The 61582-nt window shown below is 44.1% G+C and overlaps 2 protein-coding genes and 1 pseudogene across 3 annotated transcripts; all 3 read right to left on the bottom strand.

Moving 5' to 3' along the window:
• The window catches only part of LOC118373369 (transcription activator BRG1-like), a 32428-nt pseudogene extending 9176 nt beyond the window's left edge, over positions 1-23252 (bottom strand).
• A 3414-nt stretch (positions 23253-26666) lies between these two features.
• Positions 26667-35782, bottom strand: LOC127919500 (cysteine protease atg4da-like). Of its 2 annotated transcripts, none has more exons than XM_052503149.1 (12): positions 35341-35782; positions 33467-33708; positions 33043-33126; positions 32718-32891; positions 31952-32315; positions 31390-31454; positions 30982-31139; positions 30788-30866; positions 30613-30689; positions 30361-30480; positions 28738-28928; positions 26667-28343 (listed from the first exon to the last, which is right to left on the bottom strand). In XM_052503149.1, the coding sequence occupies exons 1-12, from the start codon at positions 35364-35366 to the stop codon at positions 28328-28330; spliced, it is 1596 nt and encodes a 531-aa protein (XP_052359109.1). In that variant the 5' UTR covers positions 35367-35782; the 3' UTR covers positions 26667-28327. The 2 variants fall into 2 exon arrangements, with proteins under 2 accessions (XP_052359109.1, XP_052359110.1); XM_052503150.1 differs by having other exon boundaries at positions 33467-33776; positions 35341-35781.
• A 4682-nt stretch (positions 35783-40464) lies between these two features.
• Positions 40465-56328, bottom strand: LOC127919502 (microtubule-associated serine/threonine-protein kinase 1-like; the record flags this gene model as incomplete). Its single annotated transcript, XM_052503152.1, is given in 16 exon segments — positions 40465-43905; positions 44201-44631; positions 45194-45384; positions 45609-45745; positions 46063-46185; positions 46296-46540; positions 46877-47137; positions 47382-47632; positions 48042-48116; positions 48118-48200; positions 51879-51991; positions 52407-52529; positions 53379-53480; positions 53874-54039; positions 55711-55843; positions 56186-56328. Coding segments are annotated over 16 exon segments (3345 nt in total), but the record flags the coding sequence as incomplete, so codon positions are not given.
• Between the last annotated feature and the right edge of the window lie 5254 nt (positions 56329-61582).

A 61582-nucleotide genomic window follows, 5' to 3' on the forward strand; every position in this document is an offset into this window, starting at 1 on the left:
TACCCTACAATAGACACACAGATATTCTGTTGACAATAGAACAGATATTACAGGGGATAGACACACAGATATTACAGGAGAGTTCTTCCTCAACAGATATTGGAGGAGTTCAGGTTTTCAATAGACACACAGATATTCAAGAGGAGTTGGATTTACCCTACAATAGACACACAGATATTACAGGAGGAGTTACCCTACAATAGACACACAGATATTACAGGAGGATTTACCCTACAATAGACACACAGATATTACAGGAGGATTTACCCTACAATAGACACACAGATATTACAGGAGGAGTTCAGGATTTACCCTACAATAGACACACAGATATTACAGGAGGAGTTCAGGATTTACCCTACAATAGACACACAGATATTACAGGAGGAGTTCAGGATTTACCCTACAATAGACACACAGATATTACAGGAGGAGTTCAGGATTTACCCTACAATAGACACACAGATATTACAGGAGGAGTTCAGGATTTACCCTACAATAGACACACAGATATTACAGAAGGAGTTCAGGATTTTACCACTTGATGTTAGATGGTTCCTCACCATGAAAATAGTATATGGGCCTGGGGAAACTAATCTGTTTTCTTTAAACTGCAACTACTTTAGCTGACTTTAGCCACCACAAGCTTTGAATTGATGGAAGTGAGGCATATGAGAATGTTTTTAAAACAAGATAAAACTAATACTGCCTTGTACATTTTATAATTATTTCACCTTTCAATATAATCAAACAGCTTCTTACACATATTCATATATACAGAATGTGATCTAAAAAAAAGCATATTTTACAAACTGTATGTTTTGGACAAAGAACTTGAGTTATTCCTTCTCACCTTCTTGTCCTTCTCAGAGCCGTCTGTCAGTAGGACTCCCTTGGCCTGCATATGTCTGTACAGAACCCTCTGGAGCGCTGACATATCACACTTTATTACATACTCCACCTGGAGGGGGAGAGAGAGAGAAGAGAAGAGAAGAGAAGAGAAGAGAAGAGAAGAGAAAGAGAGAAGAGAAGAGAGAGAGAGAGAGAGAGAGAGGAGAAGAGAGGAGAGGAGAGACAGAGAGAGACAGAGAGAGACAGAGAGAGACGCAGTGAGAGACGCAGTGAGAAAGAGAGACAGAGAGACAGAGATAGACATAGCGAGAGACGCAGTGAGAGAGACATCTATAAACCAAGCAATCAATTAAAACCACAGAATGGAGATATTATGCAAACACAGTCAGCTGAAAAATACCTGACAACATAGGTAAGAGGACACCCAACGGACAAGATACTGAAGAAAGCTGTGAACATGAGTTTGTATTTAAAAGAAATGTGAAGATGGAGACCTTTTCCGGTAGCTGAGCCTCTACTTCCTTCTTGAGCCTGCGTAACAGGAAGGGGCGGAGCACCTTGTGGAGGCGACGGATAATCAGGATGGTCTCCTCTTCATTTAGATCCACCTGGAGAGAAGAAGAGAACGAAGTTAAATATTATTTCATTTCATGAACAGAAATGTATACAAATGACTAAAGGTGCACTACTGTTCAAAAGTTTGGGGTCACAGAATTTTTGAAAGAAAAGCAACTTTTTGTCCATTAAAATAACATCAAATTGATCAGAAATACAGTGTAGACACTGTTAATGTCGTAAATGACTATTGTAGCTGGAAACGGCTGATTTTTAATGGAATATCTTCATAGGTGTACAGAGGCCCATTATCAGCAACCATCACACTTGTGTTCCAATGGCACGTTGTGTTAGCTAATCCAAGTTGATCATTTTAAAAGGCTAATTGATCATTAGAAAACCCTTTTACAATTGTGTTAGCACAGCTGAAAACTGTTGTTCTGATTAAAGAAGCAATAAAACTGTCCTTCTTTAGACTAGTTGAGTATCTGGAGCATCAGCATTTGTGGGTTCGATTACAGGTTCAAAATGGCCAGAAACAAAGATCTTTCTTCTGAAACTTGTCAGTCTATTCTTGTTCCAAGAAATAAAGGCTATTCCATGCGAGAAATCGCAAGAAACTGAAGATCTCATACAATGCTGTGTACTACTCCCTTCACAGAACAGCACAAACTGTCTCTAACCAGAATAGAAAGAGGAGTGGGAGGCCCCGGTGCACAACTGAGCAAGAGGACAAGTACATTAGAGTGTCTAGTTTGAGAAACAGACAAGTTCTCAACTGGCAGCCTCATTAAATAGTACCTGCAAAACACCCGTCTCAACGTCAACAGTGAAGAGGCGACTCCGGGATTCTGGCCTTCTAAGCAGAGTTGCAAAGAAAAAGCCTTATCTTAGACTGGCCAATAAAAAGAAAATATTAAGATGGGCAAAAGAACACAGACACTGGACAGAGGAAATGCCAATAGTTTCCTGCTACAATAGTAATTTACAACATTAACAATGTCTACACTGTATTTCTGATTAATTTGATATTATTTTAATAGGTAAAAAACGTGCTTTTCTTTCAAAAACAAGGACATTTCTAAGTGACCCCAAACTTTTGAACAGTAGGGTACGTAGCACTGCATCGCAGTGCTTGAGGCGTCACTACAGACCCGGGTTTGATCCCAGGCTGTGTCACAACCAGCCGTGACCGCAAGTCCCATAGTGTGGCGCACAATTGGCCCAGTGTCGTCCGGTTTAGGGGAGGGTTTGGCTGGGGGGCTGTACTTGGCTCATTGCGCTCTAGCGACTCCTTGTTACCCCTGGTCTGTGGTTGTGAGGCCGGTTGGACGTACTTCCAAATGTTCTAAAACGCTGTTGGAGGTGGCTTATAGTAGAGAAATTAACATTAAATTCTCTGGTAACAGCTCTGGTGGACATTGCTGCTGTCAGCATGCCAATTGCGCACTCCCTTAAAACTTGAGACATCTGTGGTATTGTGTTGTGTGACAAAACTGCACAAGTCCCAGCACAACGTGCACCTGTGTAATGATCATGCCGTTTAATCAGCTTCTTGATATGCCACACCTGTCAGGTGGATGGATTATCTTGGCAAAGGAGAAATGCTCACTAACAGGGATGTAAACAAATTTGTGCACAAAATGTGAGAGAAATACACTTTCTGGGATCTTTCATTTCTGTTCATGAAACGTGGGACCAACACTTTACATGTTGCATTCATATTTTTGTTCAGTTTATATAGCATTTCTCAACTTCTTTCAGCTAAAAAAACCTCACCTTCTCTCCAGTCATAGCGAATGGTGCATTGAACCACTGTTCAAAGGTACTGCAGCTCTTAAAGATGGTGGGCAGGAGAAAGTTGAGCAGGGCCCAGAGCTCAGGCAGCTTGTTCTGGAGCGGTGTCCCAGTTAGGAGAACTCTCCTGGGGGCCAGGTAGTGGGTGTTGAGGACCTGGGTCAGCTTACAGTGGTGGTTCTTCATCCGGTGGCCCTCGTCCACGATCATGTACTTCCACCGGATCTGTGGGGGGAGAGGGAGCAGGGGAGTGGTGGAGGAGGAGGAGGAGGGGAGGGGGAGAGAGAGAGAGAGAGAGAGAGAGAGAGAGAGAGAGAGAGAGAGAGAGAGAGAGGGAGAGAGAGAGAGAGGAGTACGAGAAGACAGAAAGAGGGTATATAGGTCATCAGTCAAATGGTCATGGTGAGAGTTGTTCAGAATCATGCTGGAGGTAGAGTGTGTATCGGTGTGTTACCTTGGCTAGGACCTGTTTATCCTTGATGATGTACTCATAGGTAGTGAGGAGAACGTTGAACTTGCCGCTGCGTAGCTGGGGGATGAAGGCCCTTCTGGCCTGAGGGGAACCCTACAGAGACAACATGAAGGACAGGAACTCGGATTTAACTTGACATTAATGAATTAATTAAATGAATAATTACTAGAATGGCGTGACATTACATTTGGATTCATAATAGGCCTAGTTGTTGTTGCTCTAGCTGCAAGTGATACACTTTTGATTTGAATGCATTATAGACAGGCTTCCACACGGCCGCCCATATGGCTGTATTTCAGGACCCCAAGTAATCAGTGTTTCCATGGTTACCATATAGTTGGCGGAAGGTTAGCTGCTCCAACTCACCTTGTAGGAGACTTTCACTACAGACGGAGCCCACTTGTCAAACTCATACACCCAGTTAGAGAGGGTTCTGTCAATGTGAGAAGAGAGGAAAACAGAGGGCCAAACTTACCTAAGCAAACAAATAGCACTGAACCCATAGCGATAGATACATATATATATATATATATTACTATTCTATTTCTATTTTAATGATGACTTTTTAATTATGCGACTGTACCAAACCTTACCCACCCCTCTCTCCGGATCATTGTTTCCCTCTCATTAGTACTGTACTCCATCATATCATGTATGACAGTCACGTTAAGTGTACTATGAATACAGTTACAATTAAAGGGACAGTACTCTTCAAAGGTCCCACACCATCAGTTGTGTATATCCAGCTATATACTTGTCCGTCAACCACAAATTAATGGATAAAATGAGCACAGGAAATCTGGAAATGATGTGGAGCTTATGGGTTCCATTCATTTTGGACTGTGGCATATAGCTGAATGTACAAAACGGCCTGTAACACGGACTTACAGTAGCTCAACATACGACCAATGTTGGGGTCTTGAAAACGTGATTGATTTTGGAGTGTAATGTCCCTTTAAAGTTTAATTGTAATTGAAGCCATGGTTCTCCGTGCGTGGCAGAGCGGTACAGTACTCACGAGAGCGGTACTATGATGAGGAAAGGTCCGTTGACTCGTTTGTTCTCCATCAGGTACGTGATGAGAGCGATGGTCTGGATGGTCTTTCCTAGTCCCATCTCATCAGCCAGGATACCATTCAAATTGTTGTTGTAGAGAGACACCAGCCACTCCAGACCTTTAATCTGAGGGAGAGACAAACAGTTTGAGTGGAAAGGACAGACAAGGAAAGAAAGAGGACAGAGGAGAGAGACACGGAGAGGAAGAGGAGAAAATCAACAGAGGAAGACAATGTCAGCCAGCCAAAATTGTACAGGTTGGCCTGGGTCTCTTCTAATGACTTAAGAAAGGAAATGTCACTTCTCAGCTGGCTTATTCAGCCTCTTGTCAGTGCTGCTTCACCTGGTACTGTTTCAGTTGTCCGTTGATGAGTATAGTGGACTGTTTCTCCACTCTCTCAGTGACAGCATGGGCCACAGCGTAGTAAGACTGGAGTCCCCGAGCGAACGCTGCCTCTGCACTGTTATACTCATCATCCACATCCTGTTTAGCGTGCCTAGGGACGGAACCAGGGAAGAAACAATATCAGTGGCTGAATGGCTTTAATGCAATCAGCACTTTGAGATAGTTTTTCAATTAAAACATGTTATAAATTCAATGTATTATTATGTATTATTACATATTGGCATGAGCCCTATAAAGTAAGTGTGCTATTTAAAAATAAATATATCGCTATGAGAGACAAGCATCTTGAGCTGGAAAATTCACTCCGTCATTGATAAGGATTTGCAAGTCAGCCAAACAGCATTAGGGTCAATTTCTCACTGAATATTAAATGGAACTTTTGACCCCAAACCTGAATTGTAGGCATTTCTGTCTTTATGGCTTATTTAAATAAATCCAATGTGTAGGCAGGAGTGCACAACAGGTGAATCTCAATTGTGTCTCCTTTCTTCTTGCCTCCACAAAACACATTGGAGAAGGTCAGAGGTTTGAGATTCCCCCAATTCCTCACTGAAAATCAATGTTTCTTTTGACTCCAACCCTGAATCATACACCAGACATTTCAAATCAAATCATCTAATCTAAATGTATTTGTCACATGCTTTGTAAACAGCAGGTGTGGACTAACAGTTAAATGCTTACTTATGGGCCCTTCCAAACAATTTAAGTCAAATCCCGTCTAGATTTTAGAAACACTTAAAATAAGGGCTGTGTTTTGTGTAGGCTTACCCTGGCATGACATTTTGATAACCATGTAAATCTCTCTAGGACAAGGTGACTTTAATCAATATATTCGTCTCTATTTACTACGATTCGAAAATGCTACATTAGCATCTCATTAGCATTCCATTTTTGGGGGGTAAATATTGATAGAGAGATTTCCACGGTGATCAAAATGTCATGCCAGGGTAAGCCTACACGAAACACAGCCCTTATTTGAAGTCTTTCTAAAATCTAGACGTGGGAAAAAGGAATGGTGACGATTGGAACCATTTCCCTGCTTGACAGCTAGGTTTTATGGGTATTATGACTCTATAGGGACCCAGGTGTAGTGTGCTCACTCTATGATGTGTCGTACGTCCACCTCTGATACTTCTTCACTGTCTGGGTCTGGGATCTTCTTCTTCTTCTCCTCTAACCCCACTAACACTGGGAGGACCACTACTGGAGGCACTGCCGGCTGGGGCTCCTCCTCTTCCTCCTGACAGGCCAATGACAGGCCAGGGGTGGGACAACAACAACCTGTCAATCACCACTCAGGCAGACTGGTCATAGCTTTGGTACAGAGAGAGTGTGGAATGAATCTAGTCTTTCTGACTGTTCAACCAATTCAGTTGATTTGGTTCCTACTTGTAGCGTTTTCATCCTGTAATCTCTATAATAAGAGTTTAGTCATGGTTGGGTACTATCTTTTATGACCCAACCCACCTCCTCCTCTTCCGATCCACTGTCTTCACTGTCAGAGCGAGGGGCCACCTCGTACCTGGAACAGGAGAAAACATCAGTATTACAACCACAAACATACCTTTACCCCCTCTAAAATATACCCCTAAAAACCTAATAGGCCCATCTCATCCTCCTCCTCCAGCCTCGTACCCAGGGTTCATCTCCAGCCATGTGTCCAGCTGTCCAGCTTTAGGAGCGTCCGCCCCTGTCAGGATGTTACCACTTTCCACGTGGATCACCTTCACTGGTAGGTCACTCATCTGGGACGTCTCATCTAGAGGCTGGAGGAGGGGGCAAGTCAGAAAAACACTGGATGCTGACGTTGAAGGGGAAATAACTATTCTTGGCGTCTACAAATACTGATCATTTTTTGCATTTTACTAGGATCCCCATTAGCTGCTGCTAACACATCAGCTACTCTCCCTGGGGTCCATTATGTCTGGTGACAAGAGCCGTCTCTGGATACTGATGCAGATACCTGCTGAACCATGACTATTTTTAAAACTATTTTTTAATTTCACCTTAATTTAACCATTTAGGCCAGTTGAGAACAAGTTCTCATTTACAACTGCGACCTGGCCAAGATAAAGCAAAGCAGTGCGACAAAAAACAACAACACATAGTTACACATGGGTAAACAAAAGTACAGTCAATAACACAAAAGAAAGTCTATATACAGTGTGTCCAAATGGAGTAAGGAGGTAAGGCAATAAATCGTCCATAGTAGCGAAGTAATTACAATTTAGCAAATTAACACTGGAGTGACAGATGTGCGGATGATGATGTGCAAGTAGAAATACCGGTGTGCAAAAGAACAAAAAAGTAAATAAAAACAATATGGGATGAGGTAGGTAGTTGGGTGGGCTATTTACAGATGGGCTGTGTACAGCTGCAGCGATCGGTAAGCTGCTCAGATAGCTGATGCTTAAAGTTAGTGAGGGAGATATGTCTCCAACTTCAGCGATTTTTGCAATTTGTTCCAGTCATTGGCAGCAGAGAACTGGAAGGAAAGGTGGCCTAAGGAGGTGTTGGCTTTGATGGGTGTTGCTATGGTGACCAGTGAGCTGAGATAAGGCGGAGCTTTACCTCGCAAAGACTTATAGATAACCTGGAGCCAGTGGGTTTGGCGACGAATATGTAGCGAGGGCCAGCCGACGAGAGCATACAGGTCGCAGTGGTGGGTGGTATATGGGGTTTTGGTGACAAAATGGATGGCACTGTGATAGGCTGCATCCAGTTTGCTGAGTAGAGTGTTGGAGGCTATTTTGTAAATGACACTACTGAAGCCGAGGATCGGTAGGATAGTCAGTTTTACAAGGCTATGTTTGGCAGCATGAGTGAAGGAGGCTTTGTTGCGAAATAGGAAGCCAATTCTAGATTTAATTTTGGATTGGAGATGCTTAATATGAGTCTGGAAGGAGAGTTTACAGTCTAGCCAGACACCTAGGTATTTGTAGTTGTCCACATATTCTAAGTCAGAACCATCCAGAGTAGTGATGCTGGACGGGCGGGCAGGTGCGGGCAGCGATCGGTTGAAGAGCATGCATTTAGTTTTACCTGTATTTATGAGCAGTTGGAGGCCACGGAAGGAGTGTTGTATGGCATTGAAGCTTGATAGGAGGTTTGTTAACAGTGTCCAAAGAAGGGCCAGATGTATACAGAATGGTGTCGTCTGCGTAGAGGTGGATCAAGGAATCACCCGCAGGAAGAGCAACATCATTGAGATATACAGAGAAAAGAGTCGGCCCGAGAATTGACCCTGTAGTACCCTCATAGAGACTGCCAGAGGTCCGGACAACAGGCCGTCTGATTTGACACACTGAACTCTATCTGAGAAGTAGTTGGTGAACCAGACGAGGAAGTCATTTGTGAAACTAAGGCTGTTGAGTCTGTAGATAAGAATACGGTGATTGACAGAGTCGAAAGCCTTGGCCAGGTCGTTGAAGACGGCTGCACAGTACTGTCTTTTATCTATGGCGGTTATGATATCGTTTAGTACCTTGAGCGTGGCTGAGGTGCACCCGTGACCAGCTCGGAAACCGGATTGCACAGTGGAGAAGGTACGGTAGAATTCGAAATGGTCAGGGATCTGTTTGTTAACTTGGCTTTCGAAGACTTGAAAGGCATTGCAAGATGTATATAGTTCTGTAACAGTTTGGGTCTAGAGTGTCACCCCTTCAAAGAGGGGGATGACCGTGGCAGCTTTCCAATCTTTAGGAATCTCGGACGATACGAAAGAAGTTAAACAGACTAGTAATAGGGGTTGCAACAATGGTTGGTGGAAAATTTTAGAAAGAGAGGGTCCAGATTGTCTAGCCCAGATGATTTGTACAGGTCCAGGTTTTGCAGCTATTTCAGAACATCAGCTAAGGAGAAGCTGGGGAGGCTTTGGCAAGTAGCTGCGGGTGGTGCGGAGCTGTTGGCCGGGGTTCTGGTAGCCAGGAGGAAAGCATGGCCAGCCGTAGAGAAATGCTTATTGAAGTTCTCGATTATCATGGATTTATCGGTGGTGACATTGTTTCCTAACCTCAGTGCAGGGGGCAGCTGGGAGGAGGTGCTCTTGTTCTCCATGGAATTTATAGTGCCCCAAAACTTTTTGGAGTTAGAGCTAGAGGATGAAAATTTCTGCTTGAAAAAGCTAGCCTTTGCTTTCCTAACTGACTGTGTGTATTTGTTCCTGACTTCCCTGAAAAGTTGCATATCGTGGGGACTATTCGATGCTAGTGCAGTACGCCACTGCATGTTTTTGTGCTGGCAAATACTATGTCTAGTAGTACTGTATAACAACAGGTAACATACTGGTAACCATAGTGATGTATCTATAACAGTGTACTGTAGATTGGTTATGAAAAAGTATGAACATATATGTACTCATTACAGTAAGTTGCTCTGGATACGAGCGTCTGCTAAATGACTCAAATGTCCAGTACGTTAGTTTAATATCCCACTCACCTCTTTACAGGAGTCTGACCCTCATCCCTTCTCACTTCTCCATCAGTGGTCCCACTCTATCAACAGAGAGTCTGACCACCTACAGCGTTCTCCAGCTTCTGTAGTACTGACGACAGAAAGACATACACACTGACTCACAATACAGAGTGTGTTTATCACAACCACATCTACACACTGACTCTATCAACTCCCTACAGAGACTAGTGCTGACGACAGCTCACAACCACATCTACACACTGACTCTATCAACTCCCTACAGAGACTAGTGCTGACGACAGCTCACAACCACATCTACACACTGACTCTATCAACTCCCTACAGAGACTAGTGCTGACGACAGCTCACAACCACATCTACACACTGACTCTATCAACTCCCTACAGAGACTAGTGCTGACGACAGCTCACAACCACATCTACACACTGACTCTATCAACTCCCTACAGAGACTAGTGCTGACGACAGCTCACAACCACATCTACACACTGACTCTATCAACTCCCTACAGAGACTAGTACTGACGACAGCTCACAACCACATCTACACACTGACTCTATCAACTCCCTACAGAGACTAGTGCTGACGACAGCTCACAACCACATCTACACACTGACTCTATCAACTCCCTACAGAGACTAGTACTGACGACAGCTCACAACCACATCTACACACTGACTCTATCAACTCCCTACAGAGACTAGTACTGACGACAGCTCACAACCACATCTACACACTGACTCTATCAACTCCCTACAGAGACTAGTGCTGACGACAGCTCACAACCACATCTACACACTGACTCTATCAACTCCCTACAGAGACTAGTACTGACGACAGCTCACAACCACATCTACACACTGACTCTATCAACTCCCTACAGAGACTAGTACTGACGACAGCTCACAACCACATCTACACACTGACTCTATCAACTCCCTACAGAGACTAGTACTGAGACAGCTCACAACCACATCTACACACTGACTCTATCAACTCCCTACAGAGACTAGTGCTGACGACAGCTCATAACCACATCTACACACTGACTCTATCAACTCCCTACAGAGACTAGTACTGACGACAGCTCACAACCACATCTACACACTGACTCTATCAACTCCCTACAGAGACTCCCTACAGAGTGCTGACGACAGCTCACAACCACATCTACACACTGACTCTATCAACTCCCTACAGAGACTAGTGCTGACGACAGCTCACAACCACATCTACACACTGACTCTATCAACTCCCTACAGAGACTAGTGCTGACGACAGCTCACAACCACATCTACACACACAAATTCCTCAGGAGATCCCAGTTGGGTTGAAACCTCGTCTGTCATGTGTCCGTCTCAACTAATCACTATAGGAACATATCAGTCATGGGCATAATGCCCCCCCCCCCTTCTGTCCAGCACCTGAACCTATTGGATGTGTGTATGTGTCCTTTGTCACACCTCTCTCTCTCTCTCTCTCTCTCTCATACCTTCTTCTTCTTCCTCTTCTTCTTCTTCTCTTTGAGGGCCTGTACCAGCTTGTGAGCCCGGACCAACTCAGTGAGGTTGGCCACGTACTCATCCGTCTGCTGCAGCAGGTAGGCCAGACGCTTGTCCTTCTTCTGGTCAATCAGTTTACGGTAGCCCTCCTCATCCTCAGCCTGGAGAGAGAGAGGGTGGAGAGGGAGAGAGGGTGGAGAGGGAGAGAGGGTGGAGAGGGAGAGAGGGTGTAGAGAGGGAGGGAGAGAGAGAGAGGAGATATTCAGACAAAACTCATTGATGTGAGATGGATGAGTGTGTGTGTGGGAATCAGAGTAGAGAGAGTAGTGTAAAGTAATGTGCATTGTAAGAGCGTGTTTCCACAGTGTGTGTCTTTGTACACACATGAGTGTGTGTCTTAAGTACGGGAAAGAGTATGAGTGTTTGCACGTGTGTGTCTTTATACACACACACAAGTGTGTGAATAAGAATATGTACTGTCTATGTATGGATTGGTCCTCACCATCAGCCTCCTCATCCTCTCCTTCTCGATGCGCTCGTTCTCCTTCTTCTGCTCGCGCTCTGTGTTGGCGTGGTATGTGGCCACGGCCTTGGTGGCTTTCTGGATCTTAGCTGTGATGGAGCGGTGGTACTCCTTAAAGTCTTTGGCGTGGGCCAGGATAATGCTCAGATACTCCTGGAGACAGACGAGATGAGAGTCAGTATTCAGTTCTGTCCCATAGCAAGCATTTCTAGCTGGCGTGGTGGTACTGCTGCTACTACTACTACTGCTGCTTCTAATCCTGAGCAAGGCAGTTAAACCACTGGTCCCCGGGGGCCGAAGACGTGGATGTCGATCAAGGCAGCCCTCCTGCACCTCTCTGATTCAGAGGGTTAAATGTGGAAGACACATTTCAGTTGAAGGCATTCGTTTGTTCCACATGACTAGATATCCCCCTTCCCTACTGCTACTACTACTACTGATTAACATAATGTATCTAATAACTTTTGTTTTTATGATGAACAGCGAAAGACTGAAATATATTAGAGTGAGATATACTTCTCCCAAATATCCTCATTACGGATAAAAGGAGAACTTCACAAAGGATGTTATCTGACATTGTGCCTTGAAAAGCACAACACTTCTCGCAAATAATCTCCATTGTAAATAGTTGTTAGTCTAGAAGCAGGTGTAAAACCCGGCCCCAGGTTTGTGTTAGTCTACCTGGTGTTTCTGTCGCCGTTTACGCTCCTGTTCGATCTTCTGCTGTTTCTCCAGTTTCTCTGTGATGCGAGCCTCTCGCAGGGACTGGCGCTTGCTCCTCTTGTAGGCCTTCGCATCCAGAGCTGTCTCCAGAGCGGTGTCCCTACGCATACACACCACTACCTCCTGACGCAGCTGTGGGGTTGGAAGAGACCGGAGGAAGGAGAAATGTGGATATAAATGCATGTGTGGGAATTACTGTAGGGGAGAGGGTCTCAACAGGCTCCAGTGTTTTCAGGACTGTTACAACAGCACAACACAGAGTCATGACTGTTTATAGGACTTCTGTTATGTCATTGTAATGACAGTGTCATGTAGCCGTTATGAAGGGTCATTGTAATGACAGTGTCATGTAGCCGTTATGAAGGGTCATTGTAATGACAGTGTCATGTAGCCGTTATGAAGGGTCATTGTAATGACAGTGTCATGTAGACATTATGAAGGGTCATTGTAATGACAGTGTCATGTAGCCGTTATGAAGGGTCATTGTAATGACAGTGTCATGTAGCCGTTATAAAGGGTCATTGTAATGACAGTGTCATGTAGCCGTTATGAAGGGTCATTGTAATGACAGTGTCATGTAGACATTATGAAGGGTCATTGTAATGACAGTGTCATGTAGCCGTTATGAAGGGTCATTGTAATGACAGTGTCATGTAGCCGTTATGAAGGGTCATTGTAATGACAGTGTCATGTAGACATTATGAAGGGTCATTGTAATGACAGTGTCATGTAGCCGTTATGAAGGGTCATTGTAATGACAGTGTCATGTAGCCGTTATGAAGGGTCATTGTAATGACAGTGTCATGTAGCCGTTATGAAGGGTCATTGTAATGACAGTGTCATGTAGACATTATGAAGGGTCATTGTAATGACAGTGTCATGTAGCCGTTATGAAGGGTCATTGTAATGACTGTGTCATGTAGACATTATGAAGGGTCATTGTAATGACAGTGTCATGTAGCCGTTATGAAGGGTCATTGTAATGACAGTGTCATGTAGCCGTTATGAAGGGTCATTGTAATGACAGTGTCATGTAGACATTATGAAGGGTCATTGTAATGACAGTGTCATGTAGCCGTTATGAAGGGTCATTGTAATGACAGTGTCATGTAGCCGTTATGAAGGGTCATTGTAATGACAGTGTCATATAGCCGTTATGAAGGGTCATTGTAATGACAGTGTCATGTAGACATTATGAAGGGTCATTGTAATGACAGTGTCATGTAGCCGTTATGAAGGGTCATTGTAATGACAGTGTCATGTAGACATTATGAAGGGTCATTGTAATGACAGTGTCATGTAGCCGTTATGAAGGGTCATTGTAATGACAGTGTCATGTAGACATTATGAAGGGTCATTGTAATGACAGTGTCATGTAGAGTTATGAAGGGTCATTGTAATGACAGTGTCATGTAGCCGTTATGAAGGGTCATTGTAATGACAGTGTCATGTAGACATTATGAAGGGTCATTGTAATGACAGTGTCATGTAGACATTATGAAGGGTCATTGTAATGACAGTGTCATGTAGCCGTTATGAAGGGTCATTGTACTGACAGTGTCATGTAGATGCTACGAAGGAGTGCTGCAGTACAACACAGTCCTGTGTGTGATCCGCAGGGCGGGACAGTAGTCTACCTGTCTCTGGAAGTTGAGCAGCTGGAGGGCCTTGAGTTCGATGGTGGCCTTGGTCCTCAGGTCTCCAGCCAGAGAGCCAGGAGGTTCTCCAACTCAGCTATACGATGGGTGATACGAGCCTGCAGTCTGGAGATACCACAGAGACACGAGATAGGGAGGAGGGAGGGAGAGAAAGGAGAGCAAGAGAGAGAGAGAGAGAGAGAGAGAGAGAGAGAGAGAGAGAGAGAGAGAGAAGTAGAGAGGGGGATAGTATGAGAGAGAGACAGTACTAGTGCTGTAGAGAACTCAGTCTGCTCTTATAAATGTATATATAGTATGACTAGATGTGTAACTATGTATCTATCTATTCAATTAATGTATGATGAATGATGTATAATGCTGTTTGCTCTTTGGGGTCTAGGCCAGGTTACTGCTCTTTGGGGTCTAGGCCAGGTTACTGCTCTTTGAGGTCTAGGCCAGATTACTGCTCTTTGAGGTCTAGGCCAGGTTACTGCTCTTTGGGGTCTAGGCCAGGTTACTGCTCTTCGAGGTCTAGGCCAGGTTACTGCTCTTTGGGGTCTAGGCCAGATTACTGCTCTTCGAGGTCTAGGCCAGATTACTGCTCTTCGAGGTCTAGGCCAGGTGACTGCTCTTCGGGGTCTAGGCCAGGTGACTGCTCTTCGAGGTCTAGGCCAGGTTACTGCTCTTCGGGGTCTAGGCCAGGTTACTGCTCTTCGAGGTCTAGGCCAGGTGACTGCTCTTCGGGGTCTAGGCCAGGTGACTGCTCTTCGAGGTCTAGGCCAGGTTACTGCTCTTCGGGTCTAGGCCAGGTTACTGCTCTTTGAGGTCTAGGCCAGGTTACCGCTCTTTGGGGTCTAGGCCAGGTTACCGCTCTTTGGGGTCTAGGCCAGGTTACTGCTCTTTGGGGTCTAGGCCAGGTTACTGCTCTTTGGGGTCTAGGCCAGGTTACCGCTCTTTGAGGTCTAGGCCAGGTTACCGCTCTTTGAGGTCTAGGCCAGGTTACTGCTCTTTGTGGTCTAGGCCAGGTTACTGCTCTTTGTGGTCTAGGCCAGGTTACTGCTATTTGGGGTCTAGGCCAGGTTACTGCTCTTTGGGGTCTAGGCCAGTTTACTGCTCTTTGGGGTCTAGGACGGGTTACTGCTCTTTAGGGTCTTAGGCCGGGTTACAGCTCTTTGTGGTCTATGCCAGGTTACTTCTCTTTGGGGTCTAGGCCAGGTTACTGCTCTTTGGGGTCTAGGCCAGGTTACTGCTCTTTGTGGTCTAGGCCAGGTTACTGCTCTTTGGGGTCTAGGCCAGGTTACTGCTCTTTGGGGTCTAGGCCAGGTTACTGCTCTTTGGGGTCTAGGCCAGGTTACTGCTCTTTGTGGTCTAGGCCAGGTTACTGCTCTTTGTGGTCTAGGCCAGGTTACTGCTCTTTGTGATGTAAAAAGGGCTTTATAAATACATTTTGATTAACGGTGTACTGTACCTGTAATCCCTTTCCTGCAGTATCTCCACCGGGTTAAGGGTCGGGGTTAAGGGTCAGGGTTAGTGTATTACCTGTAATCCCCCTCCTGCAGTTTCTCCACAGGGTCAGGGCTTAAGAGTCAGGGCTTAAGAGTCAGGGTTCATAGGTTACCTGTACTCCCTCTCCTGCAGTATTTCCACCGGGTCGAGTCCGTGGGGTTTCTGGATGGGGGTAATGCGGTTCTGCTTGGCATGGTGGGGCACCATGGGTGAGGGCTGGACCGGCTGCCCAGGGGACTGGGTCTGGGGGGGCATGACCGGGGAGGCCGCAGGGGGTATGGAGGGTGGAGCGGGGGAGGGACGGCCCGTCGGCTGGGGAGGGATCAACTTCTGGGGGGCGTTAGAGGGGGCGGCGGCGTTTACCATCGGACCTGGGGGAAGGAAAGAAAGGGCAAAGGTAACTAACCATCAATCAATTTATTGATGTGATTGTAACTGACCAAAACCTAACATGGATTAAAATGATATACAGGACTAAATCATGAAATGCCATCATGAATAATGTTTTAACAATTAACTCTATGTTGACTAACTTCTATGTGACTAACTACTATGTGAGTACAGATGTAGGATCTTAGTTTGCTACAGCAGGAAAATAATCCTGCAGCAACAGGACATTTTTGTGTGGGTTGATAGATTGTTCATTAGGGCAAATCAAGTCAACAATTTCAAAGTGGAAATTACAAACTTTAGAAGACTTTTAAAAACTCAAATACACTACATGTTCACATTTCCAGCTTTGAAGGAAAATTCTCAGCAACAAAACAGTGATCAAATTAATATCCCACATCTGTTCCTACTATGTGACTAACTATAATAAACTTGAACTCAATGCCCCTCAGAAGAAAGTGACAATAACGCTGGTGTTATTATGTTCACCTTCAGACCAGGACTTGGGGGGTCCGTTGGGGTTCTGTCCCTGCATGCCGGTTGGACCAGAGGGGCCTGGAGGGGGCATGTTGGGTCCCATCATCCCTACAACATTATATCAGTGGTATATTCAGAGAAAATCTCATGTTTCATACTTTTCAGACCTATTGGAAAACAGATATCCAGCTACTGTACCAGATCTAAACAATACAAGCTTGCTACTTCTCACAGCATTTAGATGCTGATTAGTTGACTGATCAAATCAAATGTTATTGGTCACATACACGTGTTTAGCAGATGTTATTGCGGGTGCAGTGAAATGCTTGAGATAAAATATATTTTATTAGTCCACACCAGATGGAAATGTGTCTTCTGCTTTGTATCCAAACCCACCCGATACACACACATTAGGTCGGAGAGGCTGGAGCAGACTGAGGCTGGAGCAGACTGAGGCTGGAGCAGACTGAGGCTGGAGCAGACTGATCAATGCTTTGACTGCTCAATCTTCCCGTTTCAACTAGCTACTGTAATTACATAGATCAATATCCAATGCTCTTCATTCTGCCTCCCTCACCGTGAGCTCTGCTGTAGCCCTGGCCCATGGGTCCTCCTGGTCCTGGTCCCACACCTCCAGGAGCCAGGCTGGGCATGGGCTGCCCCAGTCCCCCTGCCCTGGCCCCGGACCCTGCATCCCTGGGCTGCACCCCATGGGCCTCTTCCCTGGACAGCCATCTGGAGATGGTCCGGTAGTGGCTGCCCCCTGGCCAGCATCTTACAGGGAGACAAGTTTATTAAAGTAGCAATCCAGTACGTTAATGTTAGTTATTGTAACATGTGAATGATGCTCATTGACTTGCTTGTCTACCCTTTAGTCATGAAATTGTAATTAAATTAAAAAGCATATAAAGTGTCACTCTACAATATTTATACAACAGGTGACAAGGCATATTAGCTACATATTAAAAACAACATTGTGGACCACTCAAGAGTTTGGAGACATTATAAATAACCATAGGCAGTCATTACACATTATATATCAGTTATAATGTATCATCTTAAACACGTATCGGTCTTTCAAACCTTAAATCATCAATATTCTGTACATGCCTTATAGGCCATGATCTGGGCCCGCAGCTGGTGAAGCTGGTTCTGGTTGAAAGGAGTAGGGCCTCCTCCGGGGCCACCAGGGGTGGTGGGGCCAGGGCTGGGGCCATGAGGGCCAGGGCCGGAGCCACTTTGCTGGGGCCCACCGGGCCGGTTCTGCTGCTGGTTCTGGCCCCCCAGGGTTTGGGAGTCTGGGTTGGAGGAGGTGTCTGAGGGATTTGGGCCAGCGCTAGAGGGTTGGAGAGGGCCAGAGGGGGGCCCGTTGGAAGGGACGGGGCTGGAGTGGTCAGAGCCGCCGAGTGGGGAGTGGTAGCCTGGTGGAGAGAGAGGGAGACGGAAAGAGAGAGAGAGAGAGAGAGAGAGAGAGAGAGAGAGAGAAAGGGGATATTTACTGAAAAAAAAAAAAAGATTTGACACAATATCCAATTCTACCATAACAGATTATCATAAAGGTTCTATACAATACAGTTATAGTAGGGCAAAAAAAGTATTTAGTCAGCCAGCAATTGTGCAAGTTCTCCCACTTACAAATATGAGAGAGGCCTGTAATTTTCATCATAGGTACACTTCAACTATGACAGACAAAATGAGAAAAAAAATCCAGAAAATCACATTGTAGGATTTTGAATTAATTTATTTGCAAATTATGGTGGAAAATAAGTATTTTGTCAATAACAAAAGTTTATCTCAATACTTTGTTAAATACCCTCTGCTGGAATGTGGGGTCAAACGTTTTCAGTAAGTCTTCGCAAGGTTTTCACACACTGTTGCTGGTATTTTGGCCCATTCCTCCATGCAGATCTCCTCTAGAGCAGTGATGTTTTGGGGCTGTTGCTGGGCAACACAGACTTTCAACTCCCTCCCAAGATTTTCTATGGGGTTGAGATCTGGAGACTGGCTAGGCCACTCCAGGACCTTGAAATGCTTCTTACGAAGCCACTCCTTCGTTGCCCGGGCGGTGTGTTTGGGACCATTGTCATGCTGAAAGACCCAGCCACGTTTCATCTTCAATGCCCTTGCTGATGGAAGGAGGTTTTCACTCAAAATCTCACGATACATGGCCCCATTCATTCTTTCCTTTACACGGATCAGTCGTCCTGGTCCCTTTGCAGAAAAACAGCCCCAAAGCATGATGTTTCTACCCCCATGCTTCACAGTAGATATGGTGATCTTTGGTCATTCACTAGGTCCCCCCCGTGTGGTTCTAGGATTTTTTCTCATCGTTCTTGTGATCATTTTGACCCCACGGGGTGAGATCTTGCGTGGAGTCCCAGATCGAGGGAGATTATCAGTGGTCTTGTATGTTTCCATTTCCTAAAAATTGCTCCCACAGTTGATTTCTTCAAACCAAGCTGCTTACCTATTGCAGATTCAGTCTTCCCAGCCTGGTGCAGGTCTACAATTTTGTTTCTGGTGTCCTTTGACAGCTCTTTGGTCTTGGCCATAGTGGAGTTTGGAGTGTGACTATTTGAGGTTGTGGACACGTGTCTTTTATACTGATAACAAGTTCAAACAGGTGTCATTAATACAGGTAACGAGTGGAGGACAGAGGAGCCTCTTAAAGAAGAAGTTACAGGTCTGTGAGAGCCAGAAATCTTGCTTGTTTGTAGGTGACCAAATACTTATTTTCCACCATAATTTGCAAATAAGTTCCTTAAAAATCCTACAATGTGATTTTCTGGATTTTTTTTCTCATTTTGTCTGTCATAGTTGAAGTGTACCTATGATGAAAATTACAGGCCTCTCTCATATTTTTAAGTGGGAGAACTTGCACAATTGGTGGCTGACTAAATACTTTTTTGCCCCACTGTATTTCTGAACATTGTTCAACTGTGCACCCTCCTGAACAGACCCCTGGTGAGAGTGTGTACCTACCTTGAGAGTGTTGGTCCATGGGGCTGGGAGGAGGGCCCATGCCACTGTGCCCTCCCTGTCTCATGGGCATGCCCTTCATCTGGGAAAAGCGGGACTCCTCACTCATGCCCTTCTCATGCATACCAGTTCTCTCCATACCAGTCCTTTCCATACCAGTTCTCTCCATACCAGCCCTCTCCATGGCAGTCCTCTCCATGGCAGTCCTCTCCATGGCAGTCCTCTCCATGGCAGTCCTCTCCATGGCAGTCCTCTCCATGGCAGTCCTCTCCAAGGTAGTCCTCTCCATACTAGTCCTCTCCATGGCAGTCCTCTCCATGGCATTTCTCTCCATGGCATTTCTCTCCATGGCAGACCTCTCCATGGCAGACCTCTCCATGGCAGACCTCTCCATGGCAGTCCTCTCCATGGCAGTCCTCTCCATTCCAGTCCTCTCCATGGCAGTCCTCTCCATGGCAGTCCTCTCCATGGCAGTCCTCTCCATGGCAGTCCTCTCCATACCTTCCAGTGGCTACAGGGAGGGAGACATAGATACAAACACATGTAGATATATCTACATGGCAACAGGTTTTGATTGTTGCAAGGAATTGTTTCAAAAAAGTGTATGCACTGTATTTATTGGGAGGAGTTCCAGTTCAAGTCAAACGTTTGGACACACCTACTCATTCAAGGGGTTTTCTTCATTTTTACTATGTTCTCCATTGTAGAATAATAGTGGAGACATCAAAACTATGACATAACACATATGGAATCATGTAGTAACCAAAGTGTTAAACAAAGAGATTCTTCAAAGTAGCCACCCTTTGCCTTGATGACAGCTTTGCACACTCTTGGTATTCTCTCAACCAGTTCCATGAGGTAGTCACCTGGAATGCATTTCAATTAACAGGTGTGCTTTGTTAAAAGTTATTTTGTGGAATTTCTTTCCTTCTAAATGCGTTTGAGCCAATCAGTTGTGTTGTGACAAGGTAGGGGTGGTATACAGAAGATAGCCCTATTTGGTAAAATACCAAGGCCATATTATGGCAAGAACAGCTCAAATAAGCAAACAGAAACGACAGTCCATCATTACTTTAAGACATGAAGGTCAGTATATGCAGACAATTAAGAACTTTTAAAGTTTCTTCAAGTGCCGTCGCAAGAGGATAAGTTCATTAGCGTTACCAGCTTCAGAAATTGTAGCCCAAATAAATGCTTAACAGAGTTCAAATAACAGACATCTCAACATCAACTGTTCAGAGGAGACTGTGTGAATCAGGCCTTCATGGTCGAATTGCTGCAAAGAAACCACTACTAAAGGTCACCAATTAGAAGAATAGACTTGGTTGGGCCAAGAAACAAGAGCAATGGACATTAGACTGGTGGAAATCTGTCCATTGGTGTGATGAGTCCAAATTTGATATTTTTGGTCCCAACCGCAGTGTCTTTGTGAGACGCAGAGTGGGTGAATGGATGATCTCCGCATGTGTGGTTCCCACCATGAAGCATGGAGAAGGTGGTGTGATGGTGCTTTGCTGGTGACACTGTCAGTGATTTATTTAGAATTCAAGGCACACTTAACTAGCATGGCTACCACAGCATTCTGCAGCGATACGCCATCCCATCTAGTTTGCGCTTGGGGATTGGGATTATCATTTGTTTTTCAACAGGTCAATGACCCAAACACACCAACAGGCTGTGTAAGGCCTATTTGACCAAGAAGGAGAGTGCTGCATCAGATGACCTGGCCTCCACAATCACCAAACCTCAACCCAATTGAGATGGTTTGGAATGAGTTTGACTGCAAAGTGAAGGAAAAGCATTCTACAAGTGCTCAGCATATGTGGGAACTCCTTCAAGACTGTTGGAAAATCATTCCAGGTGAAGCTGGTTGAGACAATGCCAAGAGTGTTTAAAAATGTCATCAAGGCAAAGGGTGGCTACTTTGAATAATCTCAAATATAAAATGTAATTTAATTTGTTTAAATACTTTTTTGGTTACCACATGATTCCATATCTTTGCAGAAATTCAACCATGAAGGCCTGATTCACTCAGTCTCCTCTGAACAGTTGATGTTGAGATATGTTTGTTACTTGAACTCTGTGAAGCATTTATTTGGGCTGAAATTTCCGAGGCTGGCAACTCCAATGAATTTATCCTCTGCAGCAGAGGTAACTCTGGGTCTTCCTTTCCTGTGGTGTTCCTCATGAGAGCCAGTTTCATCATAGCACTTGATGGTTTTTGCGACTGCAGTTGAAGAAACTGTCAAAGTGTCTTAAAGTAATGATGTACTGTTGTTTCTCTTTGCTGATTTGAGCTGTTCTTGCCATAATATGGACTTGGTCTTTTACCAATTAGGACTATCTTCTGTATACCACCCCTTCCTTGTCACAACACAACTAATTGGCTCAAACACATTGAGGATAGAAATTCCACAAATTAACTTTTAAAAAGGCACACCTGTTAATTGAAATGCATTCCAGGTGACTACCTCATGAAGCTGGTTGAGAGAATGCCAAGAGTGTGCAAAGCTGCCATCAAGGCAAAGGGTGGCTACTTTGAACAATCTGAAATATATTTTGATTAGTTTAACACTTTTTTGGTTGCTAAATGATTCCATATGTGTTATTTCATAGTTTTGATGTCTTCGCTATTACTCTACAATGTAGAAAATAGTAAAAATGAAGAAAAACCCTTGAATGTGTAGGTCTGTCCAAACTTTTGACCGACACTGTAGATGGCAGACAAAGTAGCATGGAATAGAATAGAACACAACAGAAGAAAAAAAACGTAATTGTCCACTCAATGTGGAAATGTGCCTTTGGTTCTGAAGGGTACAGCTGGTTGGGTACAGTAGCACTCAATAATCCACAAGGTGTCCTTACTTTGTGCAGAGTGTGCATGTTCTCCTGGGAGTATCCAGAGGGCCCAGGCTGAGGCAGGGGGTGACCTGAGGATGGAGGCCCTGGGCTGGGCCCCATCATGCTGTGAGAGGACCCCCCTGGAGAAGGACCAGGGCTGGGGCCAAGCATTGCCCCAGGAGAGGGCCCCGGGCCTGGGGAAGGACCCTGTCGAGGGGTACCCCCAATGGGAGGGTCTGGAGTGGACATCCTGAATGAATGGGATGGTTGGAGGGGGAAGACCCTCCTTCTATTGGATGATAGTAGGGACCACTGGAGAGCGAGACAGAGGATAAACGTGCATTAAGACTGATCATTAATTAGTATTGAAATCTCATTGGGCCTAATCCTTTAAAATGTGTGTAGTTTGTCATGTCTATAAATAAATTACTATGTAATAAGCGTTTTAATAGGACCCACCCATGATAGCTAAATGGTATGGCCATAATAAAATGAATGTTTGGAATGATGACATGCCGGAGGTTTATTGAATAAATATATAAAGCCACAAACCTATCGATTATCTGTCTATCGCTACTAAGTTACGATTGCTTCATAGAAAATATGATTTCACTAGTTGTCCATCCTTTCTGTCTGGCAGTTTGATGCACTCACACCCTGCGCTGCATCAAAGCACTCGTTGCGCACAGCCTCTCGTTGCATAGCAATTACACCGCTGTTTATACACGTCCGTCTATCGACTCGACTTGAAAAGGAGGAAACATGAACATTATATTATCCCTTGCCTATAGAGCATTAAATGGGAGTCTCGATGAAGGGGGAATGGCGGACTGTCTGTGATTGTGCCACAGTCGGACTTACCCGGGATAAATTCAAGGCTCGCCGGTGTCCCGTTGTCCTGAATTTGGTTCTATTAGACACGTCGCGACTGTCGTAATTAATGTTCTCACCCTTGCTCTTTCGTAAACAGTGGAGCTGCGCTTGAAGCGGTTATTTGATTCAACGACGTGGCTCGAGCGCCCCCTCCCTCACGGTTGCAGTGAGGACCGACTGTAAGAGTCACGGCGGCCGAGAATTGCGCATGCGTCCCTGTGCAGCAACAGAGCCAAGGTAGCCTATTGTGTATTGTTACAAACTGACCATAGGCTAGGATACACACATTAGTTATTTGTCTTGTCTAGATTTCCAAGTCATATGTTATTTCATGATTGATATTTCTATAAAAAAAACAAATGCAAAGATGAATCCTTCGCACAGACTGAGCAGTGACTCTTATTTCCAGACTGAATTTAGATCAACATCAGTTCCAAGGATACTATTTGATTTGAAGCCATTACAGCAAAGAGTCTATTCTGTGTTACAGATGTTCTATCTAAACCAAATACCACCATCCATGTAGGGGCATACAGTGCCTTCAAAACACAGATTCAACCACAAACACAATGTATTGTGTAAAGGGTTATGTAATATTTTAAATAGTATATAACTGCCTTAACGTTGCTGGACCCCAGGAAGAGTAGCTGCTGACAGGATCCATTATAAATACAAAGACCAGGGAGGTTTTCCAATGCAAAGAAGGGCACCTATTGGTAGATGGGTAAAACAATAATAAAAAAAGCAGACATTGAACATCCCTTTGAGCATGGTGAGGTTATAAATTACACTTTGGATGGTGTATCAATACACTACAAATATACAGGCGTCCTTCCTAACTCAGTTGCCGGAAAGGAAGGAAACCACTCATGACGCCAATGGTGACTTTAAAACAGTTTAATGGCTGTGATAGGAGAACACTGAGGATGGATCAACAACATTGTAGTTACTCCACAAATGTAACCTCAATGACAGAGTGAAAAGAAGGAAGCTTGTACAGAATAAAAACATTGTCTAAAACATGCATCCTGTTTGCAATAAGGCACTAAAGTAAAACGGCAAAAAATGTGGCAAAGAAATTAACTTTATGTCCCGAATACAAAGCATTATGTTTGGGGCAAATCCAACACAACACATCACTGAGAACCACTTACTAATTTCAAGCATGGTGGTGGCTGCATCATGTTATGGGTATGCTTGTTAATCAGCCAGGACGGGGAAGCTTTTTGGATAAAAACAAACAGAATAGAGCTAAGCACAGTCCAAATCCAAGAGGAAAACCTGGTTCAGTCTGCTTTCCAACAGACACTGGGACACAGTCACATTTCAACAGGACAATAACCCAAAGCACAAGGCCAAATATACACTGGAGTTGCTTACCAAGAAGACATTAAATGTTCCTGAGTGGCTTATTACCAGTTTTGACTTAAATAGGCTTGAAAACCTATGGCAAGACTTGAAAACGGCTGTCTAGCAATGATTAACAACCAACTTGACAGAGCTTGAAGAAGTTAATAATAAAATGTGCAAATATTGTACAATCCAGGTGTGTAAAGCTCTTAGAGACTTACCAAGAAAGACTCAAGCTGTAATCGCTGCCAAAGGTGATTCTAACATTTATTGGCTCAGGGGTGAATACAAGAGATATATAGTGCCTTCTGAAAGTATTCAGACCACTTGACTTTTTCCACATGGTTACGCTACAGCCTTATTCTAAAATATATTCCCCCCCATCAATCTACACACAATACCTCATAATGTCAAAGCAAAAACTGGGGTATTTTTTGTAGATTGCTGAGGAATTGTTTTTGCTTAATCAATTTTACAATAATGCTGTAAAGTAACAAAATGTGGAAAAAGTCAAGTGGCCTGAATACTTACCGATGGCACTGTAGGTAGGTAGGTAGGTAGGTATATATATATATATATTAGTGCAATCAGAAAGTATTCAGACCCCATTTTGTTACAGCATAATTCCAAAATGGATTAAATATATTTTCCCCGTCATTAATCTACACACAATAGCCCATAATAAACAGAGCAATTTTTTAAATAATTTTTAGCAAATGTATTAAAAATGTTAAAAAAAACAGAAATACCTTATTTACATAAGTATTCAGACCATTTGCTATGAGACTCAAAATTGAGGTGGTGACCAAGAACCCGATGATCACTCTGACAGAGCTCCAGAGTTCCTCTGTGGAGATGGGAGAACCTTCCAGAAGGACAACCATCTCTGCAGCACTCCACCATGGTGGTGTCATGCTGGAAGACCCAGCTACGACCCATCTTCAATGGTCTTACTGAGGGAAGGAGGTTGTTGGCCAAGATCTCGCAATACATGGCCCCATCCATCCTCCCCTCAATACGGTGCAGTCGTCCTGTCCCCTTTGCAGAAAAGCATCCCCAAAGAATGATGTTTCCACCTCCATGCTTCACAGTTGGGATGGTGTTCTTGGGGTTGTACTCATCCTTCTTTCTCCAAACACGGCGAGTGGAGTTTAGACCAAAAAGCTCTATTTTTGTCTCATCAGACCACATGACCTTCTCCCACTCCTCCTCTGGATCATCCAGATGGTCATTGGCAAACTTCAGGCAGGCCTGGACATACGCTGGCTTGAGCAGGGGGACCTTGCGTGCGCTGCAGGATTTTAATCCATGACGGCGTAGTGTGTTACTAATGGTTCTTTGAGACTGTGGTCCCAGCTCTCTTCAGGTCATTGACCAGGTCCTGCCGTGTAGTTCTGGGCTGATCCCTCACCTTCCTCATGATCATTGATGCCCCACGAGGTGAGATCTTGCATGGAGCCCCAGACCGAGGGTGATTGACCGTATATCTTGAACTTCTTCCATTTTCTAATAATTGCGCCAACAGTTCTCTTCTCACCAAGCTGCTTGCCTATTGTCCTGTAGCCCATCCCAGCCTTGTGCAGGTCTACAATTTTAACCCTGATGTCCTTACACAGCTCTCTGGTCTTGGCCATTGTGGAGAGGTTGGAGTCTGTTTGATTGAGTGTGTGGACAGGTGTCTTTTATACAGGTAACAAGTTCAAACAATACAATTAATACAGGTAATGAGTGGAGAACAGGAGGGCTTCTTAAAGAAAAACTAACAGGTCTGTGAGAGCCGGAATTCTTACTGGTTGGTAGGTGATCAAATACTTATGTTATGCAATAAAATGCTAATTAATTACTTAAAAATCATACAATGTGATTTTCTGGATTTTTGTTTTAGATTCTGTCTCTCACAGTTGAAGTGTACCTATGATATAAAATTACAGACCTCTACATGCTTTGTAAGTGGGAAAACCTGCAAAATCGGCAGTTTATCAAATACTTGTTCTCCCCCCTAAAATATATATATATTTTAAGTGTTAGAATTTTTCCCTCCACAAAAAGTGAATTAATTTTAATCCCAATTTGTAACAAAATATGGAAAAAGTCAAGGGGTGTGAATACTTTCTCAAGGCACTGTAGGAGATAGTGGTTTTTATACAGGATAAAGATTGTGACTATGTGGGACAATAGATAGTTGGATAAGGAGGTTGTTACGGAGGTTGTTACTCGCCAGAATCCTGGCTGGCACAAATACAACATACACATGTAGGCCAAGAGTTCAATCAATCTTGTATTCAGACAATAAATACAAAAAAAAGTTACCTTTAATAACATTCTATACAACAGTTTTACAAAGTCATGTTGTCCACATGAATGCAGTCCCTTATTAGGGTGGTCATTAGCACATTTAAGACTTCTACATATGCCAATTCTTCACTTTATTTAGAAAATAAATGTCACCTTTATGAGATATACACATGGACAAGAGTGAAATACACAGATTACTGGGGTGAATCCTAACCTCACATTCTCACTTATTCTCCCATTGACTTCAATGAATGATCAGTGAACATTCAGGTTAAGTGAAAGTCAAGATTTGCCCCTTAGAGGATATCTGTTGCACACAGGTCAGAAGCCTAATTAAAATGTGAGATCAAGCATCCAAATCAACAGTGTTTTAACCACTTCCCAGACTATTTCATTTTATTTTGGGGTTGAGGGAGCTTGTGACTTTGATATCTAACTTGGGGGGGGGGGGTTTAAATGCTTAGATCAGGGCTGTTCAACGTCAGTCCTGGTTTTCATCCTCTCCTTCTAATAAGGAGAGACCTGGCTGAGACACCAGGTGAGTGCAATTAACTACCAGGTAGAAACAAAAAAACAGAAGTGTTTTGGCCCTCCAGGACCAGAATTGAACAGCCCTGGATAAGATATTAATATGCAGGTCTCCAAAGGCTTTTAACTCTACCATAATAAATTGAAGTTACACATGTTCAAAAATGTAAAGAAATCTGAGTCCAAAGTGAGGCATCCCCCCTGCCAGTACTCAGCAGCACCACCTTGTTAAAAACATTATGAGTACCCTAAAAGGAATAGAGTTCAGAATCATTCATTCAACAAGTCTCACTACAACCAAAAACTGTCTTCATCCAAAAAGACATCCTATTCTCTATGTAGTGCACGATGTAGGGAATAGGGTGTCATTTTGGACATAGCCTCTTGGTAAATGGATCATTTCTCATCATCCAGATAGGAGCTAGTGTAACACATTACACAAAAGGAGCAATTGTTGTAGCAGTGGATTCCTGTTAGTGTGTTGCAAGTTGATACTGGTAGACTAATTGACAAGAGAGAGCTGATGAAATAGTGTGAGAGTGTAGCAGACCTGGGGTTCAATTAGTATTGGTTTTCTGAGCTTGCTAGGGCAAAAAGAATAGTCCCAAAAGTAAGTGCCTTTTGGAAGGGGGGAAAAAGCAAATACTATTTGAACCCAGGTCTGGAAAACAGTGAGCGAAGTTAGGTAGGGAGCCCAGCCCAGGTCATTTACTGTTGCCTGAATAGTGTGTCAAAGGACAGCACAACTAAAGAGAGGGTTGGAATGCTGCAATGAAATTCATATAGCCATGTAGTATGAATATAGTACTATAGCCATGACACTGAATTAAAACGGCATAGGGAATATAAGAGTACTGTAGAGGAATGTGAACATAACAACAAATCAACACACCAACAGCTTCAGTTCACACACAAATCATTTCACACACACACACACACACTTAATAAATCTTACAAAACAGATATTAATTTAAAATTTTTACAGCAGTATTATAACACAAGTCAGAGAGAAGAGGGCTGAGTACCTTGTCTTCCACTACTAGTGACCCCTGTCATGTAGCATGTCAAACAGGCTCCGTGTTTCCAGTTGTTATTGTTCCCAAAATGAAGTCAGAGGCCCCATCACAAATCCCTACGGCCTTGGAGATCTGAGCGGAATTGATTGGTATAAATAAGCAATATGGTGAAGCTTACACCTAGCCTAGTTCATATTACTAACACCTGTCAGATCCTCTCAGATCTCCATAAGTGTATAGGGCTTAGGGTCCATTTGGGATGGGGCAACAATCCAATTTAGTAATGCCTAGCGTTAGTTTCTAGGACCTGTTTCTGCCCAGACAGAGACAGGCCGACAGTGAGATTCAGTTGAAGCCTCGCCTCGAATATGATGGACACAAATGCCAGAGTTTGTGATATAGCAGAAAGCATATATCCACTTTGAGCTCTATAAAAACAGGGAAATGGAATCCATCCCAAAATTCTAAGTCAGTCTTTCCCCGTTTGCTTACATTTCGTTCCTCAGGAACACAAATCAGTACTCACAAGAAGACAAAGTCGTCAGAGCTGCCCATGTTGTTGCTCCTGCTGAGCTTGCCTTGGGGCAGCATGTGGTCAGGGCCAGGGGAGGTGTCATAGTGAGGATAGGAGGAGCTGTGGCCCACCAGTCCATAGTCCTGGGCCTGGCCCTCCACGAAGGTAAAGATGGGGTACTTCTCTTCGGGCAACGATAGGGCCTGGGGTGGGGAATATGAAAGTGTTGAATTGGTCACTTATTAAAGTCACCCAGAATAAGATAAGAGCTTTATGTAAGTGATGTATACAGTAACAGTTAGTGCAACTGATGTATACAGTTGGTGTAAATCATTCCATGATTTTTTCATTATTTTAGCTATTTTCTACATTGCCCAAGTCTCATCTTCTTATTGGTGTCCTTTAGTAGTGGTTTCTTTGCAGCAATTCGACCATGAAGGCCTGATTTTCACAGCCTACTCTGAACAGTTGATGTTGAGATGTGCCCGTTACTTGAAAGCTGTGAAGCATTTATTTGGGCTGCAATCTGAGGTGCAGTTAACTCTAATGAACTTGTCCTCTGCAGCAGAGGTAACTATGGGTCTTCCTTTCCTGTGGCGGTCCTCATGAGAGCCAGTTTCTTCATAGTGCTTGATGGTTTTTGAGACTGAACTTTAAGAAACTGTCAAAGATCTTGACATTTTCCAGATTGACTGACCTTCATGTCTTAAAGTAATGATGGACTGTCGTTTGTCTTTGCTTCTTTGAGGTGTTCTTGACATAATATGGACTTGGTCTTTTACCAAATAGGGCTATCTTCTGTATATCACCCCTACCTTGCCACAACACAACTGATTGGCTCAAACGCATTAAGAAAAGAGGCACACCTGAAATGATTGAAATGCATTCCAGGTGACTACCTCATGAAGCTGGTTGAGAGAATGCCAAGAGTGTGCAAAGCTGTCATCAAGGCAAAGGATGGCTACTTTGAACAATCTGAAATATATTTTGATTTGTTTAACACTTTTTTGGTTTCTAAATGATTCCATATGTGTTATTTCATAGTTTTGATGTCTTCACTACAACATAGAAAATAGTCTAAATAAAGAAAAAACATGGAATGAGTAGGTGTCAAAACTTTTGAATGGTTCTGTATAACTGATGTATCCAGTAACTGATGTATCCAGTAACTGATGTATCCAGTAACTGATGTATCCAGTAACTGATGTATCCAGTAACTGATGTATCCAGTAACTGATGTATCCAGTAACTGATGTATAAGTGATGCATCCAGTAACTGATGTATCCAGTAACTGATGCATCCAGTAACTGATGCATCCAGTAACTGATGCATCCAGTAACTGATGTATCCAGTAACTGATGTATCCAGTAACTGATGTATAAGTGATGTATCCAGTAACTGATGTGTAAGAGACGTGCAACATGTCTATCTATCTATAAGTGACGAATAAGCCATCTAAGTTGCGTCGCTTCAACTCATGCATCTATAAATCATATCAGCGTCAAAGATCTATAAATTAAAGATCTATAAATTATCTATATGTGATGCATAACCAATGTAAAAATGATGCATAAGTGAGGAATGTATACATGAGTAAGAAGAGACTTGAAATGAGGACAAGAGGCTGAGCTCACCACACAGACGGCAGAACACAGAGACTCAAAGTCCTTCTTGTTCTTGGCATAGAAGCCTATAGTACAGCTGGGGTCCATGCGACTAAAGGGCATCTTCCTGGGCGAGCTACAGTGGAACGACTGGGGAGGTGGGGAGCGAGAGAGGGAGTCCATTACAGACAAGGTACACATCTGAATCTGAAATGACCTACTTTGATCCAGTCAAAACATGCTTATCTGGGTCATAGCAGAGCGATATAAAGTCCAACCAACCTCCAGTGGGAAGTTGTCTTGAGTGACATCCACCACGGCCTGACAGTAGTGAGGGTCCAGATACAGCAGCTGCTCGTCTGATTGGACAGGAAATAAGAAGAAAGCGAGGTTAGGTTAAATGACAGCCCACTGTCCAATCAGAAGCAACTGAACCAGGAAGAAGTGCATTTCTTACCTTGGCAGCCGATAAAGAACAGCGAATGCTTGGGTTTGCCGCCGATGATCCCGATACAGCATTCTAACCTCAGAATGTTCTTCAGACACAAAGAAATCCAGATTCATGTCAGAGCGACATCAACCATGGAGAAATAACAAGCTTTGTGACGAAGGTTAGGTTATAAAAGTGTGTGTGTACATGCGTGTACACACCCTGACACACTTGATGTAGGAGGGGTTGAGAGAGTCTCCTCCTAGTCGGACTGGAACCAGTATGATGACAGACTTCCAGCCTGGACCACTGGGCTCAGGATCTGATATACTCTGGTTCAACGACTGGTCACACAGATGCACCACGTCCTTTTTGTACACTGAAAGAAACACAATGCTACTATGGGCCTAAGTTTCACTAGGGACATGTCCCCCCCCACCCATTTTGTAATTTAATTGTGATACAGAAATGAGACACAGTTAAGCTACATTCAGAAGACCAATGGCAGAAACATCACTTATGACGAGAACATTTGAGACCAAACATACAATATCTGGTGATTTCGACAAATGACAACACCAACCAACCAACTACCCAGCAGAAAAGGTACAGTGTAAAGTCAAACTCACCGGTACAGTCCTGCGCTACATATACAGCCAGGTTGTGAACCTCAGAAGTCTTGGCAACTGCTTTTCTGGAAAACAAACATACAGCTCATGTTTAATGTCACAACATACTGATGCTACTGGGCATGAAGTAAATATCAGGGTTTGGTTCAATTCAGAAAGTAAACCAAATGTTGATTCTAATTCCAAATGTTCCTCATTGAACAACATTGAAAACAATTGGAATTTCAGTTTACTTCCTGAATTGAGTGGAATTGTAATGTAATTGACTCCTACCCTGGTAAACGTCAACATGCAGTCAGGCATACCACCGAGCCTTCTTAAAAAAAATATAATAGCAACCAAAACATCTACACAATAAAGGTGCATCAGTAAACATGTCTGCTGGAGATCATTCTGATGCACTATGGCATTACAGACATCTATCAAAAATCTAAGTACAGAAATCAAATGCATGCTAATGCCATCACTGACTTGAATGAGGTATGTTTTATAGATTCTACTTCTATGGCTGATGCTCTGACAACATCATTATCTTGACCACACCCCATGGAGGGCTCCTCACCGTAGTATGTGTGCCACCACTGAGGGGCCGTACCAGTCCCCCGCCTTCTTCCCTGAGCTCTTCCCCAATTCTACCAGCTGGTGCACCCCAAACGGGGCCGGGGGCTCATCCCCAAACCAGGCCACAACCCTCCGGTGGAGGGGCTCAGCCTGCCTGTCCCTGCCCGACTCGGGCCTCTTCTTCTGGGTATGGTTGAGAGCCGTGCCCCCTGGCATGGAGGTCTTCTGGGGCGTTGTGGGGGTCCGCGAGGAGGAGGAGTAGCCGAAGGAGGGGATGGGTACACCACCAGCGCGGGACGGGGAGCGGGGTCTCAGAGCCTCAAAGTCTACATCGGCGAACTGCTGGGCGTCTGGCCACGACCAGTCTAGACAACACAATACAGACAGTTAGTAGTGATCGATGGAGAGGTGGATAGAGGAGAGAGAGGAGACAGACCAGGAAAGAGCGAGAGAGAAACAGTTGAAGAGAGATGTGGCAGAAAGAGAAACAAGAGTGAGAGAGAGACAGGGGCCCCATCCCAAATGGACCCCTACGCCCTGGTGGAGATCTGAGAGGATCTGACAGGTGTATGCAATATGTTAATATATATATTGCTTATTGCTTATACCAAACAAATCCTCTCAGATCTCCACAATTGTATGTGCATAGGGGTCCATTTGGGATTGGATTGGGCCAGATTTGGTGCAGTTGTCTCAGAGTTAGGAAGAGAGATCTTTGTAGCTCTACCCATTTAGAGCCCTCTTTCTAACTCTATGAGTTGTCTCACCTCGTGGCAGCAGATGTAGCAGTAGGCCCTGGGCCAGCAGCATCTGTCCGCTCCGCAGCATGCAGCCCCAGCCACAGTCTGTAGTCAAGGTGGAGCCCTCCAGCTGGGGGAACTCCCTACGGTAGGTCAGCCACAGCCGAGACACGAACGCCCGCCTGAACCGCTCCACCTCGTCTGGAAGGGGAGAGAGATACCCAGTGAGCAGAACTGGTTAAAATACATATTTCCAACCAGTTTTTCCTCACTGGGTATGGAGCAGAGAGCGTCATCTATTTTACCAGGAAGTCTTTTGAAGTTGGGAGTGGGGTTGTTGGAGGTTAGCTACCTTCACTATTGAGCAGATAGGAGTGGCCCATTACAGTCACCGGAGAGCTCTTGTTGAATGTGGTCTTCGACTTGACTGACCAGCCTAAAGAGGGAAAAGAAACAGAACGGACCTTTTTAGAGGGGATTCTTTATGTCTTGATGACTGGGTGAGGAAGGGGGAAGTGGACTTCAGGAGGGCTATTACACATAGCTTTGTATGAGACTTCTGTTGAGAGAAAAAAAAAAGACCTAACAAAGATTATTCACACAGAAAGTACAAAGACTATAAAATCACCCTTGTTGCTATTTCTTAAGAAAATAAAAAAAGCCATTGTTAAAACGGACTGTATAGAAAAACTTGAAGTTATGTTTGTTGCTAGTTAAACACCTATATAGAACTATCCACCTTATGGAAAAAAGTTCAAATGAACCCACTGACTGACCGTATTTGACATTATTCCATGCCGACATCAGCTTGGTCTTGAGTTTGTCCACCTCGTCTGGCTCTCCAGCAGTGGTGGCATCTCTGGTTCCACCCCCACCGACATCAGTACCCTGCCGCTTCCCAAAGCCACTTCCTCCACCAGGGTCCACCAGCTGTGGCTGCTGAGGCCTATTGGTCTCCTCTCTCTGGGGGGTGTCCTCCTGACACACCACTCCTACTCCCCCCACATACTGAACTGCACTGGGAGACACAGAGTTCATGGCTCAGGCTTACAGCAGGGCTCTGCAGATCCTCATAGCAATAGGGACCTGACGGAAGAGAGGGATGAGAGAGGGGTGGGGAAGAGAGATAAACATTGATTTTCTACAACAGTGCTTGCATGTGTAATTTGATTAGCCATGGAGTAAGTGCTATATGTGTCGCTCTCCTTTTGTCTGTCCAGCACGAAGATGAAGATTAAACATTAACATTGAAATACAGAAAGGATAAGCTAGTTGTACATCTAAACAATGACTGATGTGAGGCCGATTTTCTCTCATTTCATGCTGATTCACAAGAAAGTGGATCTGAAAGTGGCAGGGATTAAACATTTTTGACGACTTTGCTATTATTATGCAGACCAGAGCAGCTGTCGCAGTGGTTAGGCTAGTGAATGCTATTGGGAAAAACAATATTAGTCACAGTCAGTTTCAAAGTAAACCACTTCTCCATCCTTCCCCTGCGCTGAACAAAATGAAATGCAAAATGCTACAATTTCAATTTTTTTACTAAGTTAGAGTTCACAGAAGGAAATCCTTCAATTGAAATAAATTCATTAGGCCCTAATCTATGGATTTCACATGACTGGGAATGCAGACATGCTGGGCTGGCTTAGTTACACGTGGTCTGCGGTTGTAAGGTTGGTCGGATGTACTGCCAAATTTTCTAAAACGACTTGAGGTGGCTTATGGTAGAGAAATGAACATTCAATTATTTGGCAACATCTGTTGTGGACATTCCTGCAGTCAGCATGCCAATTGCACACTCCCTCAACTTGAGACATCTGTGGCATTGTGTTGTGACACAAATCTGCACATTTTAGAGTGGCCTTATTGTCCCCAGCACAAGGTGCACCTGTGGCTTTGTATGCCATTTAATCAGCTTCATGATATGCCACATTGGTCAGGTGGATGGATTATCTTGGCAAAGGAGAAATGGTCACTAACAGGGATGTAAACAAATTTGTGTACAACATTTGAGAAAAATAAGCTTTTAGCACATATGGAAGATGTCTGGGATCTTTTATTTAATTTCATGAAACATAGGACTAAAACTTTACATGTTGCGTTTTATATTTTTGTTCAGTATAGTTGATAAAAAGATGTGGGTATCACTAAGTTGAGTCATCACAGGATGATGTGCCTGAGTGACAAGAGAACAGATGTTAACAGACATGGTAACACTGGAATGTAGAATAAGTGACTTCACTTCCTACTCTGTACTGAAACTGGAAATAGTTTATTTAACCTAATGATGAGGAATTTCTGTCCTTTCTGGGAAAACACGATAGAATAGCCATCATGTGATTGGTGTGTGACAACAAACAGCTGGGGGTGACAGTGAGAAGCCTTGGTAGCGGATGGTCAAAAGATATAGCTAACTAGCCTTTTCTACACCGTAGCCTACCTATTAGCTATGATAACCATCCTGTTATTTAAAGAAGTAACCAAGCTGTCACGTTTCTTAAAAATGACTAGCTCTAACATGACAGCTAGTTAGTTACACCTATTAAAGTCTGTCTTAATTAGATTATATTGGCTTAACTACTAACTTACCTCGCTAGTTACTAGATAAACATCATCCAACACAACATAGCCAGGATCATAACCTTACCACTTTGTGAAGAGTGTCATTGACATGAGAGGTCTTTAACCAAGTAAAATCTTAAAATTGCTTGATAGGACGGCGACGGCTCGGAAGTGCAGGGTTGAGACCACGTACTACGTAGCTTTGCTGTGGTAACTCAATACAGACAGTTAGCTGCCAAGCTACAGTAGCTAGCTAGCTGTCAACGGATCTGGTTAGCAACTTTGTAGAAAACAGGCTAACGCGTTAATGTCTCGCCTTTCTTGACGACTCCAGGACAACCACAGCCAATGTCAGCGATTAAAATGAAATTTTCTTCAACCAACGAGTAACGTTAAACTCAGTCGAATTATAGTTCACCCAACAATTTACTTCGCGTGCTAGCTAGTTAGCTTGCAGGATCAGCGGGTTGACAACATAAAATAAGGAGGGCTCTAGATACTTCCTGATAGGCTGTACTAACAAGGTGATTGGTCAACCTACTGAAACGAGGAAATATATTGATTGAAATCCTAACAATAAATCATTGCGCGCGTTTTATTCGCTATTATTTTACAGATTGACGTTCGTCATATTATGTAAATAAACTGGCGTCTATGGGGTGTAAAGACCTAGTGTAACTGTGTAAATGAAATGAGATCATGCATTTTATTAAGATTAACCTGTACTGCATATCCTTGTCATGCGCCCCTGAGCATGTCATGTGACTAATCGTGCAAACTACCAAAAGCCTGCTGTCTAAATATCGTTCAGTCATAATTGTAGAACTCTGGGATGATCTTGTTGTATATTTCTCAACTAGCTAAGTCTCTATATAACTTTACCCTGAGCAAAAATACTTTCAAAAAAATCCAATAACATAGATAAGAAACTCGAATTCATTGTTAATGTTATGATACTTATAAGTAAATTCTATATTCATAAATTACTTTTTTAATGTCCCCAGATTGTAAGACTTTACATATGACTTTGTAGGTCTTTTGAATTCCCCTTAGTTACAAAAAAAAGTATTTGTACATTCAAATATTATTGTTGATGTATAAAGAAATTGCAATCTCTCATCTTTATTTGATTTATATTATTTATTTAGATGTGTATGTGTACAGTGGTGTGTGTAATGTGAGATCTTGCCTGACTTTAATATTGAATTGTTCTTTTTGTCAATATTTTTAATACGCGTGCACAAAACATAGATAAACCAAAAAAGTATTGTTTTTATTTCGCAATCCTGGATTTGCCAGGGGAAATAGCCCCTTTACTGGCATTCTGTTGCAACTGGGAACTTTCTGATATTGAAGAACATTGTGCCATAGCATGACAGGAGAGCTACATGTATTATACTGGACCCCTCTAGCTAAGCACCAGTGTTCGATACAGACAGACACATCAGTGACACATAGACAGTAGATAGATACTGTAGATATAGAAATATATAAGATAGATATATTGAGACATAGAAATATATAACATATAGTGATACATATTGTAGATTTTATAGATATAGATAGACCCACAGTAAATAGATATACATCTGCATTGCTTGTTGTTTGGGGTTTTAGGCTGGGTTTCTGTATAGCACTTTGTGACATCGGCTGATGTAAAAAGGGCTTGATAAATACATTTGATTTATTGATATACAGGTGCATAGATATAGTGAGACCAAGACACTGAAGCCATGTTCGGTCTATGTGCCACGACTCTCCTCTACTTCCTGTCTTTTAGCCAATCAACTGCTGCTGCGGCTGTGAGGACCTCCTTAAGCCCATGGATCCACCACGAATAGACCAGCAGCTCTTGGGGAGATGGGCCCTCGTCGCAGGAAGCCTGAGCAACCCTTTATCCCTGGAGGCTCTCACCAGGCGATGGATGAGTACAGGCGACAGGTGGAGTGCCTGGGGCTGCCTCTGCCAGTGGTGATGGAGCCTGGGAATGCCCTCTGTGGATATTCTGTCTTCCGTCTAATCTGGAGAGATAAAAGATCGATCAGTGTGATCAGAGAGAGTACCGATGATCAGAGAGTGGGGGCAGTGAGACAAATGTAGACACTTTTTCTGTCATCTGTTATGTAATACAACAATTCTGTGTTTACTGTTTCTCAATGTACTGTATAATTTGTAATACAAATTAATGATTTATTATATCAAAATATATATATATTTTTTTAAGGCATAGTGCGTGCTTCATAGAGTAATATTTTACACTGACATTATGTAAAGCATATGACGTCCATGGGGTGTTGGCTACAGATAAGTACCGGTAAAATTGTGAATGAAATTAGTTCATGCATTTTATTATGATTAACCACTACTACTAATACCAAAGGTCTCTGTTGTCTAGTTTACTACATTTAGCCTAGTTGATCTGCATATAATTATATATATTTTTATGATGGACATAATGTAGTTATGAATGCACATTAGGTTACACTAGACTTAAGTAATTTTAATAAATTCACACAAGATGTTATGTGGAAAACAAAGGTTGTAGAATATAAAAATGTTTATGTATCCTTTTGCTGTTGAACATTGGCTATCTGGAGCCAGGTTGTGCAGATCATAGGCTGACGTTATGATCTCCACGCCTGTATTTATTATCGGTATGCACAAGAAAATGACAGTGGCAGAAGTTAAAGTTTGGATAAATTCTCTGAATTGTATTACACGTTCTTCCCTTCACGTGTCTAGTATTAGACTGTTGTACTTGTCTTTCTGGCACTAACGCTCCCATTGGTCCTTTCTAACTAGCACTGATTTGGCTGATATCTGGTTTATTGAAGAAATACCCACAATGACTGTAATATGTGATTGCTGTATCTACCTTAGTTGACTATACTGTCTGTAAGTAACTCTTGATAAGAGCATCTGCTAGGTAACGGACCACCATGTTCAATGTAAATAAGAAACGCCGAAATGACAAACAACAAGAGAAAGGTATAATGTCATCATACTTGCCCTTTATCTACATAACATTTTCAAATGAGGTGAATGAGACATATTAATAGTTGGTGGCCATTGTGAATAAATATAATTGTATATTTGTTTAAGTACAGTTTAGATTTTATTTTCGCCCAGATAATACATAACTGTAGCAATACAGACCAAAACAAACACTTAGAAATGAAGAAAAAAACGCTTGAAAATATAAAGTGCATTTCAAACAATTCATCATAATCATGATTAGGATGTGCATTTTCTGCCATCGTTAACATATAAAACAGATCTCTATATACCACGGAATTCCTCCATGCAAAGTTTTGAGTAAAATATGCCTGCAAAAAACCTCACATACAAATAATGAGAGAGTTTATTTTTCAAAATGTGCATGTATTTTCTCTTCACAGTACAGTTTTGACTAACTTATCTACTCCTGATGTTTCAATGATTATAATACAATAAACACCACCTTAGTGATCAGGTTGATAACATTGGAAATGTGACAAAATGTTATCTGGTTCCCTTTATATTTGAAGGTAGAACTAACAGTCACAGAATAACGCTAAAGAGCCACTCATCTCTGAACAGTTAGAGAATAACAACAAGTGGAATGATTCATATAACAATAAGAATATATTGTAAACTACTGCAAACATTCCAGTTATCTACCAAAACAAGAGACAACTGTATATTCAGTAGGGGCCAAATTTAGACTTGAGATAAGTAGTTAACATGGATTTAAGTCAATAAAACCTCGATTTAAGTCCACATTTCTTGACTTAAGTCCAAGTTAAGTGTTCTTATCTCAAGTCTGAATAAGCCACGGCCCTAGGCCTCTTCATTACAACAGCATCCCTAAAATATATCTTGCTATATTAAGTACCTTGACGTGTCATTACAACAATATGTATCTCTCAGATATGATGATAATAAACTCCATAATAGTATAAAATGAGATATTTATTTTGAATAAACTATGTTAAATTACATGGCATAATGATTATGATATGGAACAATGTTTTGTATATATACAGTACCAGTGAAAAGTTTGGACACACCTACTAATTCCAGGGATTTTCTTTATTTTTACTATTTTCTACACTGTAAAATAATAGTGGAGACATAAAAACTATGAAATAACACATATGGAATCATGTAGTAACCAAAAAATGATGAAACAAATCAAAATATATTTTATATTTGAGATTCTTCAAAGTAGCCACCCTTTGCCTTGATTCTCTCAACCAGCTTCACCTGGAATGCTTTTCCAACAGTCTTGAAGGAGTTCGCACATATGCTGAGCACTTGTTGGATGCTTTTCCTTTACTCTGCGGTCCAACTAATTTCAAACCATCTTAATTGGATTGAGGTAGGGTGATTGTGGAGGCCAGGTCATCTGATGCTGCACTCCATCACCTTCTTGGTCAAATAGCCCTTATACAGCCTGTAGGTGTGTTGGGTCATTGTCCTGTTGAAAAACAAATGATAATTCCACTAAGTGCAAACCAGATTGGATGGCGTATAGCTGCAAAATGCTGTGGTAGCCATGCTGGTTACGTGTGCCTTGAATTCGAAAGAAATCATTGAGTGTCACCAGCAAAGCACCCCCACACCATCACACCTCCTCCTCTATTCTTCACGGTGGGAACCACACATGCGGCGATCCTCCATTCACCTACTCTGCATCTCACAAAGACACAGCGGTTGGAACCAAAAAATCCCAAATTAATGTTAATTCATATGCATTCCAGGTGACTACCTCATGATGCTGGTTGAGAGAACACCAAGAGAGTGCATAGCTGTCATCAAGGCAAAGGGTGGTTACTTTGAAGAATCTCAATTATAAAATATATTTTGATTTATTTAACATTTTTTGGTTACTACATGATTCCATATGTGTGATTTCATCGTTTTGATGTCTTCACTATTATTATACAATGTAGTAAATAGTAAAAATAAAGAAAAACCCTGGAACGTGTAGGTGTGTCCAAACATTTGACTGGTACTGTATATATACACACACCATAAGGGGGCGGTATGGTCCAAGTTATAGGTTGCAGTCAGAAAGTCTTCTGAAAAGCAGCCAAGTAATGTAGTACATAAAAGCTTGCATATTCTACCAGAATAATTCCAACATCTGATATTTTTCACCCACTAACAAGCATTTGCCAATCATTCGCATAAAGATTATGGGTGTTACATGTTTGATAGAGAAGATGAGAGAGAGAGAGAGAGAGAGAGAGAGAGAGAGAGAGAGAGAGAGAGAGAGAGAGAGAGAGAGAGAGAGAGAGAGAGAGAGATCATCATAATTTCACCATTGAAATAATGCACAGTGTATTATCTTAACACACATACAGTTGTAGTGCTCAACTTACAGTGAATCCTACTGTGGTGAGTGAAACATAGTCATATTATTATTTCACAACACAGACTAGCCTCGTCCCAGATCTGTTTGTGATTTTGCCTACTCCATTGCCATTGTTTGACATGACAATTCCATACAGAGTTGGCAAGAAACAGACAGGCACCCAGGCTAAAAACAGACAGTTAAACTCTCAGATACCTGACACCAGAATTAGGAAGGAATCCAATATGAAAATAAGGTTAATAGAAAAACAGATGGATAAACGATAACAGCAACAGCAAGTGAACATTTGACATCAAAGAATGAAAAACCTTATCCATCCATAAAGCCCTTAATATGCATTTTACATCTATTAAATATGCTACATCCATTTACACCTGCTTTTTCTTCTTCACCTTTTTGGTCCAAAACAAAACATGATGAGTGACAATTAGAACGAACTAATAGTAGAGCCATAGTCTTTACAGATATTTACAGTAATCTCCTTACCGTAGCTGTGCAGTCAGGATCAAGTAACAGATCATTTTATTCACAACAAAATACAATTATTCTAATTTATCAATGTTATTCAAGTTTGGATTCTGTTAGTTTCTATATAGTTTCTGGTTTACTGAACCCATCCCTGAAACACACACACACATTGGGGTACGCACACACGCACACAGCCCAAATCATCCACCACAGGGGTATGGGATTTAAATCCATGAATATCAACTCCGCTTACACCAGTGTGTGTGTGTGTGTGTGTGTGGGCTGCAGTAGTAGTCCTGTTCTGTAGAGATAAGCGCTCTGAGCTTCAGAACTGTCAGAGGAGCTTTACTCTTCTTTACCAAGGCACCAAATGCACCCTATTCCCTATATAGTGCACTACCACAGGGGCTCTGATCAAAAGTAGTCCACTTTATAGGGAATAGGATGCCATTTCGGACGCAATCCATGGCACACAAATGTGCCATAGCCTTCAAGATTCACCCAGAACTAACTCAAGGTTGTTTCACTTCATCCTTCACTTACAGACATTCACTGACAGCATGCTATGCTAATCTGGCTATGCTAATCAACTGAGGACTTCAGTGAGTGTAGTGTTGGACCATAATTCTTTGTCATGGGCGGCCTTACAGTAGTAACAGAAAACGACAGTAGTCATTGGTCCTGTGTGGGTCAGTCGAGTGTCTTTCTAAAGATAAAATCTAGTGGCCGCGTCATTGTCTTTTACAGTAGTAATTTAGTCATTTACTTTCCGAAGACAAATCTACAGTGGCCGATTGGATTTTGTGTTTTGTTGTTGTTGCTGTCAAGGTTGTAATGACGTGATTGTGCCTCAGCATACCCTCTGCTCGTGATTACGTTTATTTGAGTGAATTACAGGAACAGAAGTGATTGGTCGTTTAGTCGAGATAGAAAAACGAGTAAGTAACTGGATTTGGTGTTTCACAGTATTCAGCATGTTCTGATCAGTAAAGCACTTTTCACTCCTTTTTATTCTAGAAACACACAAAATGTACCACATGACATGCATTCATTTCACATACATACATACAGATCTGTTATAGATATCTAATAGTTCATAAAGTAGAGCGTTGTCTTAATATATACTAACTGTATAATAGAAAATGGCCGTAACAGCACCTTTACAATAGTTCTGCTCACTCATGGTTACAGATAAGTCAATACCATGTTGATATGCTTTTCTAGAACTGGAATGTCGTCTTAAGTGCTTGACATTGTGGAATTGTTCTAGAAATCTGAAAAGGCATCTCATTTCTCAATGCCCCCCTCTCTAAAATCCTTTCAGATAGAAGGGTTACAATTTGGGGCGGTGGCTACCTATGTTCGCCTTATCAGACTGAGGAACAGAGTTAGCTGGACTTTGGGCCACTGTGGTGCCACCGCCAACCATCCGGACTCCAAGTCCGGACGAAGCCTCAGACTTTCCTGCCGAGGCACCTTGCTTCTCCTCACCCGGCTTGGGCATGTCTTTCAGCTCCTTCCCCTTGGGCCCCTCCTGGGACTGGGACACCATTGACCCCTTTATAGGCCCCAGGACCAATTTAGCGGCACTGGTCAGCTGGGTGACAAAGCTTGTCTTGTCGCCGGGGGAAACAGGCCTGGACCTGCCTGGACAGAAGGAGGGTGCGCAGAGCGAGGGGGTGACGCCTGTGGGGGAGGGGGAGGGGGATGGAGAGTGTTCTTCCACTACCTCCAGCCGACATTTATCCTCCCAGTCCAGGGTCCCTCGGTAGCAGTTGACAGGCCCCAGGCCCTGCCTCACCTTGCCCAGGGAGAGGGGTTGTCCGTGGGGTGGGACAGCTGGAGCCAGGGCCCTGGCTGGAGGTTTGGGGCTTTTGGGGCTTCTCAACCCCAGTTCTGAAGTTCTTGGAGAGCCATTGTTCTCGGCTCCATTTTTTCTCAGGCTCTCTCCTACTATTCCTGATGGTTTACTACTAGCCTTGAACATACCTGTAGACCCTGACGTTATTGATGATCCACCCATACCCATGCCTCTGTCTGGACTAGTGCCTCTCCCTAGAGGGCCCCACAGGGCATGCTGGGCCTGGGAGGAGGACACACCTTGTTGTCTCCATTTAGCTTTGGTTCCGTTCTGTCCTCCCCATAATTCTCCTGGGAGTCTTGGCTGAGAGGGCTTGTACTCACGGCGGTTCGGAGGCTCTGTTGCTTGATAGACATGTTTGTCTGACGCTGGCTCTTCTCTGCTCCTTCTGGATGGCCCCTAAATATACCTGGTGACCCAGTGGGAGTAATGGGACTTGTAGTTTTGGGACTTGTAGTTTTGATGGAATCCAGATTTAGCGATTGGCTGGATTGGGCTCTGTAGGTGGGGCTACTCTGAGGGCTAAAGGTATGCTCACTGGTTGAGGGTTTTCTAGCTATTGATTGGTGATTATCTGTTGTGGCTCCTCCTCCTCGGTTAGGTGACCTCTCTGGGACGGTTGTTGTCCTGTTGCTATAAGCCATAATGATCTCTCCCACCCTCTCCCTCGATCTTTCTCTCTCTCTCTTCCTCTCTCTCTCTCTTTCCCTCTCCCTACCAGCCAGTAGTGTATCCCTACTCAGCGGCGACTCTTGCCTCCCTAACTTCCTCATCGGCTTGAGCACCCCCGTCTCTGGTGTCGTGGTAGTTGCCCCTGTAGATGAACCCTGGGGGCCTGGGGCGGAGGGCAGCAGTGGGGGGTTCAGAGGTGGTAGATTCTCCCCTTCCGTCTCCAACAAACTCTGGAGCCCCAGCTCGCAACAGTGGAACTGGTCCTTGCGGTACAAGTCAGAGTGCTGGACCTAGGATAGGATAGGATAAACTTTTATTTAGGGGGAAATTGTCTTAGACACATAGTGATGCTGTATACAGTAGGTCTACTAAAAAAGACTCAAGTTCTTTTAATTCCCAATGTGTTGTTTTAACTGTATTTAAATGTCTTCCCCGTGTATACTTAAACTAATAAACGAGATGAAAATACTAAATCAACACTATACTGTACATTATAAACTGGACACATTCATAATACACCCATAGCACACGTTACCCATGTGTCACACCTCTAATACACATCTCAGACCGCCACATTCACAATACCTCCAGGCTGTGTTTCCTCAGAGGCCCTCCCACCCCACCACTCGACGACTGGGAATGAGACAGCGGCGAGGTGAGCTTCTCTGCTGACTGGACCCTCTTGAGGAGTGGGGAACGGGGCGGCTCGGCGGACTTGGGCCTGGGGCGGACCACGGGTGGTGATGAGTGGAGCTTTGCCCCGGCAGGGAAGGTCTGGGTGGTGTTGGAGCTACCGATGGTGTGGCCCGGGAGTGGCGGAGGGGAGGACTGGGTGGGGGATGGTGTGTGGGCTAAGGGGGAGAGGGGGATGTTGCCGGCAGACTTGCAGCGGGCTGAGCGGTACTGGCGGTGGAGCTTGGGGGAGAGGCCGTGCAGGGAGCTGGGGCGCATGTGCTGGGAGGCGGCAGGGGAGTTGGGGGTGCTGGAGGCAGGAGAGCTGCTCTGAGAGGACACACCTGGGGGAGAGGAAAGAGAAAGACAAGAGAGAGGTTACAGTTAAGATAGAGAGAAAAGAGAGAGGGGTAGAGAAAGAGAGACAAGAAGAGAGAAGATAGACAGAAAAGAGAAAGGTGAGAGAGGAAGAGGGAAAAACAGATTCTTCAGCTAAAGATTAATAATCAGTTCAGCCACAACTGGGATTACAATGTTTGATTCAGCTTGCCTGGTGCAATGGAACCAACACTGGTTCCCAAACCCTGACCATCTGACACTCATCTGACAATCTCAAACACTCTATTTACTTCAAAGAAAACAAATACAATTTGGAACCCTGAGGTGTATACTACAAAATGGGATCAAAGAGTTAGCCAGCTAACTTCCATAAACAACCAGAAATAACTATTGATTTTCTAATTCATTTAGAAAGCTAAACTTAGATACAGTATGTGTTTGAGTCAATTAGACCACGTACATTTCAAGCTTATCTTTCAAAATGTTTTATTTTAGAATAGTTAGGCAAGTTAGCTGGCTACCTGATTGATGCTGCTTTGTAGTGTACCCCTCAGGTCTGTTACTCACCCAGGTAGGAGGACTCAGGTGTGGACCTGTATCCCTGCTGTGTAGGGGAGCGGGCTGACAGGTTGTGGGAGGGAGAACCTGGTAGACTGTCACTGGACGACAGAGAGCGGTTCAGAGAGGACAGGCTGCGGCTGGTGTGGAGCAGGTTAGACTGTTTAGTGATCTTCCTGAACAGGGAGCTATGCTTCTTACTGTAGGGAGGAGAGAGGGAGGAGGGGACAGAGGGATAGGGAATTGAGTAGGAGAGGGTAGAAGAGAATCGTTTTCATTTAAAAAAAAAGTTTTGCAATGTATAACATGGAGAGATACTGAAACGTATTAGCAGAATGCTGAATAAATACATGTAACTGTTCTTGTCCATGTTACAGCATACATGATAACAGCTACTGTAAATGAGAGTGCCATACTACAGTACCTCTCTTGTCCCTCTTTGCCGATGGGCCTCTTATTGCGTCGGGCCATCTTGCACTTGTAGTTGGACTTGCGTGCCGGACCCACCTTGATGGAGGTGTTCTCAAACGGTGTGGTGGTCACTGTCACCTTGTTGCCACTCTGCAGGGGCACACAGAATGATGATGAGCTATGTCTATGTGACTGACTGGGGTTTGATCACAGGTTTTCTGCATGCCACAAGTCTAGGTTAGCCTGCTGAGCTAAACGCCTGGGCACTAGCTCAGGGAGCCAACGCTTGTATGCAGGCAAGTTACTCATCACATGAGCATGGTCACAGAACGACCTCCTTCACATCTACATTGACGAATAACACCCTTACTCATAGCTTAAGAGACCAACAATGAGCATGGATGTTACGCAAACCTACGCATATCAACAAAGTCTATTGTAGAACTCAGTCTCTTCTTCCATCATACCTTTAGAATGAGTTCCACCACTTCCGTGTGGACCAATCCGTGGACAGACTCCCCATTCACATGGGTGATGAGGTCACCTGCACACAGTCCTGCTTCCTGGGCGGGGCCTCCATCCTCCACGTGCTGCCATTGGACGAGGATACATTGTCAATCTATAAATAGGATAGTGTATACCTTTCAAGTTAATTAATGAATTAATCCACCCCTCCCCCTTCTCCTCCCCCTCTCCTCACCCAGATGATGTGATGGACACTGTAAACATCCGTATCTCCCATGTAGACCCGTATCGCCCTGAGGGTAAATCCGTACTTCTTCCCTGAGCGGTGGATGGTGATGGGAGAGCGCAGCACGCTGACGGCGGGGGCCGGACAGTAGTCACGGTTGGGTGACGAGTCCCGGGAGGAGGGGTTGGAAGACAGGGAGCGGGGGGACATGGGGCTGGCCAAGGGGGAGCTGTGACTGTGGACGTACTGGTCTACTGTGGTGGGGGGGAGAATGTTAGGGAGAGGAGTAATGGAAAGGGGAAAGATGAAGGAATGACAAATTGGGAGATAATGGAAGTGATTGTGGGTAAGAAAAAGAGTAAGAAAAGTTTTAGGCATAGAGATACACATATTACAGTGTACTATTTCATCATGCGGTTTGAAGTATGCTGTGTAAACTCAGCATTAGAGTAACATCGCAGCTCACAGCACCCTCTAGTGGCAGGAGGCCATAGTGATTAATTGACTGCCTGATTAAATGTATTTGATTATTAAAATACATATAAAGCTACTCAAGACAGAAACAACACATAACAATTCAGCATAGTTACCTGCAGGTATGATGACAGATAGGGCTGTGGCCGAGGCTGACTTGATAACCTTGTTGCCAGGCCGTGAGTTCCTCTTCTCCCCTGTGTCTCCAGACATCTGCTGGTGTCTCGCCCTGCGGAGGACCAGGTCATTCGTGGCCCGGGGGCCCAGGGGGTCATACACAGGTCCTGCCCCCAGCTCCCTATTGGCTGATGTAGGTCCAGGAGTAGTGGATGGAGTGGGCGTGGCTCCCAGAGTCTCGCCTGGGCTTGGTGGTTTCTCTGTTGGCGGAAAAAAATATTACTCTCCAGTCTCAAGTACAGTATATTGTTGGAGCTTAGCTAATGTCCTCTCTTGGCTTACTTACAATCTATACACATCATCACTTTCTACTGAGTTTTCAATTGTCACCTCACCTGATAAAATCACCAGTTTGTCCGGTGACAATACAAGTGAAACAAAACTCTACCACCCCGTAATCTCTCTCTCTCTCTCTCTCTCTCTCTCTCTCTCTCTCTCTCTCACCTCCTACATGTTCCTCCTTTGGGTCAGGGGTGGTGCTGGGGGTGGAGGGGGGTGTGGAGGGAACGGAGGCCACCTCCAGTGAAGTCCCCCTGGCCTTGACAGGGGGCTGGCGTGTTAGGGGGTCTGGGTTGTCCTCCTGCTGTGAGGCGAAGCGATGCGTGTCCATGAGGGCGGAGAAACGGCGCCGGGCCCCGAGGGGAGGGCTGGAGTCACCGTCCATGTAGAGGGACTCAGAACCGGACAGACGCTTCCTTTGAGGGGCCAGGAGAAGAGAAGAGGCTATTATTCCCAATGCTAAGGGACTTTTATTTTGAAAACGTATTTAAACTGATGTTGAATCAATGTGTTGTGAATGTTGGTATAAAGGTATCATGACTTGTATACATTTCATGAATGCCTATGTATACCCCCTTAAATTTAGTGTTAACTTCTCTCTGTTTGGATGTTTTAATGGCTGCTTCCACCGCCTTAGGTTCTGACACTTCCCCAATACAGGATCTCAGCATGAGAGTTCACACAATCACACTCCCACACTCACTAGAGTCAATTATAGACAGTGGATCTCAATTCTATAAACCAACCTGTGTATGAAACTCAGACATAAAATCCCCCCATCTCTCTCTCTCTCTCTCTCTCTCTCTCTCAACCCACCAAACTCACATCTCAGGTGAACCGGTCCTCCAGCTCTTGTCCCTGATAGGAAGCTTCCCAGACTCTCTCTCTTCCCCTGTTGTCCTCCCGGGAGCCCTTGTGTTCCCGTCGAGTCACTGAGGGGGCCTTCTGCTCCAACTGGGACAGGTGCTCCATGCTGCTGTACACCTGCAGAGGGGCCATGGAGAGAGAGTCCAAATCTGAGCCACACTGCTGATCCTACTCTGAAACACTTTATGAATACATGGCCTGAACATAAAGAAAGGAAGCAAGTTGGTTAAAACACTCATCATCACTACCCTTAAGCCTTAAGCCAAACATAGAACATGATAGTCAGTTACATACTCTAGATAGAAAGATTGTGGCGCTAATTAACTTACAACAACTGCATTTAAATAAGGATAGGCTAGAGTCAACTACTTTACATGTAATACAAAGTAGGTGGGTGCTTCAGCTAATACGTACAACACGCACACAGACACACACACGCACACGGCAAGGTCTCGTAAATGAGCTGTGAGTATGCTGGTGTGTGTGGGAGACCAGCTTAACAACAAGAACAGTGCTTTAAAACAAGGCTAAAGAGTATTCAGCACCATGGTAACTGAAGCAGTGGCCATAACATGAGCTGTACTGTGATATGTACATTGGCTTCTAAATCTAAACTACTGGAATAAATCAAATCACATTTTACTACAGTTGTAGACTAACAGGGAAATGCTTACTTACGGGTCTTTTTCCAACAATGCAGTTCAAGGTAAAGATACAAAATAATATAACAAATGTAAATAGTGATATGAGTAATAAATACACAGTGAATAACGAATAACAATAATGAGTCAAAATAACATGTCTATATACAGGGAGTAGCAGCAGCGAGTCGATGTGCAGGAATACAAGGTAACTGAGGTAGATATGTACATATAGGGAGGGTGTGTGACTAGGCAACAGGATAGATAATAGACTGTAGCAGCAGCTTGTGTGTGTGTGTGTGTGTGTGTGTGTGTGTGTGTGTGTGTGTGTGTGTAAACGTGTGTGTGTGTGTGTGTGTGTGTGTGTGTGTGTGCATGTGTGTGTGTCTTGTGTGTGTGTGTGTGTGTGTGTGTGTGTGTGTATGTGTGTGTGTGTGTGTGTGTGTGTGTGTGTGTGTGTGTGTGGTGTGTGTGTGTGTGTGTGTGTGTGTGTGTGTGTGTAAACATTCAGATGCATGTGTGCATCTTATGAGTGTGTGGGTGTATGTAGTAGTGTGTGTGTATGTGTGGTGGGATGTCTGTTTAAGTCAGTAGAGGCTCCGCAGAGGAGGGGGAGGACCATCCTCCTCAGTGAATTTCTGAAAATTAAAATAGTGAAACATTAAAAAAGTTATCCCTTTTAGATGGGGCGGCAGGGTAGCCTAGTGGTTAGAGCGTTGGACTAGTAACCGAAAGGTTGCAAGTTCAAATCCCCGAGCTGACAAGGTACAAATCTGTCGTTCTGCCCCTGAACAGGCAGTTAACCCACTGTTCCTAGGCCGTCATTGAAAATAAGAATTTGTTCTTAACTGACTTGCCTAGTAAAATAAAGGTAAAAGAAAAAAAAGATAGTTATACTAAATATATATTTACGTCACCAATTAATTGATTAAAATACACTGTAGCCTCAACAGCACCATGATGTAGCCGGAGGACAGCTAGTTTCCGTCCTCTTCTGGGTACATTGACTTCAATACAAAACCTAGAAGGCTCATGGTTCTCACCCCCTTCCATAGACTTACACAGTAATTATGACAACTTACAGAGGATATCCTACAACCTATCAGAGTTCTTGCAGCATGAACTGACATGTTGTGCACCCAATCAGAGGATCAGAGAACAAATCTAGTACTGAAAGCAGAAGCTACAGCTATCTAGCACTTTGGTGCATAAAATGTGGTGAGTAGTTGACTCAAAGAGAGAGAAAGACAATAGTTCAACAGCGAGATAGTTCAACCTACTCAAAAACCTGGCTCAAACAGAAAGGGATTCTATGTTAGCTTGCTGGCTATGGCGAGCCAACACTGGAACACTGGAAGGTAAGCTTTTTGTTATATGAATTTATTGCCACCAGGCCCACTGGTGTAACTGCTAAATGCTTGCTGACTATACACTGTGCTGTATGATTGTAGCAGGTTTATATTAACACGTTAGTTCTAGTAGCTATGTTGACTATGATGTTAGCTAATATGGTGACAATGATGTAGACTGTGTGTGTTTGTGTGTGATCAGGGGTGTATTAATTCTGCCGAATCTGTTGAAAAACCTTTCTTCAACAGAACGAAACGGGAATAAACATACCTTATTTGCCCAATAGAAACTCTCGTTTGACAATTTGTTGGCCTAACGATTTGACACACCTAAATAAGCTAGATGCAGGCAAGAGTGTCGGGTGCCAAGGCGGTATTGAATGGTGTCACTGTCTGTCACCACTTGACTTCTCTCTTTTTGTCTCGACCTGTGCACCTACATTGTAAACTTTCATTCATAGGCTAGGTTGTAGCAACCTCATGATGGGTATAGAGAAAATGTATCATGTAGTAGCCTAAACCTATCGATGTTACATTGAGCTGGTTGAATGGAATATGAAGGACAGTCATCCAATATGCTGTAAAATAAATAAGGCCATGCCTCATCTTAAATGGCACCGACCGCCACTGGTGTAAACATCTGTGAGTCTGTGTGTAGAGTCCAGTGTGTGTGCATAGAGCAGCATTTAGCAGAGTCTTATGGCTTGGGGGTAGAAGCTGTTCATTTAGTTCCTGAGGAAAGTTTGTGCGGTGGCAGAGAGCAGTCTATGACTTGGGTGGCTGACTGGGGCCTTCCTCTGACACCGCCTATTATATAGAAGCCCCAGTGCTCACCACCCTCTGTAGCACCTTGTGGTCGGGGTAATGCCGTACCAAGTGGTGATGCAGCCACCAAACTCTCTCTGTGTGTGTTTGTGAGGTGCTTTGAGACTAGCAGGCAGTGTTCTAGACTCTAATCAGGTCTCTCCACCAATGCACTGCTACTGTAATAGAGCCCTTAGCCCTCTCCATTTATACAAGAGACCCTTCACACACACACACACGCACACGCACACACACACACACACACACACACACACACACACACACACACACACACACACACACACACACACACACACACACACACACACACACACACAGAGCCCTACTCATTCCCACAAGAGACCCTTCATTAGTCCCCACCCATACAGGAGAACAGAGAGGAGGAGGAAGGGACAGGTGAAGGACAAAAGGAGGGCAGCAGAGAGAGAGAGAGATAATATAGAAGGAAAGATGGTATAATGACAGAATGACAGGATAATAGGGATTCAAACTATGAGGTGGACAAAAAGAGGAGGGATAAAGAGAGAGTGAGGGAGAGAGAGAGAGAGAGCCAGGATGAAAAATGAGATGGGATAGCTAGAAGACACCGTTAAGTAAGGGGAGATGAAGAGAGAAAATGACCTTGCTGAAGCATGGGCAGCCAGAGGAGTGTGTGTGGCACGTGTGTGTGTGCAGGGTTGGGTAGGTTCCTTTTTAAATGTAATCCACTACAGTTACTAGTTACCTAGAGTGGGAGTGTTTAGAGTGTTTGGCCGGTAACTGAAAGATCACTGGTTCGAAGAGCCGACAAGGTGAGAAATCGGTTGCTGGCCATTGAACTTAACTCTAATTTGCTCAAGGGAAGCCGTACTACTTTAAAAGTAATCCAAGAAGTAATCATCTAGTTTGTCAAAAGTATCTTTAATCTGTTAGTGTTTTGTAATGTAATCAGTTACTCCCCAACCATAAGTGTGTGTGTGTGTTTGTGTGTGTCTGTGTACCTTGCTGAAGCGAGGGGAGCAGGAGGAGAATTGTCTGATCTCAACAGGCTCATCATCATCGTTGGTGTCATCCTCATCGTACGCATTGATGTGGTGATAACGATCTGAACGGGCTGAGGGAGGACAGGAGAAGAGAGAGGGAAACAGAGAGAGAGACAGAGAGAGAGAGATGGCGAGAAAGAGAGAGAAAGAGAGAGAGCGAGAGAGAGTCTTAGTTTTCATAAATAATTTAACGTCCCTAGCCTTGGCGTTCTCTCTCCTCTGCTTATACTTTTCAAAGTCTCTGCAACGCTTTGGGAGAACCACTCTCTGGCTTGGCTGAGTTTTACCATGAGATAACCCGTATCAAAGATCAAAGACTCATTTGCTTTACACATGGAGCCCAATTCTGATCTTTTTCCAATTCTATGTATTTTGATCAATCAGATAAGTTTTTGGCCAATTGGGCAAAGTATCAGAATTGGGCTGCATGTGTAAATGCAGCCAGTGTGCTGTATTGGCATTAAATACATAGGTAACGGCACTCACTGTCGAAGTAGCTGGTGTCCTCTTCCGACTCCAGGTGAGGTATGAACTCTGCCTTCTGTCTCAGTAGACTGTTCCAGTCCAGGTCAGAGAAGAACGAGTGCTGCTTCACCTCAAACGCTCCCCCTGGGGGCACGGAGGAATAATACCAACAACAAGATCAGCTCTAAGAATGTAGGCCTCGGAAAAGCATATGGCTCTGGGCCATGGTAGTTGGAGTAATACATAAACAAAGGTTAAAATGTGAATAATTATGGCATGATTCATTACACACAGTAAGCAGGAATATTTTCTGACTCATATCAGAGACCTAGGGAGAGTAGCCTGCTGTGTGCCAGACTGTTGTTATTATAATAAAATAAAAAAATGTACCCCCTTTTCGATCTTGTCTCATCGCTGCAACTCCCAATGGACTCGGGAGAGGTGAAGGTGGAGTCATGTGTCCTCCGAAACATGACCTGCCTAACCGCGCTCCTTAACACCCGCCAGCTTAACCCGGAAGCCAGCCGCACCAATCAACTGGCGACCAGGGTCAGCCTGCAGGCACCCGGCCTGCCACAAGGAGGTGCTACAGCACGATGAGCCAAGTAAAGCACCCCCAGCCAAATCCTCCCCTAACCTGGACGACGCTGGGCCAATTGTGTGCAGTCCTATCGGACTACCGGCTACGGCCAGCAGTGGCACAGCCTGGGAATGAACCAGGGTCTGTAGTAAAATCTGTGTTCAACAATGCATTGCCTTGACAAACAAAGTTGTGTTTGGTAAGATTATGACAGTAGACTACAGCAGAAACAGGAGGAACATTCTTAAATTCTAGCACATTGGTTCAGAAACTAGGTGTCGGGAGGGACCAAGTTGAAATTAGGTCCCCTGAGAAAATCTTCAAATGGGTACATAATACGAGCTAAACTTTTAGTGTCAACTAAGGGCCTTTTGTCATGTGCAGAACAAGTTTGAGAAGCCCTTTTGTAGTACCTGTACCCAGCCTCATCAGTGGATTGGTCTGTAGCAGGGTTGATATCAGTCCCTGGGCATCAGCGGGCAGGACCTCATCTCCATCAGGCCACACTATGTCATCTGAGAGAGACAACAGAGCCAGGTACAGAGAGAATGAACAGCAAGGATTTGGAACCGGACCAACATTGAGTCAGGTACAAGTTAGTACACAGACAGAGGCCTTGGAGTCAACAGTCACCTACAGCAGTGGTTTTTAAACCTCTCCTCGGGGACCCCCAGCCGTTCATTTGATCAATTCCAGAGCTAGCACACCTGATTCAACTTGTGAATTGTCTGGGGGTCCCCGAGGAGAGCTTTGAAAACCCCTGACATACAGAACAGAACAAGAGGCACTGGGGGGGATTCAAAAAGACAACAGGTGCAGACATAAGGGAAAGGCCAGCCCTCATGTCTTAAGCACCTGTAATGACCTGTTCAAAGACCTTTTGACTGATTGATTGATGGCAGACTCACCTGTGATGACCTGTCCAAAGAGCTCCTCAGGCGTGTCTCCAAAGAAGGGCACACAGCCCACTAAGAACTCATAGAGGATGATGCCCATGGCCCACCAGTCCACCGGCTTCCCGTAGCCCTGTCTCAGGATCACCTCCGGGGCTATGTACTCTGGGGTGCCACACACCTGGGACGGGGAGAGAGATCCACCAATCAGAAGTCTCGATCACGCTCCTTGCCTCTATTTTCCTCTCAACTACATGTACCAGATGCAATGGAGTAGTTCCAAAAGTGCAACACCTGCCCATTTGGCACTCCAGACAGGCTCAATAAAAATGAAAGACAACAACAAATACTATTTGGACCCAGGTCTGGTCTGCTTAGCTATCTGCAAGCCCAAGAGCTTGAACATTCTTCCATCTGTCTCTGACAGAAGTACTGTACAGTAATCACTAATCAAGGACCCAGATTGTATAATGCTGATAATCATAATTCTAATTCTAATTGGTACTGTTGCTGTACACTGTTGAGGCAGCAGGGGCCTAGTTCATCACAGCTGAGTGAATAACCAATGCCCTCTAATCAAGAGTCTGCACAGACCACAACGTGAAAGGATCTTCAACTATTTCATGTGCAGATGATATGTCTTCATTAGAAACCATTAAAAAGCATGAGCTGGTGTACACCCAAACAAGTTGGTAGAGCCACTGACTAACGGAGAGCAACTGTAGGCTGAAAAAATGTAATAAAGAGATTTGCACACTCTACATACAAGCTCCCAGTAATTTATTGGGTAAACCACCAATGTTTCAGCATCACTGGGCCTTCTTCATGGTCATGTCATGAATGCTTGAACCAGGTTATGTAAACAAACACTGCAATTAGTGCAACCAATGACAATAGTGAGGGGTGTGTCATAATTACTAGGGTGATACATTTTTTACTGTTAAAAGACAATAGTTTACAGCATGTTGAATATATTAGCCTATTGTTATCATATTGCAACATAATTAGATATTGTGCATAGTAATAGCATCAACATACATTATTATTTTATTTAATACACATATTTAATTGTTTCCATTTAATTTAATCTTTGTTACATGTCATCTTTTGGTTCAACAGTAATGCACAATAAGCATAATCAACAACGGCAACATCTTGGGTGCACGCTGATACGCTGTAGAGCACAGGAGGTTGGTGGCACCTTAATTGTGGAGGACAGGCTCATGGTAATGATTGGAACAGAATAGGTGGAATGGTATCAAATACGTCAAGTGTCCATGCAATGTCCATGCTAAAGCAGGTTATATCCATCTAGAGTCCTCTTTCTACCTCTATGTGAAACAACACAGCATTCAGTCTGGCTTAACCAGGCTAGATGCCCTACCGCTGGAGAAGACACTGTATTGCTGCTGGCCTAACAGCATCATTTATTAATATGGGGAGTTAAATTCCAAACCTGCGTAAACAATAAACTGTAATTGCAAAATAAAAAGGAACCAGAATTGTATTTATTTCGAGAATTTATGATGATTCAGTCTGTATGGTAAACATTATTAGTGACTGTGTGTATTCCTCTTGCTTGGCAAATTATGTGTTTTTGCAAGGTTATTTTGAGATTCTCAATCCGTTGACGCATGCTGAATTCAACTCACTCACGCAACTGTCATGACTGTAGGCTATTTACAGAGTTTCTAACATACTGTATGTGATTGGCTCTTCATTGAGAAGTTGGTTGTATACTACCTCTCACAATATGATTAATTGTTTGTTTGATTAGCTGAGTGACTGACTGATCATGACTGACCGACTGACTAACTGACTGATTGATTGACTGACCAATCAATCGATCTACCTGTTTGTCCAGGAACTCGCGTGCGTCCTTCTCGATGTGTCCCTCATACAGGTTGGTGGTGAGGCTCATCAGACCCATCTTAGACAGGCCAAAGTCGGTCAGCTTGATGTGGCCCATAGAGGTGATCAGAAGACTGGTGGAAACAGGAACAACACATGGGCTGTTAGATATCAACTGCATAGCAAACCCCAGGAACAGCCATTATTCCATTCCAGCCATTACAATGAGCCCGTCCTCCTATATCTCCTCCTACCAGCCTCCACTGGTATGTATGACCAATAGGAGCCTGTAGGAGCTATAGGAGCCTGTATTCCTAGAACCTTTCACAGTACACACATTTTGGCTTAATATTGTTAGAGGATGTCCCAAATGTTCCTAAGAAATTACATTTATGGTGAATATTGTATAGTGTGAAAGCAATTTAAAACCTCCAATCCACCAGGGGATTGTCAGGGTGGCAGTGCAGCCCACTCACTTGTCAGGCTTGAGGTCTCGGTGCACGATGCCATAATTGTGTAGGTACTCCAGTGCCAGCACGGTCTCTGCAAAGTACATTTTGGTGAGTTCCACGGGCAGCGCCCCAATGTTCTTCAGCAGAGTGGCACAGTCTCCCCCTATAGGAACACAACATGGTTGGTTAGACACGGTCTCCCCCTATAGGAACACAACATGGTTGGTTAGACACGGTCTCCCTCTATAGGAACACAACATGGTTGGTTAGACACGGTCTCCCTCTATAGGAACACAACATGGTTGGTTAGACACGGCCTCCCCCTATAGGAACACAACATGGTTGGTTAGACACGGTCTCCCCTATAGGAACACAACATGGTTGGTTAGACACGGTCTCCCCTATAGGAACACAACATGGTTAGGTTAGAACACAAAATAGTTGGTTAGACACTCCCCCTATAGGAACACAACATGGTTGGTTAGACACGGTCTCCCTCTATAGGAACACAACATGGTTGGTTAGACACGGTCTCCCTCTATAGGAACACAACATGGTTGGTTAGACACGGTCTCCCCCTATAGGAACACAACATGGTTGGTTAGACACGGTCTCCCCCTATAGGAACACAACATGGTTGGTTAGACACGGTCTCCCCCTATAGGAACACAACATGGTTGGTTAGACACGGTCTCCCCTATAGGAACACAACATGGTTGGTTAGACACGGTCTCCCCCTATAGGAACACAACATGGTTGGTTAGACACGGTCTCCCCTATAGGAACACAACATGGTTGGTTAGGACATGGTCTCCCCTATAGGAACACAACATGGTTGGTTAGACACAGTCTCCCCTATAGGAACACAACATGGTTGGCTTAGACACACATGGTTGGTTCTCCCCTATAGGAACACAACATGGTTGGTTAGACACAGTCTCCCCCTATAGGAACACAACATGGTTGGTTAGACACGGTCTCCCCCTATAGGAACACAACATGGTTGGTTAGACACAGTCTCCCCCTATAGGAACACAACATGGTTGGTTAGACACAGTCTCCCCCTATAGGAACACAACATGGTTGGTTAGACACAGTCTCCCCCTATAGGAACACAACATGGTTGGTTAGACACAGTCTCCCCCTATAGGAACACAACATGGTTGGTTAGACACGGTCTCCCCCTATAGGAACACAACATGGTTGGTTAGACACGGTCTCCCCCTATAGGAACACAACATGGTTGGTTAGACACAGTCTCCCCCTATAGGAACACAACATGGTTGGTTAGACACAGTCTCCCCCTATAGGAACACAACATGGTTGGTTAGACACAAATAAGGTTGGTCTCCCCTATAGGAACACAACATGGTTGGTTAGACATGGTCTCCCCTATAGGAACACAACATGGTTGGTTAGACACAGTCTCCCCCTATAGGAACACAACATGGTTGGTTAGACACAGTCTCCCCTATAGGAACACAACATGGTTGGTTAGACACAGTCTCCCCTATAGGAACACAACATGGTTGGTTAGACATGGTCTCCCCCTATAGGAACACAACATGGTTGGTTAGACACGGTCTCCCCTATAGGAACACAACATGGTTGGTTAGACACGGTCCCCCCTATAGGAACACAACATGGTTGGTTAGACACAGTCTCCCCTATAGGAACACAACATGGTTGGTTAGACATGGTCTCCCCTATAGGAACACAACATGGTTGGTTAGACACAGTCTCCCCCTATAGGAACACAACATGGTTGGTTAGACACAGTCTCCCCCTATAGGAACACAACATGGTTGGTTAGACACGGTCTCCCTATAGGAACACAACATGGTTGGTTAGACACAGTCTCCCTATAGGAACACAACATGGTTGGTTAGACACAGTCTCCCCCTATAGGAACACAACATGGTTGGTTAGACACAGTCTCCCCCTATAGGAACACAACATGGTTGGTTAGACACGGTCTCCCCCTATAGGAACACAACATGGTTGGTTAGACATGGTCTCCCCCTATAGGAACACAACATGGTTGGTTAGACACGGTCTCCCCCTATAGGAACACAACATGGTTGGTTAGACACAGTCTCCCCCTATAGGAACACAACATGGTTGGTTAGACACAGTCTCCCCCTATAGGAACACAACATGGTTGGTTAGACACGGTCTCCCCCTATAGGAACACAACATGGTTGGTTAGACATGGATTATGCCTCGGTTCTCTACCCTGCTCCTAAAGAATGGACAGAGCTTATACTACAACAACGCTGTTCAATTTACGACAGGCAATGTGCAAGTGCGCACTTCTGTACCCTTTGGGAAGAGAATGGGGCACAGCATGAGAGTCAGTCTGAAGGGGTTAAAGGATTTTCCAGTGTCGGTCGGCCCTGTCTGTGGTCGTTTGTCTTGGGTTGTTTCTCCCCTCCTCCTTGGCCTGATAAACCTATGTTTGGCAGAGTCCCATCTGACTCACACACTACTCTTCATGCCTGGCTGTGTCTGTAGGCTGACTCTGAACACTAACAATCAGGAGAAAAGCAATCTGCTTTCTGCTATGTAGTTGGGTTGAGTATGTTGAGTTGCCCTCGAGCACCTAACATTAAGGAAGATGGTTTGGCTAGGGCTGCTGTGGGAAGTGAATTGACTATGGTAAAATAACAACTTGACAGTTATTTGAATATCTGGCCCTTGGTCAATCCCCTATATAGATAGGATAGATGTTTTTAAGTTTCCAAAAGTGATGTTCGTTAGACACAGTCCCAACCAGAAGCAATGGATTACAGGCAACATTCGAACTGAGCTAAAGGGTAGAGCTGCCACATTCAAGGTGTTGGACTCTACCCCGGAAGCTTATGAGAAATCCTGCTATGCCCTCCGACAAACCATGAAACAGACAAAGCGCCCATATAGGGCTAAGATTGAATCATACTTTACCGGCTCCGACGCTTGTCTTATGTGGCAGGGCTTGCAAACTATTACAGACTACAAAGGGAAGAACAGCCGAGAGCTGCCCAGTGACACAAGCCTACCGGACGAGCTAAACTACTTTTATGCTCGCTTCGAGGCAAGCAACACTGAGGCATGCATGAGAGCATCAGCTGTTCCAGACGACATTGTGATCATGCTCTTTGTAGCCGACGTGAGTAAGACCTTTAAACAGGTCAACATTCACAAGGCCGCGGGTCCAGATGGATTACCAGGACGTGTTCTCCTGGCATGTGCTGACCAACTGGCAGGTAGGTGTCTTCAATGACATTTTCAACATGTCCCTGATTGAGTCTGTAATACCAACATGTTTCAAGCAGACAACCATAGTCTCTGTGCCCAAGAACACTAAGGCAACCTGCCTAAATGACTACAGACCTGTAGCACTCACGTCTGTAACCATGAAGTGCTTTGAAAGGCTGGTAATGGCTCACATTAACACCATTATCCCAGAAATCCTAGACCCACTCCAATTTGCATACCGCCCAAACAGATCCACAGATGATGCAGTCTCTATTGCACTCCACACTGCCCTTTCCCACCTGGACAAAAGGAACACCTATATGAGAATGCTATTAATTTATTACAGCGCAGCGTTCAACATCATAGTGCCCTCAAAGCTCATAACTAAGCTAAGGATCCTGGAATCCAAACACCTCCCTCTGCAACTGGATCCTGGAATTCCTGACGGGCCGCCCGCAGGTGGGGAGGGTAGGTAGCAACACATCCACCACACTGATCCTCAACACTGGAGCCCCTCAGGGCTGCGTGCTCAGTCGCCTCCTGTGCCCCTGTTCACCCACGACTGCGTGGCAAGGCACTCCAACACCATCATTAAGTTTGCAGACGACACAACAGTGCCTGATCACCGACAACAACTAGACATCCTATAAGGAGGAGGTCAGAGACCTGGCCGGATGATGCCACAAAAACAACCTATCCCTCAACATAATCAAGACAAAGGAGATGATTGTGGACTCATTCTCATCGACAGGGCTGCAGTGGAGCAGGTTGAGAGCTTCAAGTTCCTTGGTGTCCACATCACCAACAAACTAGAATTGTCCAAACACACCAATACAGTCGTGAAGAGGGCACGACAAAGCCTATTCCCCCTCAGGAAATTAAAAAGATTTGTCATGGGTCCTCAGATCCTCAAAAGGTTCTACAGCTGCAACATCAAGAGCATCCTGGCTGGTTGCATCGCTGCCTGGTACGAAAACTGCTCAGCCTCTGACCGAAAGGCAGAGGGTAGTGCGTACGGCCCATTACATCACTGGGGCTAAGCTGTCTGCCATCCAGGACCTCTACACCAGGCGGTGTCAGAGGAGGCCCTAAAAATTGTCAAAGACCCCAGCCACCCCAGTCATAGAATGTTCTCTCTACTACCGCACGGCAAGCGGTACCGGAGCGCCAAGTCAGGACCAAAAGGCTCCTCAACAGCTTTTACCCCAAGCCATAAGACTCCTGAACAGGTAATCAAATGGCTACCCAGACTATTTACATTGTCCCGCCCCCCCCCAACCCCTCTTTTACGCTGCTGCTAGTCTCTGTTATTCATAGATGTGTAGTGACTTTAACTATACATTCATGTACACACTACCTCAATTAGCCTGACTAACCGGTTCCTGCGCATATTGGCTACCCGGACTATCTGCATTGTGTCCCGCCACCCGCCAACCCTTCTTTTACGCTACTGCTACTCTCTGTTTATCATATATTGATAGTCACTTTAACCATACCTACATGTACATACTACCTCAATCAGCCCGACTAACCGGTGCCTGTATATAACCTCGTTACTGTTATAGCCTCACTCTGTTATAGCCTCACTATTGTTACAGCCTCGTTACTGTTATAGCCACTACCTCGTTACTGTTATAGCCTCACTACTGTTATAGCCTCGTTACTGCCTCACTATTGTTATAGCCTCGTTACTGTTATAGCCTCACTATTGTTACAGCCTACGTTACTGTTATAGCCTCACTACTGTATATAGCCTCGTTACTGTTATAGCCTACTGTTATACTACTGTATATAGCCTCACTACTGTTATAGCCTCGTTGCTGTTATAGCCTCACTACTGTTATAGCCTCGTTACTGTATATAGCCTCGTTATTGTTATAGTCTTGTTACTGTTATAGCCTCACTACTGTATTATAGCCTCACTACTGTATATAGCCTCATTGTTATAGCCTGTTACTGTTATAGCTACTGTTATAGCCTTGTTACTGTTATAGCCTGCGTTACTGTTATAGCCTCGCTACTGTTATAGCCTCACTACTGTTGTTATAGCTACTGACTACTGTTATAGCTCACTACTGTTATAGCCTCGTTATTGTTATAGTCTTGTTACTGTTATAGCCTGACTACTGTTATAGCCTGACTACTATTTGCCTTGCTACTGTTATAGCCTCGTTACTGTTGTAG

The sequence above is a fragment of the Oncorhynchus keta genome, unplaced genomic scaffold, assembly GCF_023373465.1.
Source record: "Oncorhynchus keta strain PuntledgeMale-10-30-2019 unplaced genomic scaffold, Oket_V2 Un_contig_16796_pilon_pilon, whole genome shotgun sequence".
In the NCBI taxonomy this organism is placed as follows: Eukaryota; Metazoa; Chordata; class Actinopteri; order Salmoniformes; family Salmonidae; genus Oncorhynchus; species Oncorhynchus keta.

What these genes read in the sequence shown, in the direction of transcription:
- LOC127919500 (XM_052503149.1), bottom strand. Translation starts at nt 35,366, where the DNA reads ATGTCAATGACACTCTTCACAAAGTG. An exon ending in TGTAGCGCAGGACTGTACCG is followed by an intron (nt 31,140 to 31,389) that starts GTGAGTTTGACT and finishes TGTTTCTTTCAG; the next exon opens with TGTACAAAAAGGACGTGGTG. An exon ending in AAGACAACTTCCCACTGGAG is followed by an intron (nt 30,481 to 30,612) that starts GTTGGTTGGACT and finishes CCACCTCCCCAG; the next exon opens with TCGTTCCACTGTAGCTCGCC.